The 72,089-nt window shown below is 42.4% G+C and overlaps 1 long non-coding RNA gene across 1 annotated transcript; it reads left to right on the forward strand.

Moving 5' to 3' along the window:
• Window positions 1-4,975: 4,975 nt before the first annotated feature.
• Window positions 4,976-47,035, forward strand: LOC137167032 (uncharacterized). Its single transcript, XR_010923935.1, has 3 exons — window positions 4,976-5,125; window positions 31,701-31,795; window positions 46,867-47,035. It is a non-coding gene; the product is annotated as an uncharacterized lncRNA (long non-coding RNA).
• The last annotated feature ends 25,054 nt before the right edge of the window (window positions 47,036-72,089 follow it).

The following is a 72,089-nucleotide window of genomic DNA, read 5'->3' on the forward strand; positions in this document are numbered from 1 at the left end:
CTGAAATCTCAAGAGGCTGGATCCAGGAGGCTGGTATGCTGTCCTTGACCTAAAGCATAGTTTCTCAACCTATGGTACGTGTACCCATGGGGGTACGTGAGACAAAGGCAGGGGGTACCCGGGGAAAAACAGAGTGAACGGGAGGGCAGGCGGCAGCTGCTGACTTCTGAGGAAGCCAGGCGGCAGCATCCCACTTCCCACTTACTCCCAGCTTGGAGGTGGGTGGCAGCCCCCAAGTTCTGGGGAAGGCGGGCGGCAGCCCCCTGCTTCCCATCCCGTCACAGCTCCCAGTCCCGGGGAAGGCGGGCAGCAGCCGCCCACTTCCCGCCCAGTGACAGCTCCCAGCTGGGAAGTGAGAGGCAGCCCCCAGCTTCTGGTGAAGGCAGGTGGCAGCCTCTCGCTTCCTGCCCAGTCACAGCTTCCAGCTGGGAGGGAGGCGGCAGCCGCTAGCTTCTGGGGGAGGTGGGCGGCAGCCGCGCGCATCCCGCTGGGTCCCAGCTCACAGGTGGAGGCCCGGTGGCAGCCTCCTGTGTCTCGCAAGCTGGGCTCACAGCTGGGTGGCAGCCACCCACGCCCCAGCTGCAAGCCAAGGGACAGCCTCCCACGCCCCGGCTTGAAGACGGGCAGCTGCCATCTGCCCACATACCTGGGTTCCAGCCGGCGTGGAAGCCTCCTCTGCCCCATCTTGGATTAGGTGGCAGTTGCTCACCTCCCGGGTTGGCAGTCAGGTGGCAGCTCCCCTCCCTGGCTCAAAGCCCTGTGCCCAGAAAACTTGTCAATTTCACTGCTCTAGCTGAGCAGTGAAATTGACAACTATGACAGCCCCAGATTTACCAGTTACCCTCTTTTCCTGTCTCTCTCTCACCCTCCTTCCCTGTCTCTCTCTCTCTCTCGCCCCTTCCTCCTCTCAAATCTATGGCAAAAAATTTGGCACAGCACTTTATATTCTCCAGCATTGGCATGCTGCTCAAAACCTCCTAGCTTTGGCCAACATCCCCTCTAGCCCAGGTACATACTTGAGCTGTGCACCCCTGGTGTAAAGGCAATAACCCTACCCACACTAGATCTGACATCTGTCATATCACGGCCTTATACACTCAGCCCTTCTTCCAACATATGGCTCACATTAGTCTGTAAATATAAAATCCCATGGAAAATTGAGTGTTGGGGTACTTATTAAAATTTTCAGAAGTTAGAGGGTACTCGCTTAACTTTAAAGGTTGAGAACACTGAGCTAAAGGATGCATACTTCCAGTTTCTATCTTCCCCAGCCACAGGCGTTTCCTCCATTTTGTGGTAGCTGGCTCCCACTACCAGTTTGCAGCGCTCCCCTTTGGCCCTGCCTCAGCCTCAAAGGTGTTTACAAAAATGTACGGCGGTGGCGCACCTGAGGTGCAAAGGGATCCAAATATTCTCCTACCTGGATGACTGGCTAATCAGGGGCAGGTCCAGGGCCCAGGTCCAGAACAGTGTATATCTGACATGCGCCACCTGGGCCTGCTAATAAATGAACAGAAGTCCACATTAGCCTCGGTGCAGTGGATAGAGATCATCGGGGCAGTTTTGGACACTCCCCAAGCTAGAATTTTCCCACCCCAGCCATGCTTTGAGACTATGTCTGCCATCATCGCCCGCCTGCACCTCTGCCCAACGACAACAGCCAGGCACAGTCTGCACCTGTTAGGCCACAGGGCAGCCTGAACTTATGTAGTGAGGCTGGCTCGCCTAAGACTCAGACCACTTCAATCGTGGCTTATGCCCCGAGCAGACATTCCCTGGACCAGGTGGTCACAGTTCCCTCCCAGATCCTGACCACACTGGACTGGTGGCAGAACCCCCAGGCAGTGTTGAGGGGTGTGCTGTTTGAAGAGCTAGTCCCCTTGGTCACCCTGGTATTGGACACCTGGGACTTAGGGTGGGGGGCCCATATCAGCACCAACCTTGGAACACAGAGAGGTGCATGCACATCAAAGTGAGAGAGTTATGGGCTATTCGACTAGCATGTGGAGTGTTCCTCCACTTTATTGCGGGCAAGGTGGTGCAGGTACTGACAGACAGTACAGGGGCCATGTATTACATCAACAGGCAGGGGGAGCCCGTTCCTCAGCCCTCTACAGGGAAGCCATTTGTCTGTGGGACCTAGAAGTGAGGCAGAATTTTCACATAATGGCCTCTCACCTCTCGGGAGTGGATGAGGTGGACCGCCTTAGCAGGTCGTTCTTACCCCACCATGACTGGTTGCTGCATCCAGGTGTGGTCTCTATTATTTTCCAGTGGTGGGACTCTTCCCAGGTGGACTTGTTTGCTTCAGAATGGAACAAGAAATGCCCGCAGTTCTGCTCCCTTTGCCATCTGGAGGCTGGGTCGCTCTCTGAAGCCTTCCTTCTGCAGTGGTCGGGGAGCTTCATAGAATCCTAGAGTTGGAAGGGACCTCAGAAGGTCATCTAGTCCAACCCCCTGCTCAAAGCAGGACTAACCTCAGCTAAATAATCCCAGCCAGGATTTTGTCAAGCTGCAGCTTAAAAACCTCTAAAGATGGAGATTCCACCACCTCTCTAGGTAACCCATTCCAGTGCTTCACCACCCTCCTAGTGAAAAACTTTTTCCTAATGTCCAACCTAGATCTCCCCCACTGCAATTTGAGACCGTTGCTCCTTGTTCTGTCATCTGCCACCACTGAGAACATCCTAGCTCCATTTTCCCTGGACCCCCCTTTCAGGTAATTAAAGGCTGCTATCAAATCTCCCCTCAGTCTTCTCTTCTGCAGACTAAACAAGTCTAGTCCCCTCAGCCTCTCCTCATGTACACGTTTCCACCCATTCCTCTCCTTCATAAAGTCCTGCTGAAAATCAAGAGGATGGATGTTAGTTTAATTGCACCAGCTTGGCTGTGCCAGCACTGGCTCAGCATGCTGCTGGACCTATCGATCGCCCTCCCACTGGAGCTTCCGAGATGTCACGATCTCCTGGTCCAGGATCATGGTTGCTTGCTGCACCCAGACCTGACTCCCTACACCTGAGAGCGTGGATGCTCCGTGGCTGAGTGCAGATGAACGAGCCTGTTCGGCGCAAGTTCAGCAAATCCTGCTGGGTAGCAGGAAACCTTCCACGCAGGTCATATATTAGGCTAAATGGAAGCGATTTACCTGTTGGGCAGAGTCCCAGGGAATTTCTCTGGGGTTGTCGCCGATATAGGCAATCCTGGAGTACCTGATGCATCTAAAACTCTGGGGGCTAGCCATGGCCTCACTGAAGGTCCACCCAGTGGCTATATTGGTGTTCCACCAACCTTTGGAGGGGAGATCAGTTTTCTGCCACCTATGACAATTAGTTTCCTGAAAGAGGTGGAGAGGCTTTATCCGAGGTCCATGACCTGAAGTCTCCCTGGGTTTTCAACCTGGTCCTCTCGTGGCTCATGGGGCCCCACTTTGAGCCCATGGCTACATGCCCTTTACTACTGCTGTCTTGGAAGGTGGCCTTCCTGGTGGTCATTACCTCAGCAATAAGGGTCTCTGAGATTAGGGCGCTGACCTTGGAGCCTCCTTATACTGTGTTCTATAAAGACAAGGTTCCTGCCTAAGATGGTTTCCCAATTTCATTATAACCAAGACATTTTTCTGCTGGTATTTTTTCCCAAACCACATGGTTCGGAGGAGGAGAGGAGGTGGCACACGCTAGATGTTAGACGGGTGTTAGCATTCTACATCGAGTGCACAAGACTGTTCCGGAGATCTATACAACTCTTTGTCGCGGTGGCTGATCGTATGAAAGACTTACCTGTTTTTGCCCAGCATATCTCATCATGGATAACTTCCTGCATCAAGTTCTGCTATGAGCAAGCAAAGGTGCCGCTTCTGGGGATAATTATGGCCCACTCAACCAGAGCTCAAGCTTCATGTACATCCTTCCTAGCAAGACATCTGCAGGACTGCCACCTGGTCATCTGTACACACCTTCACGTCCCACTATGCCATTGTCCAGCAGGTGCGGGACGACACATGCTTCGGTAGAGCAGTGTTGTAGGAAGCTCATCCATAACTCCGGCCCACCTCCAAGGTATTGCTTATGAGCCACCTACAATGGAATGGACATGAGCAAGCACTTGAAGAAGAAAAGACGGTTACTTACCTCGTAACTGTTTTTCTTCAAGATGTGTTGCTCATGTCCGTTCCATGACCCACCCTCTGTCTCCGCTGTCAGATTTGGGGGCCAGAAGGAACTGAGGGTGCGTAGGGCCTGCAGCACCTCATATACCACGGCATGTGTGGGGCCCTACAGGTACTGCTAAAGGGAAAAAAGTTCCGTTAACCATGCACGAAGTCACTCACACACCTACAATGGAATAGACATGAGCAACACATCTTGAAGAACAGTTACGAGGTAAGTAGCCGTCTTTTTTGAGAACAAAATTGTCTAAACCCAAAAATGTTAGTGGCTCTCAGTATGCTTTTTCTAAAGCATAGATTAAAATATATGCATCTAGATAAAGGATGGCTTTGCACATTGACTTTCTTGAGTCAAAAAAGTGTTTGTAAAACCAAAAGTTAAATAACTGAAGAAATTTTAAGGGGAAGAAATCTTTGAAACACCTAAATATGATGCAGTCATGAGCAATAAGCGATATAGACTGAACTCTGCTGTGGCAAAAGCTGGTGAAACTCTTATTGAATGGTATACTCCCGTTGACTTCCGGGAGTTCACACAGCTTTTTCCAGGTCTGATTTTTGTCTTATGGGTTTATAAATTCATGCTTGACAAACCAGAAGGATTTAATTATAATATTTCTGTTACAAGGTGACTGGCTCCTTTAAGAGGGAGTGGAGACCAGTGCTATTGTGACTGAGTTCCTGTTGCCTCGTTGGGCACAAGGGAAGGCACCCTGGCCCTGATGAAAGGAAATGGATGCACCTGAGCAGGAAGCTGGAGCTGCTAGAAAAGGTTCATGAAAGAAGCACCTGTCTGAGAGTACAGGCCTAGGAAGAAGAACTCTAACTCCTCTGATCTCCGGTTGAGAGACTGAATCAGCAGAACTTAGGAAGGGCTGATAACTGTGTCTAGTGAAGAGGCTAGGGGCCAAGCAGACCTTAAGGAGGAGGGGCTGTGCTGTGCTGTGCTGTACTGGTTGGGTGAGTAGGAAGAGACTTCACTTTGGTTGGCTTGATGTTAATAAACCAGCCCCCAAGAAGGGGTGGTGTTACTAGACAGACGTCAGTGTGGAGTTATGGAGAAGCCTGACTAAAAGGGAAACTGAGATTGCCCTCTACTGACTCACATCTGAGTGATGGGGTTATACAGGGCAGGTGTGCCTTTTATAATTATAAAATGAATGGATGAAGTGTACATGGTTGGTGTACAATAATGTGCTTAATGTTTTAGTAAAATATTTGATACAGGACCACACAATGTGAAAAATGTAACTGAAATTGATTTGAATGTGAGAACTGTTAGGTGGACTGAAAACTGCTTGCAGACTATAAAAAGGATAATGATTAAAGCTGTGTTTTTGTCATGGTTAAGACAGAATTTTTTTTTTTAAATATCCATGACTCTGGACATTTTGGGCTGTCAGTTTTGTCCATTAGAGAATGTGCTAATAAACAAATACCTGGAGGCTCTTGACGACCTAATTTTAACAAAGTAGTACTGATCCAAAGCCCACTAGACACAATGGGAAGACTCCCTTTAGACCCTGAATGTCTGGCCTACAGAAGAAGCTAAGAAAGATCTCTCCCCTAAACAGGACTGTCTTTGTTTCCTGCTGGCTCCTGAATTCTAAAGGTTGGTCACTGCAGCTGTGGGGCTGAATTAGCAATCACTAGTATGGCAGTTTGAAATGATTTTAATAATTTATATTATGACTAGTTAAAAGGGTTTTTTCTTAGTTTCTGTGGGGGGAAAAAAGCCTCTTTTGATGACAAATGAAGCATGTCACAACTTATGCCACTTCTACTGTGAATTAAGACTTTTGTGGGGGGTTGGGGGTTCTTCTGGTGGCCACAACATGACTTGTCAGAATAAATTATGCAAATCATTAGACCTGGTAACAATGAGGAGCAGTGATAATGAGGAAGCATTTGTTAATGTATCTGTTTCTTTTTACACAAGCATCAATTCTAACACACACTCACTGCAGGTATATTACATGGATATCACCGTTGGGACCATGGTCTTAGTTTAAAGTATTATTAATGTTATTTGATACAGGTAAATAATAGTGCCATGGAAAACATACACAAAGAAACGTGTAACCCTGCCAAACTTGCTGGGTTTTGTTACAAATTTGAAATTCTATCTTGGTTCATCAAGACGTCTAAAGATTTAGACCAAAGTGGGGCCTAATTTTGTGGAAATGTGGGCCAGTTTATAGTTTGTTTACACTGTGCAAAATTCATGACTTATGCGTGGTTGGAATGTAAACCATGGAAGACTCCACAGTTAACTAGTTTTTGTTTTGTTTTTTCCCTCCTTCCCCTTCAGGTTTTTAGGCAAACTCAGCTAGCAATCAAACTGCTGTTCTGCATCCTTGTTAGTCCTATTAACTCTGATGAGCTGAACTTGCAATAGGCGAGTTGCATTTTTATCACGGTGAGGGCAATTGCATCCTAATGGTATAATACAAACACTATCACTGGGACGAGCCCATATTCAAGGATCCCATCCCCAGAACACAGAGCATAGTTCAGGGTCAGACTCAGGTTTGTTCACTGTTAACCAAACCAAATCTCCAGCTTTGCCAACACCTACAAATGTAACCATTTGGGGTTCTGTATTTCTTTAAATATTCCTATTGTGACAGACTAGAGTCAGACCTGGATTAAGACAATCTGGGGATCTATGCACACCACAATGTGGATTTCCCCCACCACCATAGCTCTGCCCATGTGCCCTACTGTGGTAGTTGCAGGAGACCTCCCTTTCCTCACAGAGAGGGAAGGGCAAAGGTGTGAGATCCCCTTATTGACTGACAGGAGCAGCAAAGGTCTCCTGTCTTGCTCTCATCCTGGAAGGCTCAATTTAAGTGACTGGGGCAGGTCACATCTCTTAGAGGTAAGTCTATGCTAAGTCTAAGATGTGATTGTAGTACAGATAGGCATATCTATGCCAGCTTTAGTCTAACTAGCATGGGTCACATTAAGATTGTAGACATGGTGGTGCAGGCTTCAGCACAGGCTAGCAACCACAGTATGTATGTAGTGGGTGTTCTTTGTGCTGAAACTTGTGCTGTCATGCCTACGCTGCTGTTACCCATGTTAGCTAGACTGAAGCTAGCATAAATAAGTCTGCCTGTACTACAATCCCAGCTTCAGCTTCAGGGTAGACATGGCCTCTGGCAGAGGTCATTGTCTCCATTATGCATTTTCAAGCTTTCCTTCACAATCTGAAGGCTTAGGAACCTAGTCTCTTTTTTTAAATGAAAGCTGAGCTTTTGACCTCATCACATGACTCCAGCACTTGGGCTTTGAAAACAAACCTATCACAGCTATGCCTTAATCAAGGACTGAACAGGAACTTGTAGGGTGACATGGGAAGGATGGGGTTTGAGTGTCACAATGAAGAATTTTACATTCTTTCCAAGGCAAACTTTTTTTCTTCTTTGCTATTTTAGCTGCTTGGGTTTGACTGACATAAATGACTGAGTGTGTGTTTTTATATCTGCCTATAAATGACTTTCAAGTGTTTTACTTTTCATGCCATAATAGCTTGATAGTTCTTAATTGTTTTGATTTATTTACTATGGTTTTTAGTGTTGAATTATTTTCACATATCTTGTGTCTGCGAATGCATTAAAGTCAAACAAGTGAGTGTTTTCTGTCTCTATAAATGTCAGCTATTTGCGGCTGGAATGTCAAGGCTGAAACTCTCTGAATGTATTAGTACAATGGGACTGAGGGGGAATGAAACAGTTTTCTGTGCAACCAGAGGAATTGTTATAGAGTAGGTAGGTGGAATAAGTATGTCCGATTTTTGTTTTGCTGTGTGATTAACTCTTTGTGATCTAAGTGATTAGCAGCCCAATACTTCTCCCAAAGAAGTCAGTTGAGTTTTTACCACTGATGGCAGTGGGGGCTGGAGGTTTCTAAATGTTTTGGGAACACTATATGCACCTGAGCATGGCAAGAGCCTTCCTTGAAAGTGTGTTGTTGTTTTACCTTCTCTGTGCCCCCTCGCCACCCCCTCTAAGATATTACATCACCATGGATAATCCGCTATCATAATATTCAACAGCATTTGGATTCAAGTTAGATGGGAAACAATGCCTGGGACTAAGTGTTCATGACTGACACCTGCAAAAAATGTCCACTCAATCGTTGCACTCATAAAAAGCTGGTTTTAATGGCCAGATTTTAAATAGTAGCTGGATGTCTAATTACCTAATTTAACCACACGAACTGTCTCTCACTATTTTGCCCCCATATCAAGCTTCAGACATAATGCCCAGTTCCTCTAACTATAATTACTTCATGTTTTTCATCTCCATGACAGTCTGTTCTATTAACACAAAGTTCCAAGGTATAACTGATGTTTTGCTTACAGGAAGAGCCCAGTTCAGAGGCTGTTGGCATCCAAGGGAGAGTTTCCCTTATGTATCTGTGGGCTTTAGTATGGGGCCTGATAAATAGACCGAGCCTCAAGCAGAATAACTGTTACTGGCAATTGCGGTCAGCAGCTTAAAACCTTCATCTCCTTAACAAACATTTCTTTCAAAAACTTAGTATTTGTTTTTTAAAATCTGAATGTATAAGTACCATATGTTGCAATCTGCAATTCTCAGTTACAATAATTCATCTTAGCAGTTACATACTCTTCTCATTTGGAGATCAGAGCTTTACCAAGGTAGCTATTAAAATTGGAATGGTCAGAAAATTCCAATGGAAACAACTGACCCACAATAAAATAAAAAACCCAAACTTCAAAGAACTCTGACCTGCCAACTCATGCTAGTGAGTATACTTCTACCCATTTGTATACATATGGGAAAACTGAGGTGCAGAGGGATGATGTGATGTGCCTGAAGTCTCTCATAAAGCCTGGAATACAAATCAAGGGTTTATTCTACCCTTGCATCCTCTTGATCCTGAGCTGGTCTGGGGGCTGGAGTATAGCTTAATATATTTACACCTCTCATAACCTAAACTGGGTAAGGCACTTTTAGTTTACCTAGAGTATATAGATTTATACAGAGAAAAAAAGTGAATAGTTGCATTGCTTGAAAGAAATCCCCTCTTTGAGCCCTCTTTGACCAGATCAGTAGCCCTTGCCAAGATATCAACTCTTCACTGCTGTTTCTAGAGCCTGCATATCAAACTCCTACATCTGCATCATCTTGTGTTCAAAATATGCTACCATGATCTGGAGCACTTTCCAAATCAGTTTTCTCCAATTACCTACACCCCATACAGACAACTGGTGAAGAAGTCTCCCTTCACTTTCTAACTCCTTGTCTACCTTTGCAATGATGTCTAGGGTACATGTAGCTACATGCAGCCTGTCTTTAACTGTAGCATCCACACTCAGCATGATAGCTACACAGGGTGAGGAAAATGTATGGCGGGTGGAGGCAGCCCAACACTACACCGCTAACTTTAGCAGTGTATGTGTGGCATGTAGAGAGCCGAGTCAGGTATATACCCCAAGGTTCAGGCGTGTAGGGTGCTCTACTCACCTGAACCATGGCTCACCCTCCATGCTGCTACTTATACACATCCTAGCTGGGCTTGCAGCATCTGTAATCTACTTCTGCTGCAAGTGTAGACTTACCCTAAGAGATGGGCTGCTGAATATACAAAGCTATCAATTGTCATTAAAAGGTCTGTCTTTTAAGCTTTTGAGCTACTCAGCTCAGTGATCATTTGGTCTATGAAATGCAATCTAGCTGTATGTAGTTTTTGGTCAGGCCTCTGAGCAATTTTATTCTTTTGCCACTTCTGTGAATTCTGGGCAAGCCCTTAGACCTTCTGACAGTTGTATTTTGTATAAATCTAAAAAGCAAATGTCCATTTAATAAAGTTTTGAGGACTTTGAGTTCTCTAGATGCATTCATGTAACTGAGGCTAGTGCAAAATCAAAATTCATCAGTGTTCAGAAATCTAATGCTCTGTCTTCCAAGGACTCTTTTTAGAATTAAATTTAGAAAGTATGAGATGTTACACCATGTACTTTCAGTAAATAATTGATAGTTTTAAGCATACAGGCAGAGAGTTTTCACCAGGAGTAAATTAAGTAGATAATCTATAAAAATATTTATTTAGTTGCTTTTTTTTATTGAAAGTAATTAATTTCTAAAATATTTTTCTAAGGCTTAATACGCAGTCCAGAAGGTTTTTAAAAAGGGTTTTTAAAACTTTCTTTTGTCCCCTTAACTACACTTATCTATAGCTTTTTCTGCAATGATACTTTGATCTCCATCTAGGTCACTTGGCTTCTGTAAGACTTCGAACAAGGAGACCAAGGAGCGGGATGTCTGATGGTGGTTTTTATGATGTGTATGTAGGACACATCCACAAAAAGCTGGATGACGTTCAGCAATGAATATCACATAAGCCCCTAACAAACAGCAATGAAATGATAAAATTTGGCTCCAAGCCAGTTACCTAGATAGACTTTTGTCTTTATCACATTAATTTCCTGAGTCTCAGATATGTAGGTCTGCTAGAGCTGACTCAATACTACAAAAATAGTAAACTGGTGAATATATGTTTAAATGGCTGTTCAATATGTTCATACTCTTATTACATTTCTGAACATTTATGCAAATGGATTTTGTTTATATAAAGATTTGGGAAATGGCTGTTCTTTGTACAGGTACCTCCAACTGGGGAGCAGAGAAAATACCATCTGATTTAAGTTAGTTTGTGGTCTGTGATTAGTTACTTGAGTGAATAGTTCAAACATTCAGAACCTGAAATATGTCTGCAGAAACTCTTTGGCAACTATTTGCAAATAGCAAATATGTTAGCAGGATCAGGATGAGGCTTGTGAATGATCTGGGACTAGAAAAAGAGGAATTTTATTCATTTAATTTATTTGCTGAGACTATTTCAGCCAATTCAAATTTTACAGATAGACAAAAGGCTACTTTTCCCCCCTCTGAAAATGGTGGAAAAATTCAGGTCCTCATCGTCTTCTATGACAAACTGACTATGTAATAGCACAAACTGAGAATTGCTAGTGTGTCACCTATTGATGGAAAAAAGAAATGGATATACAGTAGAACCTCAAAGATACGAACACCAGAGTTATGAACTGACTGGTCAACCAAACACCCTGTGAAACCGAAAGTGCTGTAAGGAATCAGGCAGTAGCAGAGGGAAGGAAAAAAAAAAAAGCAAATATTATGCAGAGCAGAAGCAATCTGGAGTCTGCACTGTTCCTTTAAGCCAAGAGTGCCATTTCACCCCACCCCAAAAGGAAAGTGTACCCCAAAAGGAAAAAGAGTATAATTTACCAGGGCCCAGAAGCCCTGGGGGGCTCAGCCTAGAATGCAACCCCCATTATCACCATTACGGGAGGGGGCCCATGTTAAAAAGTTTGTACTAGGCCCAAAAAATTATGCTTAGGCCCTGCACACCCCATTTGGAGGGAGAAGCGGTTTACAGTCCCCAGAGCCTGGGGAAAAAAGCTTTGGCAGCTGAGTAGCTCCATGCGGCAAGAAAAGGTTGCAGCCAAAGCCTGGCCTGGAGCTCGAGTGGGAGTCAGTTGCGCTCTGGAGGAGTTTTAAAGGACCACAGCCTGTGCACCACTGTGGCCCAAGCTTTGCCTGTGGCTGCGCTACTGGATCCTGCCAGCACCTCTGAGCATGCAAGGTACAGGGAAGGGAGGGGTGCTGGCATCTGGCTGGCACCAACCCCCTGCCACATGCTACCTCTGGAGCATGGCAAGTTGTGTACTGAGCAGGGCGAGCCCTGAGGAGAGGCGGCTGAGAGCTGGGACCTGTAGTGTCAAGGGTGTAGGACAGGCCCCCGAAGTTCAGCCCAAAGGCAAGAAACAGGAATGGGGTAGTGTTCAATAGTTCAGCCCAAAGGTGCCATCTTTGCAGAGATCTCTCCCAGCCTCAGCTGGAAGACGCTGACTGCAGGGTACTGTACCATCATGTTTTGTTCAGAGTTACAAACATTTCAGAGTTACAAATCACCTCCATTCCCGAGGTGTTCGTAACTGACGTTCTACTGTATTTGTTACTAAAAAATGCAAAAATGTGCTTGTTCCAACAGGAATTCTCTAGTATCACCAGGTGATAGTAGGTAATTTGCATGGTACTTCAGAAAGGTATGGGAGAAGATTAATGACTGTTAATTATACCTGTACATATGTGAATGTCTGTTTTCATTTAGGATCGTTTAAGAAAACTGGGTTTAATTTCAAATGTAACCAAAACATGCAAATTCTTTAAAGAAAAATACCCATTTAAATGTAAGATATGAAGTTCAGCACTAGTATAAAATGGATATTCATACTGGTCCTGGCAAAATGATTTTCAGCAGGCATTAGCACCTTTAGCACCCTTCTGGATTTCTTTTCCTGCATAATGTTTGTTAGACTATTTACCCCTGCTGAGGAGCTGGTTCTGTATTTGTTTACACTTAATTTTTAAGAAAGCAAGCTTACAGAAAATTCTAGGCTGAGCCATCTCCTTGAAATCCCAAGGAAAGGCTAATGGGGACACAGCTTGTTTTGTGACAGTATTTGTAGTCTTAGCTTAATGATTACATTAGTAAACCAACAGTACTATAGGTGTTGGCACTCAAATTAGGCTCAAAAGAAGGCTCCTTCATTTAAAAAACATCCTTGTCAAGAAGGCAAGTACAAGTAGATATAAAATGATAAAAAAACGCTATATAACAAACGGTGAAAGGGGGAAGTTGATAGCAGTGACTATAAATTAGGCGTTCTGAAATGCAGACAATTTGTAAGGGAAGCTAACAGTAGCAATGAAAAATATAGCCCACAGGGCTAAAGATAATAAGGAATTCTGTAACTATATTGGGAACAAAAAGAAACCTTAGCAATAGCACAAGTCCATTATGAGATAGGGATGGTGAAATCACAGTAATGATGCAGAAAAGGCAGAAGTGTTCCATAAATATTTCGGTTCTGTATTTGGGAAGAAGCTGGATGATGCAGTCGCAGGCTATAGGGATGATGAAGTACACTTCTAGTCCAACAGTAACTAAGAAGGCTATTAAATAGAAACTCCTGAAGTTAAACACTTCTAAATCTGCAGGACCAGATAGCTTGCACCCAAAAGTGTTGAAAGATTGTCTGAGGAGCCCTGTGAACCATTGGTGTACATAGTTAATAAATCATGAACACTGGGAAAGTTTGAGAGGTCTGGTGGTGGAGCCAATATCTGGCTGTGATGCAGTGTTCCCTCTATATGGGGCTGTGCAGCGTTAAGGTGGCCAGGCAGGCCAACTAACTCCACGGGCTACCCCTGGAGCAGAAGCCAGGGAACAGCAGATTTATTAGGATTAGGCAGGGCCTATAAAGCCAGGTTGTGGGCAACAGGCTGGGCTGCTGAAACAGGGCAATCACTCCCTAGGACGGGTGAGGAGGGTTTTGGAGCTGGTGTACCCAGAGAGAGAAGGGGAACCAATGGTAGGAAGCAATCCGGGGGAATAGCAGTGAGGACTAGGTGAGGAAAGCCCAGAACTACTGAGCTGAGGGTTCCTTGCCTGGAACCCAGTGTAGAGGGTGGGCCTGGGTTCCTTTTATGAGACACCGGGGAGTGGCTAGAGTGTGGGAGACACCAGCCAATCAGCAGATCTGGAAAGACTCGGAATTCCATGGAAGGGGAGGATCTTAGTGACCTGGTCAGAGGGCTAAGCCATTAAGAAAAGACTACAGATATGGGAGTGAGCAGGACTGCAGACAGACAGGACAGGTGGCAGATGGCACCAGAGGGAGAGTGCAAGTTGGCAGAACTAATCCCCAGGATGTGCAGCAGGAGGTGCCATCCCTGTGGTGGGTAGCACACCCTGTGACACATGCCAATATTTAAAAAAGGCAAATGGGATGACCAAGATGACTGCGGACCACTAAGCTTGACATCAATCCTGGGTCAGATCATGAAAATACAGACTGAGGTAGCGCTAGGTGAGAACTGGGTGTTCTGTACCCCAGGAAATTCTGTGACTGAATATTTTTTCCATTGCAAAATGAAATGAAAACCTAGAATTTTGAAATTTCTTATGTAATTCTGGAAAAAAATGTTTTAGCTGATCAAAACATTTTGACCTTTTTCAAACTTTAATATAAATAATGAATTTCACTTTGAAAAATTGTTTTGAAAGAAAATATAAAAATATTCCATTCTGAAATGTTTGAACTGGACACGTCAACATCATCAAAACACTTCACTGTGGTTATCTTTCTAAAGTGTCAAAATCAATACTTGAAAATGCATTTTTTGTCAAATATTTGTACAGTCTGACAACTTTTCAACCAGCCCGAGATATGGGATGATTTAGTAAAGAATTATATGATGGTAGCATAATTAATGCCAATCAACCATGGTTTTATGGGAAACAAACAAAGATGAAACATTTTTAAATGAAATTACAAGTTTTGTTTACAAAGATAATTGCTGATATAATGTACCAAGATTTTTGTTAATCATTTGACTTAGTGCCACATGCTAATATTTTTAATTAGAATGTTGAACATATGAAATAATAGATCTAAAAAAGTATCAGGTGTTTCTAGCAGGGTCCCACAGAAATTGGTTGTAGGTTGCATGGGCAACCTTGATTCAGACATTCCTTAGTGTTTGGGTTTTGTTTGTTTTTTTGCAACCATAATATGCTTTTAACAGAAGGTGGATTTTTTCATTTGTTTTATTAGATATGTAAGTGTCTCCTGGGATTGGCTGCCAAAGTGCAAGACCTACATTTATATATTGTTTTTGGCAGAGTGCAAAAAGTGTATTGATTTGCAATGAATGACATCCATTTCTGGGGAAATATTTTATTACAACTGTGTGCTAATGACACAACCACTCTGTAGCAAAAGTTGAAGTTGATTTCATGTTTGTAGAGGGAAGAGAGTGAATGTCAAGGAGCCTTAAGCCTGAAATATTTAGGACTGCATTAATTGATATTAGATAAATAATAATTTGATTAAAAATAAGTGCTTGGAACTATGCAAGACAAAAAGGAAGACTTAGTCCTGTCCTGAGTAGCTGATGACATAAACAAACCAGACAATGCAGTGCATCACCCACAGGATGACTATATCTTAGAGAAAAGCATTTTATGTTTTAATTTAATGGTTGTCTACCAGTAGTCTTACTGGTGTGAATTAGCAATGCTAGGCTTTGTAGAAGAAATAAGTAGTTAGGAGGGCTCTGGTTAAAACAGCAGTATCAAATGTAAAAAGTGTAAAACTCAATGAAACTTCACGTATGGAATTGCATCCAGCTTCTCCATAATGTAGTACAATAGAACCTCAGAGTTATGAACACCTGAGTTACGAACTGACCAGTCAACCACACACCTCATTTGGAACCAGAAGTACACAATTGGGCAGCCTCAGAGAAAAGAAAAAAAGCAAATACACAAAACTGTTTAACAGTACTGTACTGTAAGGTTATGTAAAAGTTTTATATTGTCATTGCCTAAAGTGATTTTGGGGTTGAATGCTGTATCTCTCTATTTAAAGGTGGTATAAGTTAGATATCTGTAAATAAGAGAGCATTTTATATGCAATATCAAAATGGAAGAAACCTAGTGGGAAATCAGGAAAAGGACAAGAAAGAAGATGGACACTAACAGCCAATCAGAATCATCACACAAAGAGATCCTTATTTATATTCAAAACCATTCACAATTTGGTGTTGAGAGGGGGTTCTGGAACTTCTGGATTCTAAACATAATCAGACTGAGCTGATACTTAGGAATGTTTTTCAGTTGCCATTACTGAAAGCCTTGTGCATACAGCCAAGTTTTTTGTGGTGTGAATTTAAACGGAGATAGTTATGCTGGGATTCCAGTATAAATGTCCATACAGGGGATGGTACTGATCTAATTAGAGGTGTAAAACTTCAGGTGTAGACAAGATTTAAGTGTGTGTTCTCATCTAAGCATGCGAGTTGTACCACTTTAATTAAACCAGTATAATTAAATCAATACAAGCCCTAGTGTGGGGACCATTTTACCATTATAAAGATGCCTTAGCCTAGCATAGCTTATTCCTCTTCCCATAAGGGGAAGAAGAATGAACTATGCTGGGCTAAGGGAAGAATTTTTATATCTGTATAACTGTGCCCACACTAGAGGTTTGTACTAATGTCATTATGTTTGGTTTAAAAACAAACCCACACTTCTAATTGAAATAGTTTCACTGGCACCCAAATTATATGTTAGTCAGGTCTAATACTCAGACAGCCAGATCCTTAGGTCATATAAATGGGCAGAATTTAACTCAGTGAAGCTACTCTGACTTATGTTAGGTTTAGGATCTGGCCACAGACTAGAATTGGAAGTGTATGTGTCACTCAAGGAGTTTAATGCCAATACCACTCTTGATATTTCAAGGTCAAAGGATTAGAAGATAGTTTTTGATCATGGAAATCTTTACTCTCACAGTTACTATTTTGAAGCTACTGAAGTTTAAGGTCAAGTTGCTCTCTTCTTCATGTGGACATATGTTTTTAATTAACAAAGGTGAAAAGTTAAATACTACAGTAAAATGGGCAATGATCACAAACACATCATTCACTTTTCCCCAGCTGTAGAAGATCCCCTGTAGGGGGTGGCGCCAGTGGCTCTCCCTCTGTGTCAACCTCAGAGGGAGGCCACACCTCCCGGTCCCTGCGCCCTTTGGGGAGTCCGAATTAAGAGGCCCTCAGTAGGGCCCTCAGTAGGGCGAGCCTTGGTTCAGGCCGCTCTTTTGGGGGAATAGTCTCTTGCCCCATGGGGCGTGCCAGCAGTCTATGGTCCGACCCTCAGCCAGGGCCAAGCCGGCAGCAGGAAACAGCCCTCAGCAGAGTGAGGAAACAGTGTATAGCCTAGCCTCCCTGGAGGGCAGGCCAGCAAACAGTCTCAAGCCCCAGGCAGGGCAAGGAAGCAGTCTCTCGCCTAGCGCCTCGGGAGGGCAGGCAAGCAAACACAGTCTCACTCCCTAGACAAGGCGAGTCAGCAGTCTCTGGCCTGGCCTTTCGGTAGGGCAGGCAGGAAATCCCCACAGAGGCTCGAGCCCTTTGCAGAGTGAGCAGCAGTCTATGGCCTGGCCCTTGGGCAGAGCAGGCAGTAAGGGACAGGTTCTGGCACTCAGCTGGCATCCACCCCAGGTCGGGGTGAGGGAAGGGGGACGCAGGCCCACCCGTCTCCACTGCATCCCAGCCCAGGGCCCTGTCAGTGAGGGGGTGTCCCATCACTGGGTCAGCAGGGCTCCAGCCAAAACGTGCTGTCTCACAGTGAGTGTCAGCTCAGCTGCACCATAGTCAGCATCCCTGGGCTTCTTCCTCCCACCCTCTCCCTAGAGTACCTGGGGCTAGTCGTCTCCCTCTGGGTCGCTGGGATAGAAGACATGCAGGAGTCCCGCAAGTCCCTCACCATCAATCGGCAGCAGATCTGGAAACTCTGCATGGTCCTCTGTAGAGGGCAGTTCCTATAAGTCCTCAGGCCCCCAGGCAGTAGGCAGCGCCAGCAGGTTCTCAGGGTCCCTGGCGGTAGGCAGCTCAGGCAGGCCTTCCTCCAGGTCGTATGGTCCAGGCAGCTCCTCTGGATCCACAGGACCCCACGCCGTGGGTAGATCTCCTCTGGGTGGACATTGGGCGTGGCCCTAGGCTCAAGCACCAAGGGAGAGGCATCCTTCTCCCTCAGCCACTGGCCCCTGACTGAGTGAGCAGGCCTAGGTTTTAAAAGCCTAGCCCTGCCTACCTGCTTCCAGTCAGGTGGTGTCTTTCTGGGTTCCAAACCGGGGGGGGGGGGTTGGCTCTCCCTCTGTGTCAATCTCCGAGGGAGGCCACACTTCCCGGCTACACTAGTATATACTGTTATTTCCACACACATTTATACAAACCTCTGCAACAAAGGAAGAGGTAAGTATCATCTGACACTGCTTCATCACAAACCTTTTTGGGGAAACTGCTCATGTTTGTCTCCACATCCTCTCTTGAGGCAGTAGGATCATGAGGTAAAATTTGCCTTTGGCCTGTCTACCTGCTTGCAAAAAGTGTGGTGGTGACAGTGCAGTGGGGGAAATAGGTGAACAGTTGCTGTGTCCTCCTACTCACCAAAACATGAGAAGCAAGAAGTGGCTGACTCCTGGTTCCAATGAAAGGAGGCTTCTGTTGCCTTAGTTCGTTCTTATCTGAAACTACAAGGACCTCCCTGCCTTACAGTTCAATTGATTTCTCCTCAGCTATCTTGTTTCCTTCAGTTATATAAAATGAAACTTATTTTCCATCAGAAGCTGCATTTTGAAGGGAATTAAAGTAAACTTCATTTTTCTTGATTTGACTCATATTAGTCAAGCTTTTGTTTTATTTTTGTCTCAGTTGTTAGGGTCTGAATAAGGTCACTGTACTACAGCTTTTACTCTTGTTTTGGAGGGTCTTCTCCTCTAGAAGGTGGAAGAACATCAGCAAAGAAATCAATTATTATTAAGAACAAATGTATAAATAGCACTGCTGAGAACATAACAGAGGCTCTGTTTCATTTGTCATAAAGACTGAGTCTCCCTCTTTGTAGTGAACAAAATTAAGCTCTTGCAATCAATGAAGATTACATGGAAAGTGAATAACTGCAATCTGCCTGAGGGGAAGTGGGAGACAGCTTTTTAAGTTTTTAATATAGCTGAGCGAACAGTGGTGGAAAAAATTCTGCAAATCTTCATTTGAATTCAACAGTTAATCTTGATTTGACTGTGCTCATGTTCTTTTCCATGGATGCTTGAGTTCTCCAGTTATATAACAATAAAAATATTTACAATTTTTTTTACCTTGAATGCCCGAGTGTTTACTAAAAGCAAATTTTGAATGGTACGCTGTCTAATTTACATCTAATTTACATCAGACAATCTGCTCGTTGGTTAGTTAAATACATCATCCAATCAGCATTCAAAATCCAGATACTAAGCAACATTGTGGATTATTGGTAATTTGCAAATAACACACTATCCACAGCTAATCTGCAGACCAAGAGTTATTGAAGGAAAGATTCTACCATATTTATTCATGTTGAGATGTTAGTGAACAAAGTGAAGGATAAACCTCAGGCTACCTGGCCTCCCATCTGATGCAAGTAAGGGGGAAAAATAGCTTAATTTTTTTTTTTTGAAAGTTGTATTGCAAAAGCTTTACAGCATGTAATCAGAAATGGCCTGTACTGAAAACCTACTGATTCCCCTTTGATTAGTAAAAGTTAAATATCCCTACTAGGAAGCACTACTATAGTTAAACTCAGAGATCTAAGAAATCAAGGAAGGATCCTCCAGGGCATACATGAGAGATGTGATCGGTTTTGTGTGTTAGATTTCCTTTCCTCTGACTGGAGCCTCTCATGCACCCTAAAAGGTCCCCCCTCAGACAAGGATTTAAATGTAAAGTAGCTCGTGAGCAATGAGCATGTTGTCTAAAGGAAGAACACACATTTCTAAAGGAAAGTGTTGACATAGATAAAAGGAAGTATAAATGTGTTAGATCTTTGGGCGAGGCCTAGGGGAGTTGATGGCAGTTCTTAAACACTGATATTAAGCTGAATAAAAGTACAATTGAGGGGTAGGCCATTTGTTGGTTTGAGTTCTTGCATGGGCATAGGAAAAAGAGACAGGCAGACAAGGAAGTGCCCATACAGCAGTTTATTCACGCAGCATTTAAATGACAGATTTTAGGCTGCTGCTAAGCTGTTAGGAGTACAATTCAGGTGCTTACCAGCACGAGGGTGGGGAGGCCCAATCTCCATCCTATAAGTGAGTTGCAACCAGGGAGCCGATGCACCCGGGGCATCTGCTAGTACCTCCACGGATCCATGGAGAGCCTCAACAGGGCGGTGCCTGGGGGTGGCTATTATACCCCTTATCCCCTACTTCAACCAATGGGCTTTACCTAGCAATAGGTTATGTATGTTTCAATCCACTTGGGGATTGGGCCTTAACACATGTTTCTGTTATTCTATTGGCAGTTAGCGAGGGACCAATCCACTATAAGCTGCAGTCACTTGTTTACTGCTATAGCTAGCTCTTAGCTGGTTTAAACTGGTTCTGCAGTCAGCCTACTTCTGCTTTCATCCTGAGGTTATGTCTAGATCATTTTGGGCCTAGCCGTTATTACTTATGCTAACTCAGGCCTAGCTTTGTCACTATGCTACCCTTGCGTTACAATATTCTTCCACTCCTTATACTATCTGTACTAAGTAAATGCTCTGTGCCAACTATTGCCCCATGTGGCAGATGGGCAGGGGAATCATTAAGCTTGGCTCTGTCCCCACAATGCACTGGAGCACAGGATGGGTAGCAATTGGCTGCTGCTAAAGGTTTACAGTAAATTACTTCCTCCCAGAGTAAGGGGTGACCAGGGAGAGTAATGTGCTTGCCTGATCCACAGTTTCATTCTTGGGTTTCTGCCAGGGCTGTGCTGCAATGTTCTATCATTTCCTATGGGCTGTACCCTTGTGGTACAATCTAGCACTTGGACAGCCAAAGAACTACCACATATGATGATGACTGCAGAGAGCAGCTAGCACCTTCCTGCATGGTGATGAGATGCAAGTCCAGCTGTTGAACAGAAATATCGGCCACATGGAGGGCACATTGAGCCCTTAGTTACCAACCCAGGGATGTGAAAGAGTAACTGCCAGAAGGTTGTGCCTTCATAAGCATGCTCAGGTACTTGTATTTTTCTATTTTTTTCATCATTATTTATTTATCATTATTATGGTCAGCAAAAACCTCTTCGTTGAAATATGTTGCACAACAGACTATGGTTAATTAGGAGCTTTTGGAATCAGAAAAAGGAACATGGTGTCCTAAAATGCAAAATAATTGTCTTGGCTTTAGATAGTTTCAAGGCGAAAACGCACAATTTGTTTGCTTGTGAAAGTAATGGTTGTTCATCGTAAACTAATCCTATTCGGTTTAATTGTTACTCATTTTCAACAAGATCTGTAAAAGTTGTTTCTTTTGCATAACCAGTTTAAGTTTTATATACATTTAATGCACTAATACTGTGCCTGCCAAAAAAAATCAGTAATCCCAGTCGCGCACCAATTCTTTGTTTCACATTTATAAAACAGTAAGAAATGCTATTGCAATGTGTGATAACTCAATAACAGCTTGACCTGAATAAGTATTGTAAAACTATACTGACGTCTTTCACCTTCCTATGTTTACTTTAGGAAGTCACAGGTATATGATTTTAAAGATTACATTAGGTAATTTCTGGGAATAAAATGGAAGGAAAGAGCTAAGAAGGTAAAGTAAACCATTGTTAGTATTGGGCATACGTTAAGGATCTTATTTTTTTGTTTTTTTTTAATAGACATCAACATAAATGTACATGCAATTATCTTAATTCCATAAGCAAATGATCAGTTATATGTGCAACTCACAATTTGTGTGCCCAATTAGTTTGTTTGGACATACAGTTGGAGAAATTGTGCACACAGCTGTGCAGTCCTAAAAATATGAAACAAAATTTGACACTGATATATAATGTTTTTGGGATTTTAGATCTATGTTTGTCATATCAGATACCATATCAAGATTAATAATACTATGAATTAAAGTTAAGCTCAAAGCTGTTCTAGCATATCAGCTATTTAAACAGGTTAGCAAGCTCTGTAGAGAGAAGATGGATTCTGGATTCAAGCTCCCCAGTACTAAGAACACTTTTCTTTGAAACAGAAATTGCAAGACAAAAGAAGTTCATTGTGTGTTTCATAAACACATTTTCTAATAAGTAACAATCTACACCTTTGCCTTAAAAATTATTTTCATTCACACAGACACTTATTACTCATCTCACAGCACCTTCTTTTGAATATCTTGTTTGTTCAGTGAACAATTCAAGATAACTTGCAGGTTTACAAATAGGCGAGACTCAAGTCCTGTTGAAGAACCGATGTATAAAAAGAAAACTACTATTGTCATATTACTAAACAACCTTTGTATTTGACTGCAAATTTCTCCTGATACTATAAAACATTAACTTACTAGTCAGTTCAGTCTATGCCTAATCAATGCACTTTATAATAATCCTTTAGGGTGTAATCTTGCAAGTTTTCTGAGCACTGATTTCAATGGGAAATTAAAACAATCCACATGTGGCTGTGATGGTGCTTTTCCTGGCAACAGCCCGTTATGACACAAACCTAGTTTCCTGTATGGAAGAGCAATGTGATTTCACAGCTGTTACCTCCAATTCACTTTATAAAGTATGTTAAGATGGCAGTACAAGACATGGAGACATTTGCAGTATACTAACCTGGCTTGGCTCATCTCTTAAATTTGTATGGATGTTTCTTTCTCTTTGGATTTAAAAAAAAAAAACGAGAGTCCTGTAGCACCTTAAAGACTCCCAAATTTCTATGGGCATAAGTTTTTGTGGGCTGCAACCCACTTTGTCAGATGCGTGAAATGGAAATCACAGATAGGGGAGATATATACACATCCCAGGGTAAGAAACATAACAATGGGGAGGGCAAGTGCTAACAAAATCAATTCAGTTAGGGTGGATGAGGCCTATTCACAACTGTTGATTAGATCTGTGAATAGGCCTCATCTACCCTAACTGAATTGACTTTGTTAGCACTTGCCCTCCCCATTGTTATGTTTCTTACCTTTGGATGTGTATATATACTTTCTATCTATGATTTTCATTTCATGCATCTGACGAAGTGGGTTACAGCCCACGAAAGCTTATGCCTACAGAAATTTGTGGGTCTTTAAGGTGCTACAGGACTTGCTGTTTTTGCTGTATACAGACTAACACAGCTACCCCTTTGGAACTTTTCATTTTTGGATTTAGATACTTTTAAAATGTAATTGCATTGGAGAAGTGCAGCTAGTATACTTAACACTGATTAGCATCAGTGTTTTTACTAATATTTGTATGGTACCCTGCAGAATGGCCTTGGCCTGAATCAGACCTTACTGAAGTAGAAATAACAACATTATCTTTCTTTTCACAAGTTGTAAGCATAATAAATAATAATTTGAGGAGCCGTTGGGCCAGATCCTCAGCTGCACTGTGGGGAAGATGGGTAAAGGTGGTAATAAGTCCCTTTTGAGCTTCACTAAGTTTGAGGTTGCTCCAGTCCAAAGTAACCCCGGCATGGCTTGAAGCGGCCAATTCCTGATGGATGTTAAAGCACAAAGAACATTCTTTAGAATAATGTTAAAGGTTTGACAAACTCACTAAGTAAGGAAATTCAGAAGTAAGACTGAAGGACTGTGTCTTATCTCTCTCCACTTTCCTTATATTTTCAAAGCAGAGCTCCCAGTGTTAGCTACACAGCTTAGCTACCCTGTTGTTACTTGCTATTGCAAGGTCACAGAGCAGTGAGCGATGTTACATTTCATACAGCACATGCTGAAATTCCTAGGCCATTAAAATTGCTTTAACTTAGTCTGTCTGAGCTTCCTCCCATTCCCTTTTTTAAAAATCAGGTGGCTTAATACAGGAAACATTTAAAAAAAATCTTCCTGGAAATGCATGAGTTTTAAAAATCATAACCATAACCATTTTGTACGGAGGGAGGGAAGGGAAACTGGGAGCATCCACTACATCCCCCTAATTTTCCTTTACTTCCCTACCATCTCCCTAAGGAACAATGTCTCAGCCACCACCCTCTGGATTGATTGAATTGGTTGGACACAGTTTCTTCCACAGCCCATCTATGCTATTGAGTATGGCTTATCTGTGGACCTGTTTTGATCACAACATGGGCCGTTAATGAAACAAAAATGGTATATTAAAAGAGAGAGTATCCTCATTTCATTTAATATTTTTGTCTAAATTATTTTTTTTGCCTGTCTAACTCAATGTTATCCTCATACAGCCAACATCAGCAGAGTTCATGAAGCCCTGTTACTCTGAAAATTCTATATGTTCTTGCAGAGCTCAGCCTCCCTTACACCCACTGGAAAGGAGTGCAGTGCCTGGCACAGGTTCTTGGGGTAATCTTCTGAGAGATGCATACATGTAGAAACTTCCTGCATAAGTAGACTTGAGTTTCATTGTTGTTTGATTAAAAATATGGCCTGAATTCCTTTGGAGGCAAATTCCAAGAAATCTCCACAGGCTAATGCTACCACATACATGGTTTTTGTTTTTAGAAATGAAATAAAATTTCTAATGCCTCTAATAGATTTCTAAAATGTTATAAATAGAAGGGACAGGCTATCGCACTGTGCTTGGTAGTCTACTTTCTCTCCCTTTTGCTGATGTCACACTGAGGTGTCAATTAAAGATGATATGTGCAAATGGTTTAGGGTTATAAAGGGCTAAAAGAAAAGGTTACAATACATGAGGTCATGACTTGGCAATTGAAGAAGCAATAAATGAAGATGATTTATGGAGGGAAAATTGGAGCAGATAAAAACAGAAGGCACTGACTATATTCCTACATTTAAAACACATTCTGCTTAGATACTAGTTAAAGGTCCATACCTGCCCCCTTTAGAAATTAACAATACAGCACAGCACATATTACATGTGCTATATGAGCAATCCTTCAGTTGAAAACAGCTCATTTGAGTTTGAAATGTATATTCAACTGCTGATAGAGACTTAGGGCTCTGTTGTGAGTCAGCCTAGGTACCTGCACAGGAGAGTATGAGTGTGGTAAAATAATATACACACCCTGGGTCACAAATGAGGGAAGGGAGGGAAGAACAGCTGCCAATGGCTCATTACAGGTGGGCAGGGAATGGCAGGCAGCTGGAGCAGAGGAGAAAGGAAGTTGTGACAGGAAAAGGGTGCTCATTTTTTTTACCCCTCTGGGAGCAAGGAAGAATCAAGCAATAAGTACAGGCGCAATTTGGTTCCTCTTTTGTTCCTAGAGTAGCACAACTATGTGCTGACAGTCTGGACAGATTGTAGAGTGCCAGTCTAGCCCTTAGGACCTAGTATCAGGGCTGTGCACCGGGACAGAGATAAGGATCTATGTATCAGGAAGGAATGTGGGAATTTAGTGGAGAAAGAAACCTCCTGCTAGAGTGCACAGGGCTAGTGAACCTATTCTGCATCTGCCACTGCAGCTTCACACAGCCTCAAGTCTCCATAACAGATGCACCCATCCCTCCACAGGGAAAATGACAATATGGATCTATGTAACTTCCCCTCCTGAAGACCCACCCAACCTTAAAACCCTCAGTCACACTGCATGGCAGGAAGCCTGTGCATAGATGTGTTCTGTGGGTGACACAGGGCATCTGGACTCCCTGCCCAGGCTCTATGAATTCTGGCTCACCCCTGAAATCTCTGTGGTGCCCTCAGCAGTGCCCATAGATGCACAGAAGAGGGCTGGATTTGTTCTTCAATGGGTAGCCCTTAAATGCAATGAACAACCTTCCTTTTTTTAAAAAAGAGACACTGTATGTGTTGGTAGGAAAGGTTCTTTCATTGACTGAAAATAGTCTGTAACATATAGGTGTTTATATGAAATAAATAACTATACCACACACAACATTTTCTGATCTTTCTCAGAGCTTCGGCAACATAAATGGTAGTTACATGACCCCATTTGGCAAACTATGAATATTGTTGTGGCTAACCATTTGTTTCCCTCCCTGTTTTTAAGAGGGGCAGATCCTGCTACTTTGCTCGTGTTGAGTAATACCTTAGGCCCCAGTATGTGTATTGCTGTTTCTGTGAAACCCCACTGGCTTCAGTGAGGTTCCACGTGGGCACAGCGGTCCACCATATTTGTATGATTTGGGTCTTACTCCTCAAATAGTGCCACTGAATTTCGACCAGTTAGGAAACTCTTTTTGACACATTAGTGTGATTACAAATGAATGCCATAGATAGTGTCTCAAAAAAGGCATGCAACTATTTCTTTCCAGAGTTCTAGAGGGAAACGAATAGGGCTCTATGTTAAGAACTAACTCCAGGACAAAAATTTACTCATAATAAAACTCACACATACAGTATATACACAAATATAGATATAGATATAGATATCTTCCCTTAATAAAATCCAATGTTTCTGATGACCAAAAAAAAAGTGTGTGGGGATGAAATTTATACCTAAGTATTGCACATTTTTCTCCTGTCCTCTCCCGTAGATGAAAAGTTATGAGGATATCTTTAAGAACTAGCAGTAATAGCTTTCAGCCTGCTGTGTGTATGTCCCTTGGTTGGTGTGACTTAGCCTGCTTGCCTCATCACCTGAACACCAGTTTTGCTTTTTATCACCTTGTGAATAGGATGTTGCCCTTCGGAGATCTTCACATTAGACCCCATTTAATGGCAAATCTGCTCATGGTACTTAAAGGCACTGACATACTAAATTCGTTCACATTCCATTCTACACACTGAGCTGCCTTTTGGGTCAGGAATAAAAACTATTGCTTCTTTCATACAACAAAACTATAACTTTTAAACTCTGTACAGAAATAAAGTACCCATTTCTTTATGAACAGAGTTGAAACATAAAAGAATTAGGCTGACATGCATGTTCTGAGTTCAGTTATTCCTGCATAATCAAAAGATGTCTGGTGGTTACTAATCTAGCATACAGGATGTCTCTACCATTCTGAAAGAATTCTTATTCTTTTAATAAGAATTGGGCCATATATGATCAGGGAACTTTGAGTCCATGGGAAGTTATTTTTGCCCAGCCAGTTCAATGTGAACTAGTAACAGTAGTTGTTTCTTGTATTGTGATTCCAAGACATGCAATAAAAAATATGTATTTTATTGTGCCTTGCAATGTGTACAATTTAAAAACTAGTGATATATTCATATAAAATAATTAAGGGGATGCTGGGATATCTCAGGCTACAACAAGCAAATTATACACAACCAAGACTGTCAAGATACGAGAGTTTTTTTTGTTTTTTCAGATCAGGATCATCATCTGCATAGTTAGTGAGTGGTAGACAAAGGGCTTGACTTGGAACACTTAACTTATATTGATCATGCAAGCAGTACTGTAGTGAGTGGGTGTGGCCTCCTTCTGAAATTGACAGGGAGGGACAGGTCAAGCCTGGCAGGGTGGAGCCGGAGGTTGCCTGTCCACCTGCCCGGAAGCGAGGGGATGGAACAGGAAGAAAAAAGGAAGGCCCAGGAGCTCAGTCTGCAGCAAGCTCCCGGAGGGGAAGGACATCTCTCCCTGCCATCCAGAGCTGCCTGAGGCCTGGTACCCAGGCAAGCGAACCAGGGCCTGGGACCGGGCACCGGTGAGTGAGTGGCCGGCAGCCTGGGGCCCACCGGTCCCCCCGGAGCCAAGCACCCCAGAAGACTTGGGGATCCAGACAGGCCGGGACCTAGAGGAGCTGTGGACACAGGCGACGGGGAGAGGGCCCTAACAGGGTCTGACTTGGAGGAGTTTCCCGATGCCTATGATGGGGTGAGGGCCCTGACAGGGCTGGATCTGAAGGAACTGCCCTACTCTGACTTCCCCGATGAGCAGCCTGACCTACCGCCCCTGATGATATCGAGGTGCTCTGCAATCTACCCCTGTGTGACTACCTTGATGAGCCCGATTGGGCCAGAGCACACCAGGTACCAGAGGGAAAGGGGGCAGGAAGTATCCCAGGGGAAGGGAAACACGGTCCAGGGACTGTGGAAGTGGGAAGCAAGTCAGCATGTTGCAGTTGGGACCCCGCTGACCCCATGGCACACCCTTCTGTCCCGGATAGGGACCTGGGCTGGGGCACAGTGGAATCGGGTGGACCTGCATCTCCCTCCCCCTTTCCCACACCGCCCCTGGGGTAATCTGAGCTATATGGCTGCCCCACTGGGGGGGCTCTGAGCTATGTGGCTGCCCCACTGGGGGGGGCTCTGAACTGTGTGCGACCCTCCCAGACCCCAAAGACAGCTTCCCCGCTCCAGTGTGGGCCAATATCCCACAAAGCAGGGTAGTGAGTGGGTGTGGCCTCCTTCTGCAACTGATAGGGAGGGACGGACACCCTCCCTACACGTGGCGCCTGACCAGGGACCCTTGAACCCTCCCCTGAGGAAAAGGGGGAGCTGTCGAGCCATTGGTGACCCGACTGAGCCAAGGGCCAAGATGGAATTGGAGAAGTTCATGAAATGGTGGGCTGAGGCCCAGCAGCAGGCCACCCAGCTGCAACAGCAGCAGCAGCAGGCTGCACACAGCTCAAGCAACAGCAAGAACTGCAGCAGGAGCTAGTGGCCCAGCAGCAGCAACTGATCCAGAAGCTGGCTGCCCAACAGCTGGGCCAACAGCGGCAGGACTTCAAGCAGCTGACCGCCGTGTTGACCTGTGCCCCAGAAATGGCGACCAGTGGCGGGTTGGGAGCCACAACCCCCGCGATGCTGTTGCGGCTTTCCAAGATGGGGGCCAAAGGATGACCCGGAGGCATTCCTGGTGACTTTTGAATGGGTAGCCTCAGCATCAGATTGGCCCCCCCGAGCAGTGGGCCACCCTGTTGTGCCCTACCTCACCGGGGCGGCACAAACAGCCTATTGGGGTCCCTTGAATGAGGCGGCCCAGGTCAAGGTCACCATTCTGGATGCCCTGGATGTAACCCCAGATATCTTTTATCTTTTATCTTTTATTCCAGTGGCAGACCTACCAACCAGGCGCCCGACCCCGAGCAGTGGCCCAGGAGTTAAAGGATACCTCTTGGAGGTGGCTTCAACCCGACTGGTATTCCGCCTCCAAGGTAGCAGAACAAGCGGTCATGGAACAGTTCATCCACATCCTGCTGCCACAGGGGAGGGCCTTAGTTCAGCGGCACCAACTGGCAACCCTGACAGTGGCCATGGGCCTCATGGAGGACTTCTTGGCAGCAGAAACCATGGTTGCACCCACTGCGGTGCCGGCCCCCCAATCCACTGGGGCCCTGAGTGGGACCCCTACTAGCTCAAGGGCCGGCGGACCCCTACTGCCCCACCCAGATGGGATCCAGCAGAGAACGGAAGGAACCCAATCCACCCAGAGAACCCTGGGGGGATTGGCAAATAGGGGGTGGTGCTGCGGTGCATCGACGGGGACATCTGGACCTACCCGAATGTGCAGATCGCCTTCACCATGGGTGAAGGGACCCATGAGATGGTGGTTGGGGTTGCCATCCCTATCCTGTTATCTAATTAAACCAGGTTCTGCACGTAGCCACTCAGGAGCCCGCCTGTGAACAGATGGTCCTAGAGGAGAACCACCCGAGAGTCTGTCCAAGCAAGGGGTGGAGTCTCCCCGACAAAGTCCACATCACCAGCTCTCGTGCCCTGTGACCCCTTAGAAGGCACCCTCCGTCAGCTGGGAAATGAGGAAAGGGGCCCTGGAGAGGCCCGAGTTGACTTCAGTCGGGACCAAAAGGAGGATTCCACCCTCTGCCAAGCTTATGACCAGCTGGCATATGTGGATGGAGTGGCTACTGATCCTTGGCAGATCTGCCAGTAGCCCTGCTTCGAGATGACCAAGGATCTCCTGTATCAGGTGTTCCAGGACCCCTGGACCTGAGAGTTGTGCTTGCAACTTGTGGTACCCCGAGCCCATTGGCGGGTGGTGCTGTAAATGGTGCATGACATCCCTGCCGCGGGCCACCTGGGGCAGGCAAAAACACTAGCCCAAATCCTAGTCCAGTTCTATTGGTTGGGGGTACACCGAGAGGTCCACAACTACTGCACTTCCTGCCCCAGATGTCAGCTGGCAGCACTCGCGGGTGTCCCAAAAGCCCTGCTGGTTCCCATGCCTGTGGTGGGAATGCCATTCAAGAGGGTCGCCATGGACTTGGTGGGACCCCTCGCTAAAAGTGCGGCTGGGCATCAATATATGCTAGTTATTATGGATTATGCCACACGGTTTCCCAAACACTGAAGGGCTGTTTATGTAGGGCGCCAGCCTTGTACCGCCCTAACTTTGACCAGGACTTCATGGTCCAGGCTGATGGTTGGGGAGAGGAACACCTGCTGCTCCACATTAGTAGAAAGCTGTTCCCCTGGGAGTGGAACTATTCCACAGTGGAGAAGGAGGCCTTAGCAGTCAAATGGGCAGTGGAGGCCTTGTGGTATCTTCTGGGAACCACCTTCACAGTGGTAATGGAACATGCACCCCTCAAATGGCTGCAAACCATGAAGGACACAAACGCCTGCCTTATGAGGTGGTATCTCGCCCTCCAACCATTCGCGTTCATGGTGCTGCATCGCCCTGCTAAGGAAAATGCGAACGCGTATGGCCTGTCTAGATTGGGTGAGGGAAGCCTGCCCAGGATTTTTCTTGCCTGAAAGAAAAGCGGGAGGGGAAACAATCAAACTGTTGCTGTTACAAGGGAGAAGGGGAAATTGGTGTCCCAAAGTTATCTAGGCAGTTGGAATAGAAATCTGGGGGGCTGTATGATATATTCCCAAAGGTGTTGGGCTTGTAAATGACTTATACAAAGTACAAGAAAACACAAAACTGGTCCCCGAGGAACCAAATGGAGGTCACCAAATTCAGGGCATTTGTGACTGACTTTGAGTAGTTCATTAGCTAAGGATGGTCTCTTGGATAAGCCAGTGGCTTTGGACCCAGGAAATTTGGGTTCACTTCCTGGCTCTGCCACAGACTTCCTGTGTGACTGTGAGTAAGTCACTCACATCTCCTATCCCAGTAGTTGGGATTTTCAAAAGGACCTGAGAATTATGGACTTTCATTAGGAGCTGGCTGCCCATTTCCTTGAAATCCCTTAAAAATCCCAACCTCCAGCTGTGAAAGAGAGTAATAATACATCTACCTTACAGAATGATAAATTTAGTGATTTTTGTGAAGTGCTCAGATTCTATGGTTATGGGAGTCATATATGTACATCCATTCTTAATGCAGACTATTCCATTTAAAAAAAAAACCCTGTGAAGTCAAAGAAGTATATATTTAATTTTCCTAAATTCTTAATCTGACCTGATGGTCTTGCAGATAAAAGTATCTCCTCTTATCAACCTATATTTCTAAACATGGCTTCTTTACATCTTCTGTGATAGTCTTCCCTTCACTGGAGGAATGTTTATCTAGGCTTGTGCAGAATCATTGCATGCAGTATGCAATGTATACCACAAATTTTATAGGGAGGAAAAATAGAAATTATCATTCATGGACCAAACCTTCACCTGCATTTCATGAGTCATTTTCTGCTATCCAAAGCAGGGCTGAACAGCTACATTAAAGTACATAGATGTTCATCTTGTTTTTACCAAAGGTGATCTTGATCTTTCTTTTAGCATGTCCACATCTCTGATAAGACTGTCAGCAGGAGTTTGACTGTTTCTAGAATAATGGCAGAGGAAATAGAAATATTACAACAGCTGCTCTGCATGTGGTAGTCATTTTGAAATGCTGCATTTCAGATTCTCACATTGAGCTTTCATTGCAGTTCCCTCTGTATCAAACAATAAGAATATCCACATGGTTGTACTAACTTTAAAAAAAATCAATATAGCCAAAATTCTTGGGCAGGTGGATGAAATTGATTTGTTGTTCATTTTTGCTGAAAGATTGGAAACTGATTTTCTTTTTAACATGTATAAAGGGGTTTTCCTGCATCTGAATGCTTTCTGCATTTCTCCAAAATCTTCCATTTTGGATTCCTCCTCAGGCTTTGGAAAATTGTCTCCCATCCATGAATTCAGCAGAAGACCTCAGATGATGAACCTCAGCAGAAAGAACATTTCAATTTCAGTGGACACCAAGGTACTTCTCAGACTGTTGGTGTGTTCCTATAGCAACAGGCTGGCCAAAAGCTGGCAGCCTTCTTTTAGTCTTTGCTTAAATGCTGTCCGTATGAGCTATTACTCCATTTTACTCCGTAGCATCTTTATCATTAATATTCCCCTGCTGTGCAGGTGCTACCTGATAGGATTACTGTACTGTTCAAAGTGTTGATATTTAAGGGCTTTAAACTGCTACACTGTATCTTGACACTTTGGCCTTTTTAAATCCAGTTCAATCTACTTGTAGGAACCAACCTCTACACTATATGGACTATATTTTTCTCCAGTGTAATAATGTTTGTACCTAAGGCTTATCTTGAAAAAAATGTTCACATATTCTGTGGTCCTAGCACTGATTATGCATCATAGGCCTCTTTAAGGCCTCCTTAATCTTCTTGTAGCTAGGCCTGATTTCACATTGGTTTTAAACAAGAGTAATTTCATTGTAGTATAATTCAACAGACTTAAATTATGCCAAGACAGTTTAGATGACACCCAATTGTAGTGAATAAACTAATGTTATATCTATATCGATACTAGAGCTGATTGGAACTATGCTGACTAAGTGAAATTTCACAGAGACTTATTGGTTTCAGTAAAGTTTTCATAAGGAAAGGTGTAGAACAGGCCTGAGTCACCTGAGATTCTATAGCCTGGTGATTAGGGCACTAGCCTGAGATCTGAGAGACATAGGTTCCAGTCTCTTCTCTGTCTGATTCAGAGTGATCTGAACCAGAAAGTCTGCTTTGAATCAAAATAGGAACCTAGGTCTCCCACATTCCAGACCAGTCCCTAACAACCAGGCTGTGGAGTGATACATACCTTCCTGAACCAAAAAACTCTGCTTTCAATACAAAAATGGACACTTTGACACAGTTCTGCAAAATGAAAGCAATGTTCAAAACCTTGAAATACTGCAAAACAGAATTGTCTTCTGGGTAGCTCTAATCACCACTGAACTCAGACACAGGAGCTTAGTGATGAAGGGCAGTGATACCATAAGAAGCATTATGAAACAAGCAGTTCTCATAAAACATTTTTAGTTTGTAATCATAGAATCCTAGAATCATAGGGTTAGAAGGGACTGAAAAGCTCATCCAGTCTAACCTCTTGCCAAGTTGCACTGTTTGACAATGCCTTCAGTCATTAAATTCACCTAAACCCTTCAGTCTTATCTCAAATTTTGACTCCTTCATAAATTCACCACTATGTCTTTTTTGTACTTTTGAATTTATAGATAGGGAATGATTCAATGAATGTGGGACCAGCTGTCCTTTGTTTTCAGGATTTAAAAATGTGTTTCCAGGTAATAAGTGACATGAATTTGTAGTGTCACTTAGTCATGAGTCAACTCTTTGTTCACATCACATATTACCATATGGTTCTGCACAGTTGGCAGTCTCTTTGCAGGCGAGGCCTAGGATTACACTTTAAAAAGTCTCAAACTAATGTACTCTATAATAATGGTACAGTTTACAATGGTGTTTTTACAACATTTGGGAGAATTATTGTAGAATATTGTATTTTAAAAGGGACAGTTTATGCACTGAGAGCCACTAGGGTTTTAAATAAGCATTGTTTAAGAAACAGGAAGAAAAGTTAAGCATTTTGAATTGGTTTAATGGACTAAATGAAGTGACATGTTAATGACAATAGCACACAATAATAGGGTATAGACAGGATTCTGAGAAGACAGGATCTTGATTTCTGCATCTTTATGATGAATCCTAAAAGGTCACAATTCTAGTCTTCTGGTAGTTTTTTGGGCACATGTGGTTAATACACATACACATACTAGATGATGGTGTCGTAGAGGGGTTCTATCAAGGTAAGTTTTGGATGGGCACATTGAGTTACAGAAGCCAGGAGTAAGTAGCTCATCGCCACAAAAATATTTTTAGAAAGGTTTTTACTACTCTGTGGAAACTGTAATACATATGCTTTGTGTTACACTCTGTTGATATGTGCTTTCAGCCTTAACCAAATACTAATGAAGTTTTTCATATATATACATAAAAAACTACATTAAAATATTGCTTTTTAAGTTGCAGAGTCAAGAACTCAAAAGTGGGAGATACCGGATTTAAGGTTACACATACAAATTTTAATTTTGTCTCCACCTGTGTATATATTACAATATGGTCTTTACTCACACAATCACATGCTATTTTCTTCCCCTTAACTCAGAGAAATCTAAATGGCTTTTCATGGAGGCACAAAAGGCATCTTTGTTACCCCAGGACTGTTCCTTTGCCAAATTTCCTGCTGCAAGCTACAGAGGCGTTAAATGTCTTCAAAGATGATGAAGAAAAAAAATATAATCAAAAGGGTGAAGCAACCTTAACAAAGATGTCACTACCATTCCCCCTTTAATAATATATAGGGTATTCTGCATGTGTTTATACCTACATGTATATCACAAATATAAGCATAAACACTAAAAAAAAAAAAAAAGTAAGAATGAAGAGACCTATTTTTCTACATATTTATATTTTGTTATCTTACTGAAAGCATTTTCACTTTTAAGAATAAGACTTCAGGCAACATGGACCTATACTATTATTGTGGATGAGACACAGAAGTGACATTGTTAGAACATTATAGATCACTTGATACAACCTATATCGGTTGACATGAAGCCCCTTGTTGGTTCTGGTTAGTGTTGGTATTGTGGAAAATAGTGATTTCTTATCCTATATATTTTTTATTTTTGTTATTTCAACCAGCTGAATATATATGAATAATATATTTTTGAAGACTGTATACTGGCTTCTAAATTTTGTTATCATGACAGATGCACAGAACTGCAGATTATCATGTAATCTATGCATAAAAGTAGAATGAAACATTCTTCAGCAAAGTATTAAGATAAAACTATCATCTATGCTGGTCGGTACAGATGAGATCAGCTATCATTCCAACAAAGTTAATGGGAGATTTCCCCCTGACTTCATCTGGATCAAATTTGGCTTTCTGTGTATTCTTTCATGAATAGAAATGCTAGTCAAAAGAGTCGCTGGTAAATCACTGAAATGCTAGCATCCATTATGGTGTCCCTCCCCCTGCTATCCCCTTTTTATAGCCTTTTACTAAAGAGTTGCATTTACTGTGATGGTGATATTGAAATGTGCCCTCCATCTGTTCTCCTCCTGTTCCTTCTTTCACAATGTCAATCAATTTGAAAAAAAAAAAAGCTTTGTTTGGTTGGTGTTTGTTTGTTTTAGTGACTAAAAAATAGTTTGAATACTTCCCCTCTTCATAGTTAAAGCAACATGTTGGTGGTCTGGATTAAATATTTTTTTCCACTTGAACTTCAGAATCATGTGGTGCTAAGAGATGTGATGAGATCTAAATGTTCACTTACCTTAAAAGCTCCAACCACATTCTGCCTTTCAAGAAGATTAACTATACAAGCATCATTTGACTATGATAGAACCAAACAGGCATGGTTTTAATATGTCTCCACAATCTGAAGATAACATTTTACCTATTTTTCTTCTTTAAAATTAATTTTAGTGCTTGGAAAGGGCCATCTCCAATTTAAATAGAGCTGCACAGTGTTGATCAAGGGCTATTAGGCAACGTAATAGTCATCAGATAAACAAACTATGTGTAATGATGAGTTGGCCTCAATCTAGCTACTGGTTTACCCAATGCAAAACCCAGCCCTGCATTTGACAGAAATTGGCATCCTTGCTCACTGATTTTGCAAAGAGATCAACGGTTGAATGGACATGTTGATTCCCATGAATTTCCCACTCCCTGGTAAAGGTGGTCTCTCTTTAATTAAAAAAAAAAAAAAAAAAAAAAAAGGCTGTGGTCCATTGCTGTGGCAAATTTCCAGAGCTGGCCTACTCTGAGAGTAACTGTGTACTTGCTTATTTTTATCCTGTTTATGAAAACATTGTGCAGACATCTGTATACGTAACATGGAACCTTTTGAAAATCTTGCCTTAGTTGTTTTTAACCATTGTACAAGGAAAATATGATTCTCTGGTACTATCCCAGAAAACACAGCTTGTTCAGGATTGAAGAGGGACATGCTTGTTAAAACAGACCTGGAGCAGGAACCACACAAAACTCAGATGTGTGTAGTTGGATGTGTTTGGGGTTATCTCCATTCAAGATTTTAGTTTTAATATTTTTGATACAATCTATGTTATATGTCTTTTAACAGTTGGTAGTTCATGGAATGAGATCAGGATCTTTTCCAAACAACTCAAAAACTCTTTGGAATTGTTGTGATAAAAGTTCTACAAGATGTTTCCCTGAGGACACTGATGGTGAAGTTCCTTTCAACATTAATGTTTACATCCCTAGTTTATTATTTATGGGATGCCTCCCAAGAACTCTGTAGGGAAAAAGCTGTTAAGTAGAATAATAATTAATAGGAATTTCATAAGGAATACATAACATTTGGTACTTTAGGTACAATAAAAACAGTGTATCTATCAGAACAGTTGGAAAATTGTCCATGTTAAGATAATACAAGAGAACACTTAATAACAGGATGTAGGTTAACAGTAGAATTCATTCATTAGAAGTGTTGTCCTTGTCCCAAACAATTATAATGTGTATATGAAAAAGACAGGGAAGAAGACACAATCAGCTTCTGATCTCAGTTACACTACTGTAATCCTGGAGTAATTTCATTGACTTTAATAGTTTTATCCTGATGTATATCAAAGAGGGTTCTGGCCCACGGTACATCATGTTGTAATACAAATGCATAGTGCTTACTGCTTTTACTTATAGTGAATATTCCACATCATGCTTAGTGTGTGTGTATGTGTAGACAAGCACCTCTTGGGCTGAATAAATTATGCAATATGGCAATTGATGAACAAATTTAAAAGATACAGTGCACTAAATCTGTAGCAGCAAGAGGGATTGCTTCCATGTCAGTGGAAAGGGGTCAGTGGCAAAGTGCCCTTACAACTTTAAATAAAAAGTTTTTAAAAGTGTGAGCACACATCTTGAGAAAATGGGTTATGTACGGAGACAAATGTATTCAGAAGGTGAAAAACTGAGGAACAAAATCTTGTTCTCATATCTAAGCTGAATGGTAGCTGTGGCCAATGGCCAGCTCCCCGTTAGTGGATCACGTGCTTCGCTCCTGTTGGGGGGCCAGGAAAGTGCCCATCACCCCATCTTCCCTGGGGGAGGGGGGGAGGGACCCGGGCCCACCTGCTCCTCCGGGTCCCAGCCCAGGGGCCCTATGACCAGCAGCTCTAGACTGCTTGCTCTGTATTTTGGAGCTGCAGCCTCTTCCCCTGGGCTACTTTACCCCCTCAGTCCTTCTGGCCTCTCAGGCCCTCTGTCCTTGCTGCCCCTTGCTGGGCTCACTACCTCCTTTTTGGGCTTCCTCCACTCTCCCACACTTCACTACTCCAATCTGCTTCTACTACTCCAATCTGCTCCACACTGCACAACACCTCTGCTTCCTCCAGCTTGTGCCCTGTGTGTTTGGGGAGGGGGAGGAGGGGGGGCGCGGAGCCCTTTTATGGAGCACCAGCTGATTCCTAATTGGCCTCAGATGGCTCCTAATTGCCCCCTCATGACTTCAGTTAGGCTGCAGGGAATAAAGCCCTGATCATCCTAGGGCTGATATATCTCCCTTCGCATACTCTCCTGCCACCCTCTGCCCTTGATATATCACATAGCTAATACCTGTTGAGAAAGGGGGAAAGGTTAACAGACATGGCACTGTAGTTTTCTTCTTCATGAAGTTTTGGGGAAGTGGCTTTTTACTCTAATGGGTGATTTGTTTTTTCTCCGGACACTTCTTTGACTTTTCTCCATGATACTGCACAGACAACCACCAGGCAACTTGGTTCCAGGGGGCATGTCTTCTTCTTTTTTTCAGCCAGATCGGGGAGCCAAGGTTTGCTCATAGCAATATATGCAAGCCATGCAAAGAGACACAATATGTCCCCTAACCTCATTCTAAAACCACCATTTTCCCCCTTGCATGTGTCCCTTCCATCCTCAGGCATCTTTAATCACCTCTTGCATAATACTAGGGACTTCTATCTCCCATGCAGGTGCTGTTGAAAATCTCCTCATGCACTTGCTGCAGAAAAGAAGACAAGCACAACTTATGTTCAAAATGCAATTACACACTTCACCCACTACAGATAAATCAGAACTCCCACAGGCCAGACCCTTCCCCGCCCCCCAACATGACTCGCACCCTAACCACCTTACCTCACATTGCAGTTCTCTTCTCTCACTCCTAATTGCTTCTATACCTACCCACAATCATTGCAAGCATTGTGTTCTGCAGGAGCGAGAGCTGGGTCTAAATTAGCAGCCACTTTGTGTTGCTAAACAGTACTGGGCTGAACGGCATGGCCTTTCTCTCATTTTATGCCTCCTCTCTGCTCAGAGTACTTGGAGATACTGAGTCAAACAACATTACTCATATTAACTATTAGCAACAATCATAACTAGCTTGTAAAAATTTCCACCTAGCTCTTGATTTGGTATAGCTCTGGAATAATAACCAAATTGAATCAATATTTGATACATGTAGAAATGTTACACAGCCAAAATAAATTTCATTCTGTTATATATCATTTTATCTATTGAGTGAAATCAGTATGCTCGCCACTGAAAAAAATCTTATTTAAACATTGTATTAACAATTATTTGTATACCTAGAAACAAGACAATATTATACTTTTGAGGACAAGGAAGAGAATAAGAAACAATGTTACTACTGTAAATGAAATTGTTATACTCAGTAATAGTCTTAAAATGGGAAAAGGCCTAACTGATCAAGTATTCCCTGATAGAAAACTATGGAATTTGTTTTTATTTGCAATGCAGTAATACCTACAGGCCCCACCTGAGACAAGGAACCTGTTGCACCGTATATTGTATAAACATGTAACAAAAGACAGTCGCTATACAAGCTTAGAGTCTTGATAGATAAAACAAACAAAGGGTAGGAAGGGAAATAGAGGCTTAGCGATGTAGTTGGAGAAGGAAGGAAGTGCACATTTAAGGTACTAAAAGAACCTTAAATTGCCCCTCGGTGATGTGATGAAGGAAAAAAAAAGGCGGGTGGGGGAAGGGGGATGGAGTAATGTCCTCAGAAATCAGTTCCAGCTAATCTAGGACTGCACTTTTATGGTTATTTCATGGCGTCACTACAGGGCAGAATGAAAACTGTATGAGTATCTTCAGTGTGCATTCCATAACTCAACTTGTGTGGGTTTCTTTTACCTTTAACCTTAACTCTGAATATCCTGTCTTAATAACACTTGATTTTGGGATAATTACAACATTCCTGTAATGTTTTTACTCTGAAGTAACTGATATGCACTCGACCTGAACTAGAGTTTAACATAGTTGTTATTGGGTAATAAATAAGTATCTTTTAAATTACTAGTAAAACTGAGCAAAGTACTTGTAGGAAATAGTGTACCTGATTCTTCACTTTGGTGCCCTATACTGTGTCTCATACTAGCCACCAGGCTCTTCTCATATATTTTGTTGACTATAGTCAGCATTTGGGAAGTAGGCTGTCTTTTACCCTATGACTTTTTGGCTGAGTGCCTAACAGCAAGTACTTGTCACCTCCTTCTGTGTCCCCTCGGAAATCAGACTTTCTGATTTCTGAGAATGGACTGCAGTGACATACCCCCAAATGGTCTGAAACACAAGTATTTTAAGGAAAGCCAAGTTGATTGGGAAAAGTGAGAGAAAATCCTATAAAAACAAATATAAAAGGTATAAAATCACATCTGCTCTCACACTGGATATCATTCTCTAGGAAAGACACACCCCTTATAGTCATAGGGAAGAGAAATCAGATAATAAATGTTCCCATCTTTGGCCAATTCTGTGTTAGTTTTTCAGAGGCTTTTCCTCCTGCCAGCATTGCTGTCTGTCCACTCTGTATGTTCACCTGGTTCATATTAGGCCTCTTCGGTGTCAGACATCTCCTTACTATCAGGATTCTTCTGCATAAACAAATTTCCCGTCCTACCTCCCTGACACATACCCAGTATCATCCTCATGATATAATATATCCTTGAGAGTCCTCTAAATTGGAGGTGTTAACTTGCATTTGTCAATTAGCTATGGAATTCTTTGGCTGTGTTCATGTAGAAATAATTACTGCCTACTGAAGTATCCTGTCTTCAGAAGTGATCTCTATCCTTTCCCATATAGTAGCCATTCTAAATTGTCTTTCATAACCACCCACCTCCTTTGCTAGACCTGGAGTTATTTTTCTAATTTCCTCTCCTGGAACCTGACAGCTCAAATTCTCTTTTGATCTTGCCTATACCTTGGTCTAGGAAAAAAAAATGTTCAGGTGATTGGGATTCTTCATTTGCATGTTAATGGTCTCTTTTCCACAGGGGTTTAGTTATGTTTCCCTGAAGTGGTACACAATAGAGCAATCATTGTTCAGTTATAGTTTTAAAACTACAGTGGCAACTTTTTAAAAAAAAATAATTCCAATTTAACAATAATTCTAACATTGCAATCACGATTTCTCAATAGGCACTTTTAGTCTGTCATTACATCAGGTTTAACTTTTTCTTTTTGTTTATGGATTATCCACAAAGATTTTGATATTTATTAATTTATCCTTTTTTTCTGTAATTGTTTTAACACTTTATGCAAGTACATCTCCGTTTGAGTTGTCCACAAACCATCTTATTTGACCAGATCTTTTACTAGTCATTGTCTTTTTAGATGACTTCAATCACATACCACAGATAAATCAGGTGGAATCATTTCTAATCTTTGTGTGAATGACAAACACTATGAACAGGGAGTCCATCACAAAGCTGGGTTTTTTTGCAGATACCTTTATTTGCATGTGGTGATGAGGAATTCAGATAAATGACTGCCATTCTGCAATACCTATAATAAGAACAGATTTCATGGAAAGGCAAATAAAAAGGGATGCAAACATGGATGGGTCAAGAAGCAAGTCAAAATTTGTGAAAATGTGGATAATTGTTCACACTATAAATTAATCTCTAGTTTATACTTTTGTAACAGGATTTATGGACCCCACACTGATGAGAAAGGCAAAGGGAGGCCCTGTGTTTAAGGTCTGCCCCACCCTTCTGACCCCATCAATCATGTATGGTACCGAGAAAGCCTTTAAAAAGCACAGGAAACTGCAGTCAACTGTGGAATGAGATCACTCTGAGCAGGAGACTGCTGGAGTGACTTCTGAAGCCAGAGGGGAAACTCCCATTCAGGAGATCTCCAGCCCAATCCTATGGGGAGTGCAGTGAATTCCAAGAGTAAGCCTGATATAGTGAGCCCGATTTAGCAGCCCAACCAGAAGGACCGCTCAAAAACTGCTATCTACGATAGCCCCGAAGTAAGAAGGCACCGCTTAGCCTTTTTCCCTTTGAGTTGGTTCTGGGAAGAAGTTATTCCAGGTGCGTTGAGACATTTAATTTTTCTTTTGATATCCCATCAGAAGAGACTTAAAGAGGGCCACAAAGGACAGGGTCCCCGTTGCACAAAATAAGAAACTGGGGGCAGTGTATAAGCCACTCAGTGTAAATAATTTGACATGGCCAGGTCTCCCACCATCTGGGAAAAAGCCTAAGGGGACTCTTTCATCACCTTTCTATGGAGTTCCCAGGACCCATTGTCTAATTTGTATAGGTCACTTCCACTGTAAGATCTCTGGGGTAAGGACTACTCTCATTGCTGGTTTTCTGTAGGTCTGAGGAGCTTGCATTCAACGCTATAGTGACTTTATTTTTATTCTGTTTGTACCATGCCGAGCAGAATAGGGTCTTGGTCTATGATTGGGGTCTCCTGGCATTACTGCAATAATAATAGTGTATACATAATGTAAGTAATAATCTATAATAGTTCCAAAGTTAGTGATTTTAGTCTTTGTCCATTAAAGGCCAGACCAAAACCTGGCAACTGAACTCTTTGCAAATTTGAGGAAGTTCTGGTTCAGAACTAAACTTCAGAATTTGGGCCCATCTGTAAATGTAGATCATATACAGTGTCCACATAGTTAGCTGTATTTCAAGAACTTCTGAAAAGGCGGCATGATTAAAATGAGAGTCAATGAATGGCCTTGTCCCATTATTCTGAAATGGATTTGGAATTTCAGTAGATTGATTGGAAATCATTTACCACTGATTACCACAACTATTCCTTGAAAGATAATGTACCATGTGAATGATAAGTAATTGCACAGTAGATACAGACTTCCCAATGCTGCTACTTTGAACAGTCCCTATTCTTTTGCCATTTGTGGGTTAAACAGACTATAAGTCCACCACAGAACTTCTATACAGCTAATCGAGGTATGAAAAGAGAGTCCCTAATAGAGATGCTTAGGAAATTATTGTTTTTTTGCAGAAAATTTTGACAAAAATTAATAAAAATTCAAAGGAAAATTTGGGTTTTCAGGTTTTACAAAAGGTCTAAATTTTTACTGGAAAGTAGACACTGTCCACAAAATCTGTTTTGCCAAAAATCCAATTTTCCACCAAAAAATCAGTTACAACTGAAATTTTAACCAGTCCTAGTTCATGACACATTTAATTTTGGGGGAGATAAACCTGCAGAGATAGTGACAGAACAAACGTTTCCCTGGGGATATTATATCTCTTACTCCTGATGCCAATACAATTTTGTGGAAGGGGAAAGATAAACATTACCCATTGTTAACAAAATGCTTAACACTAACACCATCAAACTATTATTATTTCCAATTAAATGTTCCATAAACACTCAGGATATGGATTACTAAATGAGCAAAAATTTGCACTGACAAACTCTGGGTACTTCCATTGAAATCCAGAGGACTTCACATGGTCTAAGCCCCTAATGAATTTGACTCATTTTTGTAGAAGAAAAGCATCATATGGGTTTTAAGTATTAATAATAGAAAAATATAATTAATAAGACACCAAATGGGTTGTATGCAGTATAGTTGTAATCATGTCAGTCCCAGGATATTAGAGAGAATGGTGAAAGAAGACAATCTTTTGAGCTACACAGAGCTCTTCTTTGGGTCTTAAAGAAGCACGAGTTTGAAGGTGTTGGTGTTAATTGTGTTGATAACAACAACTAACAATGTTTATCTTTCTCCTTGCATAAAATTGTATTGGGGTAAAGAGCGAGACCTGAAGAAGAGCTCTATGTGGCTTGAAAGCTGGTCTCTCTCACCAACAAAAATTGGTCCAGTAAAAGATATTACCTCACCCACCTTGTCTCACCAAATGGGTGGTTAAACAACATAGAATCCCTTTACCTTTCAAATAATATTTTGGATTCGACAGCTCAGGAAAGGGACAGGAGCAGACAGAGAGTAATATAAGTCTGAACATGGCTTTGCTGCTTGTTTTTTGGGGGTTTTTTTTTGGTCAGCATCTGTTGTAAGTAAGAATACTTTACCATGGATCTCTCAAACTTAAATCAGACATTGAACTGTCATTTTCACCTCTGATTTCCGTCAAGGTTCACAAATCCTTTTATAGGCACTCAGTAACATATTCTGTATATCAAGATCCAAAGAAAAGGTAGCGCTTCTGTTCTATGGTGGTGAGAGGCAAAGCGCTGGACTCTTTGTAGTCTACAACTAGTGAGTTCAAAAGCTCCAATAAAGGATTTTTTTCTATGACTTTTATTCTGAGCAAAATGTATTCAGTTAATGAAGAATGAGAACTAGTGCTCTTAAAACAATTTTCATGCCAGAAACTGGATTTTCAGTGATATAATGAACTGATGTTTTGGAAAAGGATGAAAATAATTAGATCAGGAAGAGCATTTGACAGGAGAAAGGTAATTGATCTGTATTTATGCATGTTTTTTCTACAAGAATACTTTTTTGGTATTTTAACACACTGATCAATAGAAAAAACCAATCCCATGATAACATTGGTCCCAACTCTACCCATTTGTGTGCTGTGAACTGGTAGCTTACAATTCAGATGAGACCATTAGATTCCAGGAGTTTGGAAACTATCACAAAATTGGTGCATTTTGGTCCCAATTCAGTCAATGAGAAAACTCAAGTGTTTAAAATTTGGCAGATGCTGAAGTTCTTTGCTGAACTGGTGCCTTACTTTCTACTTAAGAGAGTGGAACTGATTGCTTATGTTAAATCTTTTAGCAACAGTCAGGAGAGTAGCTTCAACTCTTCAGAGCCTCCTCATGTAGAAGCATATTTGTTTCCTAATTTTAAAATGCAAGAGTTGCTGTTAAGTCCAAGATACTTAACATTAAAGAATAAAGCAAAAACATTAAAAAAAAAAAAAAAAAAAGAATAAGAACTTCTTATTGACCAATGCATCATCGCATCTTCCCAGGTTTTTAAAATGAATACAATGGTGCTTACTTAACTTGCAAGGGTGTTGTGAGGCATATTGGAATGTCTGTAAAGCAGTGTGAGAACCCAGGATGTTAGTCAATACACAGTACAAATACAACATAGTAGTATTGTTCCTTAGACTTTCCTATCGGCTTATGAAAGTAGTCTGGTGCTAGAAGGGATCATCCTGCTGCCCCACATTACCTCATGCAGGCAGCCTTCCATGCAAATCTCACTACTGGTAATTGTAGTTCACGTTTTAAAAGGTATTTCTGGATCTTTCTCTTGAAAAAGAGAGACTGCCGGTGGGATACAACAGGGAGTCTTGGAGGGGAAATGCTTAGAAATACCCATCTCAGGATGAAACTCAGCCATGGGTTGTTTGATCATTGCTAAAGGCAACCCTAGATAGTGGGTGAATTTTGGACACAAACCTGGTCTCGTGTGTGTGTGTGTTGAGAGTAACATGTGGACTCTGCACATCTATACTGCTAATGCTATAACTACTGAGGCAAAGTCTACAATACAAGTGTGACAGCATTTCACTTATGCCACCATAGTGCAGACATTTCCTATATTGATGGAAGGGATTTTTCCACCAATTTAGTTAATCCACTTCTGAGAGGCAGTAGCTAGATTGACAGAATTATATTATTGATCTAGCTGCATCTACACTGCTGGTTAAGTCAACCCAACTAAAGCACTCAGCGGGCACAATTTTTCACAGCCCTGAGTGATGTAGCTAGGTCAGTCTAATTTAAGTGTGGACCAGGCCTGAGTAATGGCTTTTATGGCTTGTGAAACAGAGCAAGATTAAATAAGCTAGTAGAGCTACTCTATCTTGAGGCAGGACACACAGTTGGAATATAACTATTAGTAACCAGACTTTTAAAAGCTGTAAACCTATTGGTTATTCATCAAATATTTAATGTGGAGGCCTTTTTCATGAGTGTTTTGGAGCCTTCTTTAAAATACCTGCACCAGAGAACAGTATTTTCAAGGATATCACAAGTATTAACAGTAAGAATTTACTGACCTTTGGATGTCATTCTAGGAAGTATTGCTTTCAGGTCAAGACTTCCAAAAAGGGCAAAAGCTACATGGCAGTGCGTGTGTGGTCACAGACAGACAAAGTAGTGAACTGTGCTCCTAAAGCATAGGCTTTTTGAAAATCTATGCATCTAAAAATTTGGCCTTGCTAAATAGGTCCATCGTCCCTCTATTGCAAACCAGACAAAACAATGCAAACTATGTGATGCTGTCATCATATTAGTTAATAGGAGTCTCTAGGAAATCTTAAATATATACAGTCAAACTGTTCTTGAATTATTTATTTATTCACTGCCATTCATAGAACCTTGGTAGTTTCATACTGCTAATTTTCTTCTTTAATCGTATTTTTTTCTTTCATTGCATTTATTTTTTATTATGGTAAGCTTCCTAGTGAGGTCAGACCTGCAACATATGACTCTTTCAAAAAACAAAAAAACCAAATTCAATGCTGAAACAATGCTAAAAAGGAATAAAATTGCACACACAAAGAACTACATGGACATCACATACAAATAAAATAAAAAATAACTTCTCAAGAAGTGAAAATTTTAAAAAATAGAATAGAAATTAAGTGATGGTTTTTAGTGTACAAACTACAGGTAATGGTGTAGAGTAAAATCCATGAAAAATTTAGTGATGAAACAACAGCTACAGCTTTTTCTTTGGGTTTAAGGAATAAAAGAGGATCACATGGAATTAAAAAGTCAAATTATACTAGAAAGTAATGTTTATTAAATTAATAAATAGGCACTATTCTAATTCTCTTCACTATGGAAAGAAATACAAAGGCATATTTTATATTGGAATTGATACAGATTGGTTTTTACTTAATTTCTCAATTTACCATGATAAACTAAGCTTAACAGTTAGCTTTTTGTACAACTTTCACATAGCTTGTTTGGTCTTTACCAGTTTTGAATGATCTTCTTATCCATCTCATGCTACCATTCCAATTTTTAGAAATCGGAGAGGAATATCAAAGGTTTGCTTCCCTTAACACTTGAAAGTCAAAGAACAAATGAACATTTGGTGGTGAGACAATCAATGCAATTTGTAGACTTCAGCATGTAAATTAATCTGCAAAAAGATGTTCAGAATGTACTTACTGAAAGTATGGTTCCTGTTATTCATTTCTGGTGATAGGTTGTCAGAACTTCTTTTTCTGATTTCTTTGAGCAACTCCTCAGTCACATTTTTTATAAATTCTAGTGGTCTGTTAGGGCCTGATCCAGTACCCATAGAAGTCAATTGAAACAATCTATGACAATAATGGCTGTGTGTACTTCTGAAAATCTTCATTGTTCATTGTGTTTCATTGTGGTGCCTAAGTGAGAGCTAAGATCTTTGGGAAATCTGGCCATGTGGGCCCCCAATCTCACTCTCATTAGAAAGCAATGGAAATACTCCAGTTCCCTTGAATAGGAGATGGATTTGGCCCTCAGCTAATTATCTAAGTAGTTCTGAGGCTTGTGTCCATAATGCTCATTTAATTTACCTTGTCATCCTAGGACCCAATTATATAGACCCTACTTCTTTGAAAACAATGGAGAGTAATGAAAAAGGTGGTCACAATGTCAAGAGGTGAATCAGGCTTTATAGATAAAGACATCACTTCTTTACTCTAAAACAGTGTTCTATGTTTTTGTTTTTAATTGCTTGTAATTTTTATTTGGCAGACTTTAAATAGATGCAAGAAAAATTACCCTTTGTTACATTTCAAAAGAAAATGGACAATTCTGAGAGTAAGGACTGATCAGGAACAGAAATTTAACATCCAGCAGTTCTCAATTCCATTTATTACTGCAACAGAGACTACAGTTTACAAATGTTCTATAATAAAATAAATTTTCTATATTTCTCATGTCTCTGTTCCTTTTGTTTTATCTATTTTTTTTCTTATATTTTAGCAATGAGTCTCAGATCTATAGGAAACTACTATCCTTGTCTCTGATAATCTGTGAGATTTTCCATTATGGAAATAACTCATGATTTCCAGATATGATGCATAATATTAGGGTCTCCCTCGTTTTGCAATGAGATCTAGACATTAAATTTCATCATAAAATCAAGGACAAAATGAGATCAATATGGAATGGAAGAAAATTTGTATACAAAGTATGTGATTTCCCCTCCCCCCCCGCCACTTATACAAATAGTATAAATTTTTTCAGATGTATTAATATTGTTGGTAACACCCTGCCATTGGACCATTTCTGACTGTACTAATTTGGTGAAGTATGTCATGGAGCTACAGAAACAAAGGACTCGATTCTGCAACTCTGACTTGTGTTGCATGGCATTTACACAAGTAGCTCCACTGATTTCAGTGGGACTACTTACATGAGTCACTATATCTACATTGAAATTAAACACACCTGAGGCTGGCCCATTGCAGCTGACTGTGGTTCAGGCTCAGGGGTTGTTTAATTGTGGTGTAGTCATTTGGGTTCAAGCTCTTCCCGTCCCATGGAGTCACAGGGCTTAGGATCCAGCTCAAAGCCAAATATCCACATTGTAATTAAATAGCCCCTTAGACCGAGTCCTGCGAGACTGAGTCTGCTGGCATGGGCCAGCTGCAGGTTTTTAATTGCAGTGTGGACATTCCCACTCATGCAAGTAGTCCCACTATAACCACTATCCAGCATGAATCAGGCCTATTGAAATGGATAAGACCTAAAAGGCCTTACCAGTAAATAGTTGTTCCCCTCCCCCAAGTACACACTTTCTACAGCATTGTCCAGTCTAGTTTTAAAAATTTCCTTCAGTGTCCTTCAACACCATCTTTGGTTTCCAAGTGAAAATGCATCTGGGATTCCTATATCTTATTTTGATTGTGGAATATCCTATGATATTAGTCATAAGTAGGTGAAATATGAAGATAATTTATACATTTAATCCACTACTAAATTAGTTCGTTTTTCTGACTAACTCCTTTTTTCCTTGTTAAACAGTTCAAGATCATTATGGGTTTAGCCTTAGAAAACAAGATTGCATGGTATTTCAGAACCCATAATTTCATAGGCTTTGTTCTGTTATCTAAAAATTTTGCCAGTGTCTTGCACAGCAGGATGACTATTATTAACAATATATTTCTCTAAACTGTTTGTGCAAAACTCTTATTCATGCAGGGTTACAAGTGAGTTAACTTTCAGAAAAAGTGGCTTGAAAGAGGTCTTGGGCTGGACTGTTTATGAACATAGCCTTTTCTCTTATTTCTAATTAGTGTGAAATGGTTCCAAACAGGAGTCAGCACCGCAGAAGTCTGTGTTGCACAAAGCCAGCCTTGTTAACAGACACAGGGAACAGTTTGTTTTGCTGAATAAACAACTGCATCATAATGCCTTTTCAAAAGGAATACAATCCGGTTTACCAGCTGCCCTCTAAATGTTAAATGTTGTTGATGTGCATCTGGATATCTTTCCTGCAGATTATATATCCTTATTCTTGCTTAGAATGCCCTAGATTAATTTAGTGATAGATTTATGCCTAAATATGTTTTAATAAGGCATCTTTTTTTTTAGATTTCTTTGTTTGGCAGGGTTAATTCATATATAATAGTTTTCTTTCCCTTCTAAATCTCATCTTTTGAGCTATTAAACTTAGTTTGGCTCAGATAATTCATAAATTGTATGGAATACTAGTGCGCCCTGATTCTGAGTTGGTGTATAGAACACAATATTAGCTCAGGTCGTGGCATAAGTCTTATGTGAAATAAAATTTAGTAGCATAAAAAGTGTTGACCTGCGCTGCTTCAAAACGTGAATTGGGGTAGATTCTTATAGTGAAACTAAAAGAAACAAGGATCTACATTTTAAAGATGATAAATAATACTTTTCACTGTATCAAGAACTGATAATACTGATCAAGAACATTAAAAAGAGTGTATATTTTTAATGAACATCACAAAATCTGAAACGTGAAGAGGTGGATTTTATAGCAAACTGTTCTCCCATTCATTCATTCTTTGGGTCTGACTCTGAGCTGATGTCAGCATCAGTGTATAGAGGTGTGATGGTCTTTATTATACATTGTGCAAATTCTTTTTTTATATCTATGTCTGTTGATGGCAGTCACAAACTAAATGTGTAACCTTGCAAGCCTAAATGTAGATTTTTAAATTTTTTATTTATTTTATTTAGATTTTTATTGGTAAATGACAGTAAATGTCAATTTCATAGTACACACACAAACCAATGAAAAATATTTGCATTGATGATAATAGAAACTTACAGAGAGGAAAAGTAAGAAAAATTATACTTGAGAACTTATTAGAGTTTGATTTAAGGATATTTACTTGGTGTATTTGGCAAGTGGCATTGACAATTTGTATATTTTGACATGTGGTGTTGACAATTTGTGTTTAACAGTTTATAAAGCTTTAACTTTTTGAATCTTGATATCTGTCATAAAATATGGACTGTGAAAATTTAAATAGATAACATTTATTTTCAAGCATTTTTTACTTGTATCTATCAAAATTATAAAAAGAAAAATAATCAAATTTCAACCAAGTTTAACAATAGAGTGTGTACTTTAGTTATTAAACTTTGCTCAGTAATATGGGATCATTATTCAGCATAAAATGGGGACCATACCCAGAGACAGGGCCTAATGGGAGCCCAAAGTCTATACCATTTATTGAAGACCTCTTCAGTCCCTAGTCTTCAAAGTAGCTGTGGGGCAGGAAAAGCTAGGATTATGCCAGAGCCATGGTGTTGATGGCTAGAATTTCTGTGTGCTCTTAAACGTGCCTCACTTAGGGCTCAATTTTGCTTCTATTGAAATTAATGGGAGTTTTCCCATTAAGTTACAGGGAAGTAGGAGCAGGCTGATAGAATACATGATTATGCAATACACAACCCCTTCAGGGGTTGTGTAAGATCAGAGGTAGATTTCAGAGCAAGAAAAAGAAGTGACCACTGGGCTATTGGGTGACCTTGGGTGATCCCATGAATATTTTAACTCAGGGATTTTTCACTTCAGTAACAAGATCAGAGAAAGAAAGAACACACTGCCAAATCCATCCTTTTTTACCAGCAGAATAAAAAAGGGAAGATAATTGATGTCCTGACTCCACGTCAATGGCATCTTGTGACTGCAATTTGTAAAGCCCTCCTTGAATACCTTACAATTACTTGCACACTTATAACAGTAAAGAGAAACAAACTCAAAATCTAGGTGAGATTCTATGGCCTATGTGTGCAGGAAATCAGACTATGGTCCCTTCTGGGCTTGAAATCTAGGCTGCTGTTAGCATTGCTAATAGAAGAAGTATTAAGAACTGATTTTCCTCTGTCAGATTAAACTAAAGTAAAGGATTCTTCATTTTCCTTTCCCTGTTGAAAACTTCTTGATGCTCCCAACCGCTGTCCATGTTTACTTTTGTGGAAAACAATTGGACCTTGTGTTAAGAAATATTGAAATGAAAAATGTAAAATTTAAATTTAATTGAAATAAAAATGTAATTTAAAAACCAAACATCACGATATTTTAAAGTAGAGAATATCTGTCTCTTGTGGCAACTCTACTGGGGACTCCTGTGATGTCAATGGAATAATTGTGGAACTGGGTCATTGTCTTTTGATGGTCCAACTCATCATTTATTTGAAGTGAATTCTAGTTTTTGGATGATTTTCATATTCACTGCATTACTCAGAGCTACACACATAGTGCTTCTAATGTAATAGACTAGTGGTTGAGAAAAATGTTCATATGTCTGCTTAGATGTATGTTAAAGTGTTGTAGACTCAGACAGAAAGGATGCTTGCCTCGGATTTGGGAGACCCAGATTCAACTCCCTTCATTGCTACAGGCTTCCTGTCTGATCTTGGGCAAGCCACTTAGTCTTTCTGTGGCTCAGTTCCTGAACTGTAAAATGGGAGTGATAGTACTTCCCAACCTCACATTTATGTTGTGAGGACAAATATATTAAAAAGATTGTGAGGCAGTCAGGTACAGAACCATATAAGTACCAAAGATACACAACATTTTCTCTGTTTATGCTATCTAAATAACCAGATATGATCATCTTGCTTTGGCCTGCATAAGTGAAAGTTGGACAGTTTAAAAGTACCTACAAATGATTTATATATTCTCCCTCCCCCCCATTTTCTCTACATTTGCATTCATGAATGTTCTCTTCCTTGTATATGATGTTTTCTCAGTATTGGACATTTCTGGTTCCCCTCCTTGTGGATTTGCCTATTTCTCTATTGCACAAGCCAAGCTTCAATATGCCCAGCTACACCAGACAAGCGGGGCGAGAGAGAGTTTCAGTGGAATTTAGATGGGAGTGTCACAGAACTCGATTTCTCCATTAAATAGAGAGAAGATTAGAGCTATGTAAGATGCAACTTGTAAGACTACTGAAAGGGAAATGTTGCTGCTCTCAGCTTTACATTTCTTCTTAGAACACTGCTGAAAATACCAAGATTCTGTCCTGTAACATCTAGAATGCAGTTCAAAAGACACATCAAGTTTGCTTTTCTGGTCACTTTAAAAGGTAATACATAGATTTATGTAAAATATAAGTTTTAGAAAAGTTGGAATTAAGATTTAGACATAACTTTCATTTAGAAAAAAATTAATACATCAATTGCTTCCCTTCAATTCGTTCCAGCATCACGGTATAGAATGCCTGGAGCTTACAATTTCAAAGTCTTGCTAATGTAAAGTATGTGATTCATTTACTTTTAGCATTATAAGAGTGGAAGTCAAGCACTAGATATTTTTAACACTGTCACAGTGGAGGGGTCAGAGATGAGAGATACCTCCACCTAATGCTCCTCCCTATACCATATGGTTCCCTTACCTGTAGTTAGCCTAATTAAATTGAATAGGGGACTGTTCTTAATTGGTTCCTTGCTCTATTAAGTAATGCAGATTACACAATTTAAGAAATCTGCATTTCTTGGAATCTAAGCCATCAACTCAGTACTCTTTTTCTTTCCCTTTAAATGTGTGTGAGTTTAAGGCTTCTGAAAGTTGTTGTGCTGACAGCTGTGGAGATTCTTGTTCCTTTGCTGTATTTATAGGGGCAGTTTCCCCACACTGCCCCACTGATGTATTTACAGCCCAGAGCTGAAGTAACCAACCAAAGTGGTGAAAGTGCTGTCTTCATGACCACTCTGTTCTTGAGACAAAGGTAACATTTAGCACCAATTGTGGTGTTTGATTCTGTGGACACCAATGCGCTGGCAACTGGACAGAAAGTCACCAACTATAGGCCATCAAGCCTGGTATTAGATAACTTAGTCCAACAGCTGTTTAATGCAGTAGTGTTCACTATAGAATATTTTCCAGTGCTTTGGCCAATCTGGTTTTAAATATCTCAAAAAATGACATTTCCTCCATTTCTCACTGTGAGAATGGATGTTTGTATTAGCTTGCATTGAATACTATAAGGAAACAATCCAAAGGCTTTTTGTTTGGCATTTGATGTGATTATTAAGTGGAGGACAGCATTTTGGCCCAAGTCTCGAGGAAAAAGTCTTCTCAAAGGTTTCTACCTCACTGCCTGCCTTCATTACCCAAGGCTGTGACACATGCAGGATGAGCTCTTGGCATTCTGCCGCCCATGGCAAACTTCAGACCTTCTTCCCTGCACCATTCTAACCTCTTCCTCTCCTGCATTCGAGGGACTCTGTTTCCTTCCTTCATCTAGTCACCTCCTTCTTATGCTCTAATCTCTCACTCATTTAACTCCCAGTCTTTCCTCTCCTCATCCCTCGTGCTTTCTTTGTCTTCCCTTTGGGGGGGCTAGCATTCTTTTACTAGAAGTGCCACATCTGTCTCCCACCATCAAATTCCCCTGTCTTCCTTGTGTTTGAAATACACATTTCCTCTTCCTTTTTCCCAAATTGATGGCGTCTGTTCTACCCTCCCCAAATGCATAGGGCCTTCCATTGCGTCTGCTTTTGCTCTCTCCCTCCACCACTTAGATTCACTTTTGCTCCTTCACTTCCTCAGCTCCAGATGCCTTTTGACCATCTTCCTATGAGTACACTTTGCTTTCCTAGGCTGTGTTACCACTACACAGAGGAACAGGAACTGGTTTCCCAATACCATACTAGCAGCTTTTGGTGAGCTGGGATAAAGAAGAGATATGTGAGCAGGAAAGCATGGGGATATTTCTCAACAGCAGAAGCCTTCAGGGCATGGAGGGAGAAGACTGAATCACAGTGAAGGAAGATGGGAGCAGATGTCCATTGGTAGAAAGAAATGGGTGTGCAGATCTTTAAGGAAAGGAAGAGAAGGAACTGGTGGACCACCAGGGGACAAGAGATAGAGATCCTAGGTGGAGTGGGGAAGAAAAAGGGGGATTCCTCAAAGGAAACAGTGGAGGGAAAGAGGCAGAAGGAGAGAAAAGAGCGAAAGGGCTGCATGTGTGCGTGTGCACACACAAAATGTGTCACAACCTGCAGAGAATGCAACTATATTAAAAATGTACTGCAGTTATGTGTCCAAATGCAGTTTGAATGACTAGCCATTTGCATGAATACCAATTCAGTTTATTTATACAGTTGTGTAAATGGGTGCACATTTTCAGGTTCATATTTGTACATGCATTTCTAAAACACAGAGCCTACTTACATGTGTTAAAAATGTGGCCCATGGAGTGTACCAAATGTGCAGTGTGCTATTCCACTTTATATCTTTTATAACTATTTCTTTTACAATCGAGAAACCTCAGGCATCTCTTGCCCATAAAAGATCTTAAAACGATGCCTTTCGTGTCCCTGTTAGTGATTTGAGTTCTTGCCAGTATTTCAATAAAGAAATGTCTCAAAAAATCCAATGATTAGGATTAGTTTCTGAGTTTCTTCACTAAGTTAACAAACTTTGAAGAGATTTCTGAAGAAAAGGTTTCTCAATCTGATAACATCATTACTATACAATGGCTTTTATTTCATCTGGTATTACTGAATTTCTAATGATATAACTCTGAATAGGTATGGTATCATGAATCTTATTTCAGTAGAGGGCAAGTTAAAACATACAGATCTTCATGCAGTTTTAAGAAGAAAAAAGTATTGGAATTGGCAAAAGGAAGACATTTGTTTTTGTTACAGACAAAAGGATTCTCTTCTGCTAATAAAATTACCAATTAAATTCACATTTGTATTGTATTATTACAAAAATGTGTAGTCAATTCAGTAACATCACCCTCAGAAAAGAATTTGATAGCAGTAAGAGCTCATCAGTTACATCAGACATGTAGTGCACCATTGTGTTAAAGAATGACTTAATAATGCTCAGATTTAAACAGCTTCTCTATGACAATTAATAAGTTTTAAATACTCAGTATCTTGACTGAAATGAGTATGTATACTGAACAAAAAGTGTCTACGAGGTGAGAAGGAAATGTGAACTCATAAGAACTGGTCTCAATGTATTTTACATTTTTTTTTAATTAGGAATGAAAATCTGCAAATACTATAACATGGTTAGAAATGAACTTCCCAATCCTTTGCCTTAAATATCCTCTTCCTCTTTTCAGTCACTGTTGATACCACAATTCCTCTCATCACCTATGCTGACTTGGTGACATCTTTGTCTCTTCTTTCCTTCTTCCCTCGCATTGAGGCCCTTTGCAAATCCTGCCACTACTTTTTATAAAACATCAGCAGAATTAATCCCTTCCTCTCAATAATAACTGGTAGGACAATCGTCCACATTCACATAACATAAATGAAGTGAGAGATTAACATCTTCTGTCTGCCTTACTGCACTCCCCCTCTTCCCCCAACCTCCAGTTAACCCAAAATGTAGGTGTCCTCATCCTATTCCTTTTGTTTGATCATGTCTCTCCTGAGAACCACAACCCCATAACGTATGAAAATGAAAAAAAATGGGTATGGAGAGAGAAAACACGTAATAGTACTCAATATACATTTATCTCAGTAGATTCCTTTTAATATACTGTTTATTAACATAAAACTACAAACCAAGTATTTCAAGTTCTATTTTCCAAACTATCCTCACTTTGCTTTCACTTTCCCGTGTGTCTGTAGTTATCTATAATTCAGTTTGCATTGTACTGACACCTGAAGTGTCAGAATTTGCCTGTTTGTGTGATAAAAAGTGGGACTCTGAGCAGACTTAAGATGGAGGACCTTTAAAGAGTCAGATGTATTCTGCTTTCTTTCCGATGGAGACATTTTTTTTTTCATTTTCCTTACTTTAAAATAAAAGTAGACAGAAAGTATCTGTTTGTTATTTCTATACTTTTCTGTTAACATGTTTTTATCCAGTGCTTGTCTAGTCAGTTATGCTGCATTATATGCAGTCATATTGAATGAAATAGTAAAAGAATATGTGCAAGGGACAGAAGTAAAAGGATCTAACAGCTAAACTGCTGCAAGCCTAAAATAAATGCCAAGTGAAAAATCAAGGCCCCAGGGTGCTATCCAAAAACCATTTGCTGGAAAACTAATTTGGTAGCCTTGTGCCACATGAATTATAGTCCTGATTTACACATGTGCACTATCTAACAAACTCAAATTGCTTATTACACAAATTATTCTGCTCACAACACAGAATGCATTTTCAGTTTGTCCCATCATTAAAGGATAGAAATGTCTCTGTTTCTTTGCTGAACAGCGAGTGAGTTACATGTTTTATGGAATGACTACCTTATCCAAGAATAATTTGAGACTTATGGAGGCTCTAAATAATTATGTACAGTGTAGAGCCTTTCCTATTCTTAACTTTTGTTGGATATTTTAAAAAATGGATTGGCAAAAGGGATTTTAAGTTTGTTCCTCTCACATCTTTATTTTTAGAGTGGACAGTATGTCTCAGTCATTAGAAAACTGTGAGCCAGATTAATCACTTTACTGGTACTAGGATGTGATGTAAGGACTGAGGTGAAGCAGCTTTTACCTCCTCTATCTTGCTGCTGCCATAGGGCTGCTCTAAATTGTGACCTTACTGCCATAGTCCCTATCCCCTGAGAGTAAGAGCACCTGACCACTTTCCCTTCCAACTCCTGTCAAATCCTTGACATGTCCTGGAACATATTCTGTGCTGGGGACTTTTGTGTGGGTTTGCCCAGAGCTAGTGAAACTGGCTCAGTCTGGCAGGGAAAGAACATGTTCCACACCAGGGGAAATTCATCAGGGGGGCTGTACAATGGCTTTGTGGCCTCTCAGCATCCATGTTTGCAGTACATATGGACTACAGAGCAACCATGATTTGGACCCGATGGGTTTTACGTCAGGGGAAGTGAGAGGATGATCAGGCCCAACTTCCTTAGTTAGCCTTTACAGCCCGTGTCTCCTTTCCATGATAGGGGTGCATGATGTATGCCTTTTCTTTATTTTCTCTTTTGTTTCTCCCCCCCCAGCCCCAGTTATTTGGTGTATGTCAGTAAAAACAGAAGGATTAGAAACAGAGATTAGAGGATTTTTCTGTATATCCCAAGGCCACATAAGGATTAGGCGGGTTCTACTTTGCCCTATGGAGCTGGCTGGCTATAAATTACAGTAAAGTGACAAGAATTCCTTGTTTATTATCCTGATTCTGTGTATTACAGACTGGGCATCTCATTAGAGACTTGTAGTATAAGTCTGCTCTGTCTTCCTTCAGTTCTCCCATTTTCTTGTCAAACAGAACAACTCCAATTCCAACAATGTATTATAACTTATTTGTAAACTTGGACTCCCTCTTGAAACCCTTACAATATCCATGCCCTCCTCCAGCTCTCTGCAAGATTTTGCTGAGTTCTTTTTTCCAAATGGAACAAATAGATCCAGAATGATCAGAGATCTCCCCTTTTCACTCTCTCTCCTTTCCCCATGCTCTCTAATGTCCTATCCTCCTCCTTCCCTCTCAGAAACACATAGGTTTCTTGTTTGCTTTCTCCCTCTGACCCCTCTGAAGTCCTATTGCCTCTGCCTTTCTGTGCCCTCATTCTTATCCTCTTTCTCCTTTATCCATAACCTTTCACTGTCTCCTAGCTCATTCCTCTCAAAATACTAGCAAACTCTGGTTCCTGACATCCTCTGAAAACCCACTTCACTGAAACAGCTCTTGATGAGGTCTCCAACCTCTTCCTGGCCAACCCAGGGATTCTACTACATCCTGATTCTTCTAGACTGCTCTGCTGCTTTTGAAACTGTTGATCATATTCCCCTTCATGAAATCATGTCTTTCTGGCTTTAACCATTACATCCATTCCTTTTTCTCCTCCGACTTCTCAGGCATCGCTTTTGGAGGGTTCTCATTCTGCCCTCTCCCAGTTCTCATAGGTGTCCTTGGTCCCCCCTCTGTTTCCTTTGGACACACTTTTTGGGTGATCCTATTTACTCGCATGGCTTCAACTATCATCTCCATGCTGAGAACTCACAAATCTACCTTTCAGTTCCTGACCTGATTCCTTAATACAGATGGCTGCCTAACACTTCCTCTGAGGTGTCTCACTGTCTGCCTAAACATAACATGGTCGAAACCAGGCTTCTTATCTTTCATATCAGGCACTCCCCTTATTCTAAGTCAATATTGATAACACCAACTCCGCACTGTTAGTAAAACTCTTAACTTGGGGGTCAACTGTGATTCCTCCCTTTCTATTGCACCACAAATCCAGATTGTGTCCAAATCTCACTCCCTCTTTACTGGCCATGTCACCTTTTCTTTGTATCCTTCCACTGTTCCCCTTTTCCTTTACATTAAGTTTGAGTTTCTTGTACTCACTTTTAAGGCCCTCCACAGCACTGCTCTGTACTTACCCACTCTTGTCTCTTACTGCTTCACTTCTATCCTCCATGCCAATGGAGACAACCTCAGTGATTTGTCTGTTTGTCATGCAACACTTTGTGATTTATTCCATACCATCAGCTCACCACAGAATGCCCTCTTATAGCTGGTCTTTAAGGCAGGTACTAAAAATTCATTTGAATTTTCTTAAAAACCCACCTGTACCATAATACTTACAAGAAACCAGCCATCTAATAATGATTAGGTAAAATGGAAATGCGGGCAGTTGATAGTCTTCTAAACTGACATAGTAAAAACAAGTCTTATACTAAAAACTATCCTGACCACTCTGGATATGCGTAGAGTTGATCCAAAGAAGGAAACATTTTCTTAAAAGATTGAGTTCTCAAAATCATTCTCATTTGGAAATAGAACGTAAAAAAATAACGAAACTTTTTTTTGGGGGGGAAAAAGCTTTCGCCACTGGAGTGACAAATAGAAAAATGCAATAAATTAATTGATGGAATCATAGAAACAAAGGACTAAAAGGGACCTCAATAGGTCATCAAGTTCAGTATCCTGCACTGAAGCAGGATTAAGTATTCTCTAGACAATCCCTGACAGGTGTCTGTCTAACCTGTTCTTAAAAATCTCCAGGGGCTGAGATTCCACAACATCCCTAGGTAACTTGTTCCAGGGTTAACTACCCCTTACAGTTAGAAAGCTTTTCCTCATGTCTATCCTAAGACTCTCTTGCTGCAATTTAAGCCTATTGCTTCTTGTCCTGTCCTCAGTGGTTAAGGAGAACAATTTATAACCCTCCTCTTTATAACAACCTTTTATGTACTTAAAGACTGTTATCATGTCCATCCTCAGTCTTCTCTCCTCTAAACAAACCATTTTTTTTCAGTCTTTCCTCATAGGCCATGTTTTTTAGATCTTTAATCATTTTTGTTGCTCTCCTCTGGACTTTCTCCTATTTATCCACATCTTTCCTGAAGTGTGGTGCCCAGAACTGGACACAATACTCCAGCTGAGGTCTTATCAGTGCTGAGTAGAATGGAAGAATTACTTATGTCTTGCTTACAACACTTCTGCTAATACATCCCAGAATGATGTTTGCTTTTTTTGCGACAGTGTTACATTGTTGACCTATATTCAGTTTGTGATCCTCTATAACCCCCAGATCCTTTTATGCAGTGCTCCTTCTTAGGCAGTCATTTCCCATTTTGTATTTCTGCAATTGATTATTCATTCCAAAGGGTAGTACTTTACATTTCTCCTTACTGAATTTAATTCTGTTTAATTCCGACCTTTTATCTAGTTCGTCAAGATCATTTTGAATTTTAATCATGTCCTCCAAAACACTTGCAACCCCTCCCAGTTTGGTATCATCTACAAGCTGTACTCTTTGTGTCATTATCCAAATCTTATGAAAATAGTGAATAGAACTGGACCCAGGACAGATCCCTGCAGGACCCCACTCGATATGCCCTTCTAGTTCGATTGTGAGCCATTGATAACTACTCCCTGAGTACAATTTTCCAGCCAGTTGTGCACAGCCTTATAGTATGTTTGTCTAGGCTACGGTTGTCTAGTTTGTTTATGAGACGGTCATGTGAGACCGTATCAAAAGCCTTATAAAGTAAAGATTATATGACACCTATTATTTCCCCCATATCCACAAGGCTTGTTATCCTGTCAAAGAAGGATATTAGGTGGTTTTGACATGATGTGTTGTTGACAAATCCATGCTCACATTTACTCTATTACTTTATTTTCTTCCAGGGGCTTACAAATTTGATTGTTTGATTATTTGCTCCATTATCTTTCCGGGTACCAAAGTTAAGACCAGTCAGCTTAATGTCTCTGGGCTGTCCTTATTCCCCCTTTTACATCGTATTTGCTGTTTTCCAGTCCTCAGGCTGTCCTCTCTCCTGTCCTCCACAAGTTCTCAAAGTTAATCGCAAATGGCTCAGAGATCCCTTCAGCCAGTTCCTTAAGTAATCTAGTATGAACTTCATCAGGCCCTGCTGACTTGAGGACATCTAAGTTGTCTAAGTAATTCTTAACTTGTTCTTCTCCTCTTTTAGTCTCAGATTTTATCCCATTTACACTGATGGTCTCTAATAGTCATTCAATCACTACTAATTTTTTTGGTGAAAACTAAAACAAAAAAGGCATTTTACACTTTGGCCATTGCTGCATTTACTGTTATTGCCTTTCCCTCCTCATTTAGTCATTGGTCTACCTTGTCCCTGGTCTTCCTCTTGCTTCTTATGTATTTATAAAATGCTTTCTTCTTACTCTTTATATCCCTAACTAGTTTAATCTCATTTAGTGCCTTGGTCTTTCTGATTTTTGTCCCTGCGTGCTTGCTCCCCCTCTTCCCCCCATATTCATCCCTTTTAATTTGACCTAGTTTTCACTTCTTGTTTGACTCTTTTTTAAGTTTCCGGACATTGAAGATTTCTTGGTTAAGCCAGTGTGGCCTTGTATCACACTTGCTATCTCTCCTAAGCATTGGTATAGTTTGATCTTGTGTCCTCAATAATGTATCTTGAAAAAATTGTCAACTTTCCTGATTTTTTTCCTTTAGTCTTGCTTCCCTCAGGACCTACCAATTCTCTGAGTTTGCTAAAATCTGCCTTCTTGAAGTCCATTGTCTTTATTCTGCTGCTTCCCTTCCTACCATTGCTTAGAATCAGGAACTCATCATTTCATGGTCCAAGCTGCTTTCCTCCTCCTTATTCTCATCTAGTTCCTTCCTATTTCTCAGAATCAATTCAGAATAGCCTCTCTCCTAGTCATTTTCTCAAATCTTCTGTAATAAAAAGTTGTTTCCAATGTATTCCAAGAACTTCTTGTATAATCTGTTCCCTGCTGTAGTATTTTCCCAACAGATGTGTAGTTAGTTGAAGTCCCCCTTTCCACCAATTCCTGTGTTTTGGATGATTTTGTTAGTTTAAAAAAAGTCTCATTTACCTCTTCTTCCTGGTTAGGGGGCCTATAGTAGACCCCTGCCATGACATCACTCTTGTTTTTTACCCCTTGTATGCTTACCCAGAGACTTTCATCAGGTCTTCATCCCACTTCTATCACAACCTCAGTGCAACTTTATACATCTTTGATATACAACACCTTCTCACTTTTTTCCCCACCTGTCCTTCATCAAGTTGTACCCTTCTACAACAATATTATAGTTGTGAATTATCCCACCATATTTCTGTGATGTCAGTTATGTCATAATTGTGATTATTCACTAGTATTTCTAGTTCTTCCTGTTTATTTACCATACTTCTTGCATTAGCATGTAGACATCTAAGATGTTTGTTTATATTTCCCCTCTATATTCTCTCTTGTTTTTCTTTGTACATACTGTGATATCCTATGTTCCTCCCAGATTTCAATCCTTCACCTAGGTCTCCATGTTTAGGACTTACTTGTGGACTTTTGTATCCTGCCCACATCGACTCTTGTTTAAACCCACTTCATTTGGTTACCCAGTCTGTATCTGAAGATTGTTTGTTTATTTTATTTATTTAAGAGTAACATTAAATAAAATAAATTAGGGAAACTCCTCCTCCACCAAGTGATGGTACTGAGAGAAAAGTCGGGAAGTGGAGGAATGGGGAAAAAAAAGCTTTGTGAAATATCAATAATTTGACATTTCAAAGTTAGCACAAAATCTTTAGGAAAAATAAATACTTTTCATGAAAATTTCCAATTTAGAATAACAGTAAATTGTCCTTGGAAATTTCAAATGAAAAATTTCAACCATTTTTAACTGCGTATTTTCTTTTTTTTAAACCTCCCTTTCTGTTGCCTGTCCTGACTGTGTCTCTTTTTTACAATACCTAGGATGTAGTCTGTACAGCTGGAGTATACATAATACATCAATATCATCTTTGAACCAAATTTTCAGGAAATGTCAGAACTAGTAAGGGTAACCCTGTAAAGTTTTAGGGCAATGAGACCTGCTAGGTGCTTTGTGAGTGCTGTCTCTTCAGATAGTATACTACAGGAGGATAGAGAGTGATTGATTTTTATTAGCCTTTCATTTTCACAAACTGTGGGAAAAAAGTTATCTTCTTTATAGCTCATATGAACAAGGAATCACATTATCTGTAAAATGAATGGACTAGTAATGAAGCATAATCTGACAGATGATGACAGGAGCTGGGACTAAGGAAGCTGATTCTTAGAATTAAAAAACACACAATCCTGCTTCAATAACAGAGCAATTAATCAACTGGGCCTCACATTTAAACTGATTTTAAACCCTTCTTTTATGAAATGTGATAAAGAAAGCTCCAAAACAAAATCTGAATGTGCAGTGTAAGAGGGGAGGCCTAGATACCCTCTGAGGTCCCTCCCAACCTAATGTACAAATGATGCTCTCACTTACACAAGTGTAAATTAGAGTAACACCATCGGCTTCAGGGAATTTTACTCTGAATTTTCACCACTGTAAATTACAGTAGAAATTGGCCCTATGATTCCAAGACCTGTGTAGCTTTCCAACGGTCAAATAGATGTGATTGAAGCTGTACCAAGATTCTGAACTCTGTCTAATAATTACATGTGTTTTTATCTCTCTATAAACACCATGGTTAAAATTTACAGTATGTCCTTCTGAGTGGTTTTATATTGTTTCATGAAAGCATTTTGCTTCATATATTATGGCACAGAAACACATTTTACTCCTTCATCTTAGTGCCTATTACAAGTGCTGTGTAAAACTGCTGCATTCAGCAAAATGTGTGGACTTGCATAATATGAACCCCATGACAAAATGAGTTGGGATTAGCAATTTCCATTAGTGCTTAGTGTCGGAAAATCTTAGCCGCCAGTGCCCAAGATATAATTCCACTGCATAATGTGGACAGATAATCATAAATTAATCAGTAGCTCACAACAGGGCATTTGCTACCAAGGAGTATAAGGTGAATCTTAGACGACTGGAATTTACGTTCACCCAAAAGTTCAGGTGCTTAAGTGAAAAATCTGAACCTCTCTTGTCTGCACAGTAGGACTGAAAATCCCACAAAAGAGGCTTTCTTGTGATATTTCAAGCAAAGAAATGCAAAAAATAAAGCAATGGGGGGAAAATAACTTCAGTTTTGTGAACTTCAAAATTTTTTTTTGTTTTGTTTTGTTTTTTGTTTTGGGAGAGGGGTGTTGGTTCAAAACTTGGGTGAAGACTTGGGAATTCCTTTTTTTTTCCAAACTGTTTCACCCACACCTACTACTTTGATGTGTTACAAAATACAAGGCAAAACATTCAGAGCCAAATTCTAATCTCATTTACCTTCATGCAATTCCACTTAAGCGTGTGGGGTTGGCAGACATGTATAGTATAAAATTTGTCCCTGCTTATGTCTGCACATCTGAAAACTAAACAGTGACCCCATATCTGTGCTGTCTTAAATAATGCTGCAGGTTCAGGATCTGATATAAATTGGTCCAATAATTGGGGCAAGTGGAAGAGTAGAATTAATTGCATCAATTTGTCATACCTATGGAATCTAACAAGTGAGGGAAAAGAAAGGGAGGGAAAAGCCCCTACCAGAAGGGGGCATCGTCAGTCAAAAAGGGGAACTGTCTAGAGAGAAGTGATACTTTAGAGAAAAGCTAATAACAGGTGTAAATAGCTCACCCAATCCCCTTAATTTAACTTGTACCACACAATATTAAACATCGCCAACCCTCCTGGCGGCTGACACACAGCCTCACAGACCCTAGAAAGTTTTCTGTCAGAATAAACAGTATATAAACACCAAACATAAGCTGTAAATGGTGTTCAATTTTATAGTGCTTATGAGTGATTCCCTGCAAATATCATTGTGGGGTTCCATATTGATTGTCTTTAATAATTTCCATTTTAAATGTGCTCCGTTAACAAGTAGGAAGAAGTTTTTGTTTTGTTTTTCCAACAGCCAAAACCGTACCAAGCCATGCTGGATTCTTCTAGACCATCATTTCCTCTAACAGAGGTTCTGCAGGTCACATTAGGCCCTGACTCAATGACAGTTGCCCTATTGTGTTCAAATTATGCATTCTGTGACATCTGTGGAATCCTATAGTTTCCAAAGAGTTTCGACAGGTGTGACTGAGTAAAGAACAACAACATCCATTGAGGCAGAATAAGGAACAGACACTTGTCTCATTCTTCCATAGCTATGTTAGCTCCTCAGTGCTAACAGGGATAAAGAACAGTAACATTTTATATTTGTTATTAAACACAGCATAAATGACTCAGTAAACACAGGGCCAGTATCCTCAGCCAAGTCTCTCTTTTCTAGCCACATCCTCTTTTCCTTGCCACACTGTCAGACCTATGGTGACAAACGATCATGCTCATTGTGGACTGATCCTCTTTAGGATGTTAAAGTTGGATTACTCTGGCAGTTCAGTGCAAAGCAGTCATACTACATGGAAGGATATAGCTCATGCAGCAGATTTTCAAAGTAAACCTATGACATTTTTAGGTGGTCACTCTTCAGACAAGCTCTTCTCCTTGCTTATATGACGTATCATTCAAATTGAAGCAGGAGTTGAAAAATAAGTGTTGTGATTTTGCTCATTTGAACAACTGGGGGGGAAAAGAAAAAAAATATTGCTAGCAAGAGGTAAGGAACATTGCTCTCTAGCAGAGGATGACACAGCCAATCATTTAACATGCGCATGTGAACAGCAATTTTTCTTGCTAAAATAATGAGCTTAAATAAACAGCTCAACAATATTTCAAATATATGATGCTAATATTCATAGTGCCATAGACATTTTGTGAAATATATAGTATGTTAAGTCAGACATGTGCCTGAAGCAATGATACTTAACATACTGATAGCTATAACTGATATTGGGTGTAATATGTTAACCCTCTAGTAAAACTGTATATCATATAGCCATACGCATGCCAAAATATAGAAAATGGCTAACTAAGTGAGAGGGAATGTGTTTCTGGTGGATTAAATACAGGACTACGGGCCTAATAATATGCCCATTGAAGTGAATGGCAAAACTCGTGTTACCCTTCATGTGCAGAAGCAGGCCCTTAGATTTGAGGGACCTGACTCTACCGCTGACTGTATGTGTGCTTAGACAAGATACATAAGCTAAAATTTTCAAAATGTTAGTGTGATGGATCCCAGCCAGTAACAACTGGAAAAGAGACTCCGGGTGAGAGACACCATCTTGAATAAAGACTGTATCTTGCTAGATTTTTTGTCTTTTTAGGTGCATGTTTTCACTTTTATTTGCTTGTCACCATTTCGACCTTTATCCTTTTACTTGGTATCACCTAATCCATGCTCTTTTGTTAATAAACTCGTTTTGCTTTCATTATAAATGATCAGTGCTGTGTAAATTCAGTGAAGTGTGTTCTTCTAGAGAGCTGACAGGAGTGTTCCACTGTCTCTGTAGACACAGCAAACTTAAAACTTTCTCTGTGAGGGCTCAGTGAGAGGGACTGGTCCCTGCACTAGGATAATTTTTGGGGCAGAATTTGCAGTTGGAAGGGTACCATGGTCAGTCTGCAAGAAATCATCAGTTTGGACAAAGCCAGGATGAGGTTTGTGGGCTGCTGGGGTCAGAGCTCTGGAGCAAAGCAGCATAGCCACAGGACACCCAGGATTACAAAGCAGCTGGTGACCAAACCCCTTACTGATCTGGGTGAACCCCAAAATGTCACAGTTAGGCATGTAAATCCGAATTGAGACCCTAAAATAAGAGGTCTGATTTGTCATTGTGCAGGGCACACATAATTCCCATTGAATTCTGGCCCATCCCTTACTGTTTCTGGGCCTTACAGCTATCATAGGTATCATGTGCAGAACTTTACTCGTGTGAGGAATCTCAGTAATATCAACAGACCGACAGCTCACATGAATAAAGCTAAGCATGATTTGTGTTTGCAGGATCAGGGTTGTTGGGTTCCAATGCTGATAGCAGAGGATGAGGGAGGATTCCACTGCTGATGGCAGAGGATGCGGGACGGATAAAGCACAACAACCAATATGATTGCAAGCAGAATCGTTTATTCCATCTTGTTCTCCAGCTTATATACCTTTTTATCATCTCTGCATACAGTGGTCACACAATTGCTGATTGGCTATTATATAATTTCACACACTTAGCATGGGACAGCTTACATATTATTGGTAGCTTCTTAGCTTACATAGCTTTCTTGTTTACGACCTTGGATACTTTCTACTATCTAGTGGATGGCGGCCAAGTCCGCGGAACTCGCCGCCAGTGAGGCGCCTGAGTGAAAGTGGCCACCTTCCAGCTCCCTGTAGGCAGCCTCACTTGACCCGGTGTCCACCACCAGGCCTGCTGTAACTTTCCACTTAAGTAGCCATCAGGTCAGTGTATGGATAATACACTCCCACACAGGGTCTTCGTCTGCACAACAAAATCTCTACTTGAATCATACACCCTTGAAAATGGCTGATTTATACTTGTGGACTTAGGCCCAGACCCTTAGAAGTATTCATGTGCTTAACTCCCATTGATTTCAATAGAAGTGTAAGCCGGGGCCATGGTCCGGCCGGGGTGTCGCGACCCTTCCTCAGGCTCAGGCTCTGAGGAAGGCCACAGCACCTTCCTTTAGGGGAATAACCAGTGCCCGTTTACAAGTCTTTAGCCCTGGCCCCCAGCGGGGCAGGCTAGCAAGCGGTCTGGTGCCCCCGGCCCTCAGGCAGGGCAGGGCAGGCAAGCAGTCTATTGCCCCCAGCCTTCCCACAGACGGGGCTGGTAAAGCAGTCGGGTGTCCCTGGCTCTCAGGCAGGGCGGGGCAGGCAAGCAGTCTACAGTCCCTGGCCCACAAGCCGGGCAGGGCTGGTTGGGCAGTCAGCAGCCCCCAGCCTTCCCACAGGCGGGGCTAGTAAAATAGTCTGGGGCCCCTGGCCTTCCAGGCAGGCGGGGCCAGTAGAGCTTGGGATCCTCTGTCTCTCCTGGGGTGGTTAGGGAAGCGGAGAGGGGGACGCAGCCCACCCGACTCCACTGCGTCCCAGTTCAGGGCCCTATCAGTGGCAAAGCTATTTGCCACTGAGTCAGCAGGAATCCAGCCACAACACGCTGACAGGGTTTAGCCCCTGACTTAGGCACTTGCTTGTTGGCTGTCCATGAGTCACTTCCTCCTACCCTGTCCCCAGGTATCTGTAGGAAGCAGTCTCTTTCTGAGTCGCTGGGGTTGAAGGCAAGCGGCAGTCCCACAAGTCCCTCACCATCGACTGGCGACAGGTCCGGGAACTCCTCTGCGTTGTCAGCGGAGGGCAGCTCCTTCAGGTCCCAGGGACCCAGGGGTTCCTCCGGTCCACAGGATTCAATCAACTCCTGGGGGTCCCCAGCGTCAGGCAGCTCCTTCAGGTTAGGGCTGGCCTCGGGGGGTATTTCCCACACAGGGGACTCAGATGGCTCGTTAGAGCTACTAGGGCTCAGTGGTGCTGTCCAATCACTAGGGCCCAGCAATCCTGTCCAATCACTAGGGCCTGGCAATCCAGGCAGGTCTTGGATGCTCTGCTCGGTGGGGCGGTTGCTCCAAACAGCTGCTGGGTCTGGGTCAGGGTCAGGCCTAGGCTGCAGCCTCCAGGAAGACACATCTGCCTCCGGTGGCAGCTTCCTCCCTACTGAGCTGCTAGGCCAGCCTTTTATAGTTCCTCTTCCTGCCTTGGCTCCGCTCCTCTGTTGCCAGACAGTTTGGTCTGTAGGGCCCTGCTCTGCCAAGCAAGAGCGTCATGACCCTTCCTCGGGCCCAGGCTCTGAGGAAGGCCATAGTGCCTTGCTACACACCGCCGCCTTCAAGTCCAGCTCCTGATCTCCGGGGCTGGCCTGCTCCCCTTCTCCTATGCGGGACAAGGCATCAGCATTGGCATGGTCCCTACCTGCGCGGTGTTGGATGTTGAAAGCGAAGGGTTGCAGGTGGAGGTACCAATGCATTACCCGGGCATTGGTATCTTTCATCTGGTGGAGCCAGCAGAGGGGTGCGTGGTCCGTAATCACAGTGAAGGGCCTGTCAAGGAGGTAGTATCTTAGGGCCTTGAGTGCCCACTTCACTGCCAATGCCTCCTTTTCAATGGTTGAGTACCGTTCTTCTCGGGGGAACAGCTTGCGACTAATGTATAAGATGGGGTGCTCCTCCCCATCAAAATTCTGGGTGAGGACAGCCCCCAGTCTGACGGCCAAGGCATCGGACTGCACCACGAAGGGGCGGTTAAAATCGGGGCTGTACAGAACCAGTTCACGACAGAGCGCATCTTTCAGAGCGGTAAACACCCTGTCATTATCCGGGGTCCACCAGACACGGAGTGGCTGATCCTTTCACAGGAGGTCTGTGAGCAGCGTGGTGAGGGTGGCAAAGCTGGGGACGAACCTTTGTTAGTAGCTGGCCAAGCCCAGAAACTGCCACACCTGCTTTTTGGTGGTTGGTGGGGGTACTCTTGTAAGGCTTGTACCTTCCCAATCAGGGGTCACAGGGTTCCTCAACCTAAGGTGAATCCCAGGTAGGTAGTTTCCTGCCACCCTATGTGGCATTTCCAGGGGTTGGCAATTAACCCTGTGTCCCGCAGTGTCCTCAGCACCGCAGCCACTTGATTCAGGTGCTCACTCCAGTCTCAACTGTACACCACGACGTCATCCAAGTAGGCTGCGGCATAATTTAGATGTGGCCCTAGGAGCTGGTCCATCAGCCTCTAGAACATCACTGGTGCCCCGTGGAGTCCAAAGGGCATCCGGACAAACTGGTATAGCCCACTGGGGGGTCGCAAATGCCGTCTTTTCTTTGGAGCTGGTGTCAAGGGGAATCTGCCAGTACCCTTTGGTGAGATCAAGGGTGGTAAAATAGCGAGCCTCCCCGAGTCGATTCAGCAACTCGTCGATGTGAGGCATGGGGTAGGCATTGAAACTGGAGATGAGGTTGACCCGCCGGAAGTCTATGCAAAACCGGCGCGACCCATCAGGTTTTGGCACCAGTATAATGGGGCTACACCATTCACTAGTCGAAGGCTCTATCACCCCCAGCCTCAACATGGCTTGGACCTCCTCCTCTACCACCACCTGCAGATGGCAGGGGCGTGAGCTCGTGTCAGTATGCACCACCTCACCCGGGCAGGTCTCAATTGTATGGTATATCCGAGTGGTCCTCCTGGGGGTCGCGGTGAAGGTCGTGGTGAAAGCTTCCACCAAGTGTATTGCCTGTCATGTCACCCCTGGGTCTCAGTTAAGCCGCTGCCAAGCTGAGGTTCTCCAGGGTCCTCCTTTTTAGGGATCTGTGGGTCTAGGTCTGGGGTGAGGTTTGATGAGTATACTCTCCCACTCACGCCAAGGCTTCAAAAAGTTAAGATGGTAGATCTGCTTTTTCTTCCGCTGGTCTGGTTGACAGACCTCATAATTCACCGGGCCTACCTGTCTGATAATTTTATACGGGCCCTGCCATCGGGCCAGTAGCTTGGACTCAGTGGACAGCAGCAGGATGAGGACCCGGTCACCTGGTTCAAAGGAATGGGTCCACGCTCCTTGGTTATATGGCCTGGGTGGTTTGGGCAGTTTGCAGCTTCTCCTGGGCAAGCGTCCCCGCCTGCCGAATATGTTCCCATAGGTCCATGACATACTGGAGCAGTCCCTTCACCAGCAAGAGGGCCTACTCCCACTGCGCCCACATAAGATCCAGGATTCCCCTCGGCTGTCGGCTGTATAGCAGTTCAAATGGTGAGAACTGAGTGGAGGCCTGGGAGACTTTCTGGATGGCGAGGAGCAAGGGTGGGATCAGTTGGTCCCACTGCCACACATCCTCCGGGGGGAACTTCCGGAGCATATGCTTCAGGGTACGATTAAATCGCTCCACTAATCCATTGGTCTCGGGGTGATATATTGAGGTCTGGAGCTTCGGACCCTGAGGATGTCGCATACCTCCCGCAACAGTTGGGAGGTAAAATTAGTTCCCTGGTCTGTAAGGAGCTCCGAGGTAGCCCCACTCTTGCAAACACCTTGATCAGTTCACCTGCAACCGTCTGGGCGGTAGCATTCTTTAGAGGGATGGCCTCCGGTAAGTGGGTGGCATAGTCCATCAGGACAAGGAGGTACCGGTATCCTGCCACACTCTGTTCCAGGGGCCCAACCAGGTCTATGGCCACCTGTTCAAGAGGGGGGAAAGGCACGAGGGGGGCCTGCAGAACTCCTGTTGGGGCTGCCAGTTGGCATTCCGGGTAGGAGGCACAATAGTCCCGGACTTCCCGGTACACACCAGGCCAATAAAAACGGGTCAGTATCTGAGCCAGGTGACCTGTGGCCGGGATGTCATGAGCCAGTCTCATCACAGCCCTCTGGTGAGATCGTTGCACTACGAGCTGGGCGCGTGGGGGTCCATGTCCTGGCATCCCACTCCAGGCAATAGAGCCGGTCTTGGTGCAATTCAAACTGCGGGCACTGGGCCACCTGTTGGGGGTCAGTCACCACCCAGTTTATGGTGGCCAGTTGATCGTAGGTGCGGCTGAGGGTGGGGTCTTCCCTCTGGTCTCAGCAAAAGTCGTCCCCTGGTTCCCTTGAGTCGGGGAAATCCATTCCCGCTGGAGGGGACTCTCCTGCCTGGGTCTCCATCTCTCCAGGTGGTTCCAAGGCGGGACCCATCTGGTCGTCTTCAGGGGGTGACTCCTGAGGGTCTGGTGCTTCTGTATCCAGAGGCCCCTTGCCTGGGGTGTCTTGGCTACCTACCCGTTGGAGGACCCCCGCGAAGCCTTGCCAGTCCCAGCCTAGGATCATGGGGTATGGGAGACGAGGCGCCAGCCCTATTGGCAGCACCCGGGTGACCTGTCTGATGGTCAAGGGGACTGACAGAGTGGGATAAAACTTCAGATCTCTGTGGATGCAATGAAGGACGACCTGTCCAAGGACCCGCCCATCCTCAAGGACCAGCTCCGGCAGAATGAGGATCTGGCCACACGTGGAGTCGATCAGGGCCTCCAAATGCCTTCCTGCTATGCCGATCGTGATCGTCGCTTTGGGGGAAGTCAGGCCCCGAGCGCGCCCCTCCCCGGCATAGACCATGCCATAGGTGCAGTCCATGGCTGGGCTCTGGCGTCGCAGATGTTCCATCTGGCCACATGAGAAACATGGATACAGGCTTCTGGAGGCCTCTCGGGATCAGTCTGTCGGGTCTGTGCTTGGCACCCCTGGGCCTCCAGGGGGTCCAAGAGCTGCCCGGGTCTATGGCCAGCTGCAGCCTGGCTCCTGGATCCGGCAGGGCCGGATAGTTCTCATGGGCTGGTGCGGTGCGGTCCCCCCAGGGCTCATCTGTCTGGGTGTGGGCGCCGTAGGCGCGGCGGGCTTCCCTGCTGCCAAAACGTCTTCCATCAAGCGGACCACCCCAGCCAGGATGGTGGGGCGATGCCTCATCACCCAGGTCCTCCTCTGGGCAGGCAGGATATGTACAAATTATTCCAGTACAACTTGCTTTGCCACAGCGGGTAGCGTGCTGCTCCGGCTGGAGCCAGCACCAGCAGGCATCCCTAAGCTCTTGGGCCACGACCTGAGGACGGGCCCCAGGAGGGTATGCTTTCTCCCAGAACTGGCGCCGGAAGGCTTCAGGGTTTATGTCAAAGGCATCCAGTATCGCGGCCTTCATGGTCTGGTAATCCTGCGCCTCATCATCGTCCAGGGCCCGGGAGACTGCCTGGAGAGCCCCCGTTAGTTATGGGGCCAAGAGGACAGCCCACTGGTCCGGGGCCCAACCCGCGGTGGTGGCCACACGCTGAAACGTCATCAGGAATGCCCTCAGGTCATTGTCCGGCCCCAATATCATGAGACATAGCTGTGGCCAGGCCGCCGGTGGCGGTCGGCCCTGGGGTTCCTCTGGGCCTGCTGGTTTAGGTATCAGGGCACCCAGCTGCTGTACATACTGCCTTTGCAGCTCCTGCTGCTGGGGCCCCAGGTCCCGGATCAACTGCTGTTGCTGGGTGCCCAATGTCTGTAGCAGCTGTTGCTGCTGCTGCAGCTGGGTCGCTTGCTGCTGCTGTTGGTGGTTGGCCCACCATTTCATGAACTTGTCAAACTCCATCGTTGGACCAGTGACCAGCATCCAAACTCCGATGGATCGTCAGAACAGGCAGTCTGCCTTCTGTCACGGGGCGGCTGCCCACATTATCCACCATGTGTAAGCCGGTGGCATGGTCCGGCCAGGACGTCGCGACCCTTCCTTGGG

Source organism: Emydura macquarii, unplaced genomic scaffold (genome assembly GCF_026122565.2).
Source record: "Emydura macquarii macquarii isolate MOO-44397 ecotype Brisbane River unplaced genomic scaffold, CSIRO-AGI_Emac_v2 contig_2897, whole genome shotgun sequence".
Lineage (NCBI taxonomy): Eukaryota > Metazoa > Chordata > Testudines > Chelidae > Emydura > Emydura macquarii.